This window comes from Apteryx rowi, unplaced genomic scaffold, assembly GCF_003343035.1.
Source record: "Apteryx rowi isolate R43461 unplaced genomic scaffold, aptRow1 scaffold_28, whole genome shotgun sequence".
In the NCBI taxonomy this organism is placed as follows: Eukaryota; Metazoa; Chordata; class Aves; order Apterygiformes; family Apterygidae; genus Apteryx; species Apteryx rowi.
The window spans coordinates 820249-892337 of NW_020449196.1; the positions used below are offsets into that span (position 1 = coordinate 820249).

Consider the following 72089-nt stretch of genomic DNA (forward strand, 5'->3'; position numbering starts at 1 on the left):
GTATCCCGCTCAATTATGCTGTCCTGCAGCTGTATCACGCAGAAATTTCCTGCACAAGGAGCACATGAAAGTTTAAAAAATAACCAAATGGAGGAGGGGAAAGCGAGCTGAATATGCATGARAGGACGTCAAGCCAAAAGCAAACCGATCCATGCTGTGCGCCATTGCAGAAAATCAAGATATACTAGCACGCAGTGTGAGCTACTGTTGCTCTGAGGAGGAGCTCTGTGTCTCTGAGCAGCAGACTGCAAGTGTTTCCGTAAGTATCCAGGAGCTGTCTACAAAGAGGGAAGGTGTGTGGACTTAACTTCCAACTGTGATAAACTTGGAATAACTGCTTGTGTACTTCATGTGCCTCGGCCCCTTCCTGCRGAACCTGCCTACATGGCACAATATATCTCAGTATCACTAGCTCAAATTTCACTTTTTTCAACATGCTYACTCCTAATTCCTAGAAGAAGCTTTTGCTTGTAATGCTAGGCCGTTGTTAATTATTAGTCTGCATATTATTAATCTAGGCAGTTCTATTTCTTAATACATTCTTGTGATCTTAGCATTTTCTGGTATTTTTTTAATTTCCAAAGCTTGGACGAGGATCTGCCTGAGCTTCCATGCATTCTGTGGAAAGAAATCAAAGGGCCAGTCTCATCCCTGGCTTCTGCATGTCATTAGCAGTGCACAGCCTTTATGGGGAGGGAGCGGGGAATGTATTCAATGGCTCTTTATGAGGGACTCGGACTCCTGCCGGGCCACGCAGCAGTGCGGTTGCCGTGAGTTAAACTGCAGCCAGGCTTTCAGAGTCCTGCCGGAGAGGACTCTGAGCTAAGGCGGTCTGATACGGATGAGCTGAGGAAGGCTCCAGACTTTCAGAGGAAGTTGGGCTAACTTTGTGGGTTTTTTTTTCTTTTTTCCAGCAAGAGAGAGAGAGAGAAGAAGAGGTAGGGATAGGTGCTGCTTGGTTGGGACTCTGACTAGGATGTGCTAGCAGCTAAGAGCTGAGCTATTTATTTTGGTTACACGAAGGAACAGGCTAGAGAATTTGCTGGATTCTGATCTCTGGGTGGCACAGGAGTCTTTTAAATAAATGAACAAGTAGAGAGGGAATTATGGGGAGGGGGAGGAAGGGAAGGTGACTTGTTTGAGTGTGGGACTTCTGTAAAGTTTCCTGCATCTTTTTAGCTCTGGGCTCTGCTCTAGTAGACCAGTGTAAAATTTGAAAGGCAAACTCTGCTTTGAAGAACTATTATGTGTTTAGCTATGTCAGTATATGGTGACTAAACAAGACGAGAAGAGAAAAAAATAAGATTGAATCAAATTAAGTTGGTCTGGTTGATAACCTCATCAGAGGGAAGGCTCCTGAAAGCAAAGCTACCTGTGTTTCGGTGCCTGGGTCAGTTCCTAGCTGGTCTGCTGCTTTCAGTGCTGGAGCTGCTGTGGTTGTCCCCAGCCTCCGCCTTTGCTAAGGGAAGGTCCGGCAGCCCCACGGCTGCTTTCCGTGTGCCTGGAGGGAGGCATCAGCAGGGTTTCGTACGGCCGCAGCAAGTCAGTGTTCTCCTGCTTAAGAAATTTGTCATTAACGTTGACCACCCGCTCCCGTATTATTTCTCCCATACTTTTCCCTATTTTTTCTTATCCTCATTCTTTTTTCTCTCTTCTGAGCTGRTCTCGGCAAGCCCGTGTTCCGGTTCCCCCTGTTGGGTAATTCCCCGCAGCCCCACGGGGGAGAAGCAGAAAACAGGCCTGATCTACAGAGGCAGCAGCGCGGCGCCGTCTCCTTACTGGAAGGAGTAGGAGGACAGGAACAGAGAAGCGCTGGAAGCCTAGTGCTGTGTTTCTGTGGCAGAATAACACACTTCTGAGGTCACACTAATTCAGTTTTTTTACTGTTAGGAACCACTAAGGCAGGTTTGATGCTTCCTTAACTGTGCTAGTTCATTATCATACAATGTAATTATCTGATTCTGGTAGTCTTTGACCTGTTTTCTGGGGCCTGTTTCTTGACAGATACACCTGATAGCATAATTTCCAAAACTGTACATTAAAGGGTCAAATCTTTGTGCTGAATAAATTATTATTTGTACTTCAGTGGGAACTGGGGCTGTATTGTGATAGGCTCTGTAAATCGTATAACAAAAGGCCAGTCCAAGCCGTGAAGAACCCAAGTTTAAATATAACGGATAAGAATATATAACAGGCTCAAGCCAAAATCCCAACCTTTTTGAAGGAATTCAGTTCTAAATCAGAAATTGGCAGCTCTGGAGAGTTCATAATTAAAAATACCAAATAAACCTCTGATAGAAGAGCCTTCAAATGTCATTGCTGATATTAACTTTAAGGTGCCTTTCTGGGATTGATAGAGGCTTTTTTCCTCCTTGTTTAATATTGTATTTCCTGTTGGAGGAAAGCTGTGGTGGTAAAACTCTGCAAAGCCAACAATGTATCTCATAAACAAATTCACTTCCTTCTTCAAACATTGTTTCATTCAACAGCAAGACGTTCAGAACTCCTTTCTGCACTGGATCTTTAAGCGGTTCCATTTGCAGGAATTCTTTGCATCTCCCCCCAAATTTGCTGAATTTGTTAAAACTGCTGTGTTAGTTCCTTGTGGGGAATACAGCCTTTACTGAATTGCAGCAAGGGAATGAACTTGATAGCACATTTGGTGTATGGGTTTATTTGGAGTTTCTTAGGAAAAAACCCACACATTTGTTTTTAATGGGGAGCATTTGCCTGTAATGTAAAAAATCACCCTTAACTCTTTGCCAGTGATTCAGCACTTTATTAACCAAAGTACTGATGTTTAGTGGCAGATGCTTAATTTTCAAGGAGGGAGTGATTAGTAATCTCTTCCCATTATTGCTGAAGTCTTGTTTTTCCTAAAGACTGTGCATGATGATAGTACAGGTTTCATTTATAGATCAGAAGAAAGGCATGTTGCTACTTATATCTGAAGGCATCAGTAAACAATGAGTATATTCACCGCATTCGACGGTGTGTTTATTTCAGCATATGCCTTTAGACCATCCCCATTCTGTCACATCAAAGATCTTTCTAACACCGTGCAGTGTGGTGCCTGGGCCGCCTGTGATTCCTTCCTTCTAAGGAGAGAGAGAGGTGTGCAGGACAGCTTTGGTTTGGTGGGGCTTTTTGTTTGTTTTGAATGTGCACACTGTTACTGAAGAGGGTGAATTGACTTTAAGTCAAAGAGAGAGGAGGTTTCTGATAACTGTGGACTTTGTCCCAAAAGCTCAGATACGACTTTCCTTTTTTCTTGCTTCTAAGCCGTGCTGTGCCAAGAAGTAATACGCTTGTATCTGTCTCTGAGACTATCTTGACAGTCAGAAGCAGAAGAAATCCCTTGTTTGCTACATAGGTACAAGCATATGTTCTTGCATTATAAAATTGGGCAGAAAGATGTCTTTTGTTTTTCTTACTCTTACAGAAATCAACCACAATCAAGTGATTAATCTTTGGCAAAGTGTTTGTTTTTGTTTTAATAATACATGATTTGTTTTGTAAGAAGCAGCTGAAGACGACAACCATGGTGAGGCTGAGAAGGTTTTCCCTCTGCAGAATGGTCTGGGGCAAAGACTTCCGTTCTCTAAAACTGCAGGCGGGTGGGTTCAGTCTTTCAGGGCAGTTGCATCTCTGAATTCACATGTATTGTTAGTTGATGAAGAGCTTCTTAAACTGTTCCGTTCCAAAATAAACCTCAGAAGGTGAAATGACACAGAGAAAAATGCCTGCATATATGCGTATGCGTGCCTACATATATACATATACATGCCTAGCAAGCACCATGTTTCAGTAGCAATGACTAAGTCAACACGTTACTGTGTTACATAAATGCAATGAGCTTCCTTATGCCTAAATGAGGCTTTCAGCGTGGAAAATACGCATGGTTTGTTGCACCGAGTGGCAAACACCCTCCATTATCCCTATAGCGATGCTGATGGGAAATGAGTTGGCATTCGGCAAGAGTTGGTGACTGTACAGCAGAGAAGCCTGTGTCATGCTGCGGAAGTGCCAGTGGTCTCCACTGCCTGATTACCAGGACAAGTGTTTTGTTCCTCCACCAGGGATGGGAACGCTGCCTGGCTTCTCTTTGGTCTGTGTTGGCTATAAAAAGGAGAGGGGRAAGAGTGGTTTGTGCTTTTCTACTGTGCTTAGGTCCTCCAGAGAACTTATTTTTGCAACCAAAATTGAGTTAATAGGGATTTTCTTTTTCTCTTACACCACTCCCTGCACTTTATTGGGGTGCATTTTCTGAAAAAAACAAAGTGAAAATATATTTTAATGGTACTTGGTCTTCTAAATCACAGATAGCTTTTGGAAAATGGTACTTTAGGCACCTTGGAGCTCTAAACAATATGACCTTCTGTCTCTGGGTGTTGACATACATCATTTACCTGGAGATCTAGGTAAATTTTTACCTGTCTGAGATGCTACTTCTAACTGCTTTTTCTAATTGTTTTTCTAATTGTTCCCCACCATCAGAAGGTGGGTACTACCAATGTGTGACAGATACCTGTCAAGCAATAAACCTCTAACCCTAATGAGTATTCTCATTTGATGCTTCACCTCACAACTAAGGACATGAGCTATAAAGAGTTCCAGTAAGCGAAGACTCCATGTCTATATGTGTTTTATTCCTCAGAAGTTTTTTGGGTGACCTGATTGCATTAGTACAGTAACGTTGGGAGAGAAGAGCTGCTAATCTTGCCGTCCTGTCTTTATTATAGCAAAGGTTGCATCTGAAATAAAATTGCCATGATGGTTTCTTTACTGATCTTTTTAATTAGAAAGCATCACCAGATTAAAACAGGTTCAGTTTTGCTACATCAGTATTGTATATCATGGAGAGCGTAGTGAGCTGAAAAATATGCAGATGGTTTACAACTGAATGTCACTAACTTGTTTTATTTTATATTTTCTCAGTTTGGAAGATGGTAGGATGCCATTTGGGAATGGCATTAGACCTGTTGATAGGTCTGATCTGAATAGGAATAAAATAGCATTTTTCATCTAAGAATAGCACGGGAGTTTCAATTTTTTAAAGAAATGAGGTGAAATACTTATCACAATACCTATTGCACTTATAGCAAGAGTGACATCGAGAGTAACAACAAAATGATTAAGAATGAATCAGTCTTGATGAATTGCATGTATGACCATATGTTCCAGCTTTTGCCTCTGTAAACTCCTTGAGACTTGGAGGGGGGAAAAAAGAGTTTGCTCTGCTTGAGATGCCCTTCACAAGGCTTCTAAGGAACACCATAAAAAGTCATAGTAGCATTATTAAATAATTAGAGCCATTTTCCCTCGTGCATTGCAAAATTAAACATTTCTAGGAAAATGATATGTAAATAATAATCGGCAGGTGTTTCTGAGACCCGCAATCCATCCATTATTGCCTCAGTAATCTCTTTGTAAAAGGATGACCACTTTTGCAATTTTTGACTAGTTACATAAGAGATGTTGTTTGAAAAAGAGGTTTTTTTTTTTTCTGAACTGTTCAGAGCTCTTCTAATGCTGATGAAGTGGGAACTTTTTCTAATATGAGGTAATGCAGTTAGAGGCATGTCGCTGCTTCAGTTTCTCTGCACTGTGTGGATCTGGTCACTTTAATAACTTCAGAGTAATTGAATTGCTAATTCCCTTGTCTGACCACTGATTTGCTCTCTATATGGCTTAAGTAATATATTGTTTCTAAACTGCTTTTCCAGTATGGTGTCTGGGGTCCAAAAAACACAGGGCTTGAAATGCAGTCTGGGAAGACATCAAATGCTTTGCCCCAGTCCAGTGAACATGTGTTTGTGTTTAAGGATGTGCATAGATCTGCCTATATGTGTATCTGCAATGACGTGTATCCTTAAGTGGATGGGGCTTACTCAGTTTGAGCTGCTAATACCCATTAAATTTGACTTGTTGTTTTGATCTTACATTTGTCAGTAGTTTCCACTTCATATGTAGCTTTGTAGATGTTACTTGTCCTTGCTAAGTGGTCATTCAGTAGGCTTTAAGATTTAAATGAAATATATCAAGTTCAGATCTTTCCATTTCATTTTAAGTCATCTTCAGGGTTATGTTTATAATTGTCATGAATTCTAAAAGCTGAAGTATGGGAATTGCCGTTTACACTAAGCAATAGTCTCTATTATACAGATCATAAATGAAAAGGAAACAAGATAGTTGTGGAGGAGCTGTCTAAGGAGAGAGTTTTGAGATGCATGGTGGAGAACACTAGCTGGTGCAAAACCAGAGTTAATTCTGGAATGAGGGGTGAATCTCAGACCTTCATGGCTTGTAGAAGTGGTACATGGGGGGTGATTTTTTGAGTTCTGTAGAATAGCTTGCAATTTTGTTTAAATACTTCAACTAAACCTTAATTTGGGCCAAGAGAACCCCTTTGGTATATCTGAGATGACATAAGATTAATATAGCTTTAGACTTTTGTCAAAGTTATGTTTGGGGACCTTTTAAATGTATGCTGATATGAGACTTTCCATGGATCTATGTGAAATACCACCCCATAGGACCTTTCAGAGAATCTCTTCTCTGTCTTGGTCTGCCAGATGTTATACTAGTTTCTGGATAGGTTACATGGGAACACGAGAACATTAGAATGTCTGTACCAATTCTGACTAACTCAGTGGTCAGTAGCCACTGTTTGCCCTGTTCTGCCAACTCTGATTTGAGACAGATCTTCTCATTCACAGCCTGAAAAAGAAGGATTCCTTACCAGACCACTCCTCAGAAAACAGAGATGCAGAAAACTCACTTAATTTTGCTTCTATATTCTTATCTCCTCTAGACCTTGATCAATTCTATGTCCTTCAGACTCTCTGGCAGGCTTCCTTCTTCTGATGCTATTCAGATGATAATTTAAAAGTGCTCTGTGTGGTCTGGTTTGGAGGTGGTGAGGTTCAAAGATTATAACTGCAAAGTCTGCCTCTGAAGGAGATGGCACTGTTCTCCTGGTTCGATGGAAAAAGGCTGTGGTAAAAGACACTGTTTGCAGCGGATCAGTCAGTTCAACAAGTAAGAAACCAGATAGGGAGCTCTGGCAACAGATGCATGGGGATTCTCTCAGCAACGAGGTGGTGGTCTCAGCCTCCCAGGTCCTCAGCCCTCATCCACATCCTCGTCAGTCCACTAGCTCCATCCTTTTCTCCTCTGTGCCTGTGTGTTACTTTAGACAACGCAGCATGTCATGATGTGCAACATAATAAATGCATCTCTGGCAATGTTTACATACACCTTTTGCTATTTCTTTGAACTCCTTGACTGTCTCAATATACTTGGTTTGTGCTCTTTATTTGCTTGAATTAGACCAGGTTGTACTTTTGTTTTGATTTGTGCACTGCTGGCACAGCCAGGTCTTCATCTTTGAGTTGGTCTCCTTGGTGCAGTACAACTAGTAATTAAAATAAAGCAGGCCCAGGACCCTGGTCATGTACTGACTGGCAAAGGAGGAGGAAAGAATCCCGGAGAAGGTCCACGTGTGGATTGACCTGGCCTGGCCTGGCCTGGGATGGGGATTAGAGCAGCGGGTGCTTTTCAATGGACACTTTTAGCTGGCTTCATTTTATTTTGTGCGAACCAAAAAAAACCCAGTATGGTGTTTTCCCAAGAGGCTGAAGTACTTTCTAAGGAGAGAATACATTGTCCTCTTTGCATCAACAGTCCTTTTTGGGTACATTGTGACAGCCTTTTTGCAGGATGTGCTTGTCACCATGCTGTATGGGAGATGTGTGCGTAATGAACCCACTGGAAATAAACACTGTTTTCCCCCCTCATGAATATTTGATCTATGATTTATTTATCCACCCAGACTTGGACTAATGCATGTCAAATGCTGCCTGTTTGTTTTCCTGTTGACATATTTCTGTCAGCAGTGTCTTGTGTATTAGGGACAGGAAAAATATTAGCAGACCCATAAAACAATGGCTTAAAGAGACCAATGCTTTGATGTTAAGCTAGATTGACTCCACTTGGGAAAATAGTAAGAGATTGGGTGGAGAGGAGGGCTTTTTGTCTTCTGTGAAATTATTCACATTAGGCTGGAAGAAGAGTAAATTGAGACTGACTGACTCCACCAGAAGGTCAGCCATTGCCTGGTGCTGGCAGACTGGTGTCTGCTAGAGCACACCCAGCCTGCAAACCACTGTGTAGCTGTATGGAGGCTGAGATCTCTTTCTTACACACCTGAGCAGTTGATGGTATCACTAAAATAATACTGTCATAGTGGAAAGAATCAGGTCTGATATCACTGAAAATGCCTAGTGACAACAAGCGAGTCAGAGATAGTTGCAGGGAAGAAGTGCAAGTATTTCAATATGGAAACAAATGCTAAAGGAGTTGTAAATGCACTGTCTTGCCATAAATGATCAAATCTGTTTAATCTGTTCTTGTCATGATCTGACGCTGAGTTTGCCTCCTCACATTTGAAAAGARCAGTGGGAGTGTTAAAGCAAAGAATATCAAATTTGATTAGCAGGTTTGGGAGCCCACGAGCACTCATGGGCAGTTCACTGACACAGGAGTCAGAACACTTGGATTTTTATCTCGGCGCTGCCAGTACTGCCTCGTGTCAGGTTAGGCAAGGTATTGAACTGCCCTGCCTCTTTGCTTTTGGCCTGTCTATTTATAGACTGTGAAATGTTCAGGAAAGGTAGAAACTCTCATTGTGTGTTTTATACAGTACTTTGTTCAATGGCTGTTTCATCTGTTAGAGCTGCTAAATCCCATTGCAATAAAACAAATAATAGAGAGTTTTATCAAATGCTTAGTTCATTTTCAGTTAAAATCTATCTCCTTGTCTTCCCATTCCTAGTCACTGTCTGAAGGGGTGGTTCTCTTCGGTCCAAACGGTAATKTTTCTACTAAAAAAGAAGTCTCCGCTGTATAAAGCATAGACTTTTGCCATTAGAATTGGCAATAGCATAGGTAGGAGTGAAGACTCATGTTTGTATTTACTTCATAGTCTGTTTTACGATGACTTTAGATTTGAGTTAATAGTAGTCCAAACCTGTGGTCAAACTGCATGGGTGAACGTGCTACTATTTCTCTCTCCTCCCTGTATATTGACAAAATACTTCTCCGCTTGTAAGAGACAGGTTGTCAAAGAAATGTAATTAAGTAACATTATGGAGGTTGACATGTTTTCATTCAAAAGCTCAATGTACAAACTCTAGATATTTAAGTTATTTCTGCTTTGAATAGCTGCTGTAGTTCGTGGCTGGTTATCTCCAGTTTCAAAAAGACTTCCGGCCCTGGGGAAAACAGTTTTCCCAGAAGCTTTTGGCAGTTCTGGTGTGACTCCTTCTAGTCTCCTACACTTTTTCCTGTTCATTTCTTTTTTTACGTTTTAAGAAAACATTTTGAATTTTCCTGCAATCTTTGATATCGGGAGATAGGAGCAGAAGCCCAGACTTACGTATCTAATTGTGCACTTGGCCTTATCTTTGTCTGCAAGGCTGATGTTTACCTTTGAAAAGGAAATTATTCCTTTTGAACAATTATAGCCTCTAAGCTTTCATCATGTCTTTCTAATTTGTAGTGCTTTGCTTCTGGTTCACTGTTAGATGCTTAGTAAAGATTTAGGAAGATAATGTCCTTAACAAAAGGAAAGTAATTATTTTTTTTTTTTTGGAAGAAGAAAGCTCTTTTTAACAATAACCTGAGTTGATCAAAATGTTCTTGATAGACTAATCTTTTAAATTCACTAAGGAAAAATCTAAGATATTGCAGTGAGGCAGGAATGAGCAGTTGTAGAAGTAGAGAAAGGGGAAACTGGTTAGGTTGCAGTCCTTCAGGAAAGGATCTAGGGCTTGCTGAAGGTGATGGCTGCATATGAGGGCACAACGTCATGTTGTTGCAGAAAGTCAAACCTTACGCTGGGGACGGGTAAGCAGGGGTATTAACTGCAAGCTGCAGTCAATGACAGCCTTCTGGTCTACCCAGGAATGGTAGGGCCTGAGCTGAAGGGCTGCCCCAAGCTTGGGGGCACACAGTTCAGGAGAGATGTGGGCTGGAGAACCTGCGTGAGAATAATGAGAAGTGCAATTTGAGAGGAAAGAGTGAAAGAGGTTTTGCTATTTGGCCTAAGAAAGGAAGGCTGGGAGAAGCAAGAGGGAAACGGCATGACGATAAGCTCTTAATATGTGTGTATACAGATATACTCTGCAGAGAAGTGGAGATAATCAGTTCTCCTTGAGCATGGTGAAACCAGCACCTAGGGACTTTAGTTGCAGTAGTAAAGATTCAGGTTAGACCTTGAGAAAAACTTTTCCAGTGGTGAAAATTGTTAAGCGCTGGAATAGGCTGTTTGGCAAGACTGTGCAGTCTTCCTCTTTGGAGGCCTTTAATGACAGGTTTGATCTAATGAATGCTCACTTTTGCAGACAATTTCTATTTGCTGGCTTTTTGGGAAGGGAACGGTTTTTATATGTGTTTATTGGGTATTCCTGCTACTAGCACATTCACAATGAGAAATAAACTAAGCAACATTCTCAAAATGTCTCAATTTTGCAAACAATCCCTAGAAAATACAAATACAAACTCCTCAAACTCCTGTATAAAATTAATGACTGTCAGAATGATTTGAATGATTCCTGTTGTCGTTGTAGTAYGTGATGCACTACTGCAAGGGAGCCTCATGCAACCATCTCATGCAGCYGCTGTGTAACCTCGAGAGAGCGCCATGCTCGTGGGGACTTTTAGAGATTTGGGAAGCATGCTCTTACCTATGCCCAATTTAGAACAAAGCAACACACATGCAGGTATAGCTTTAAAGATAAGCCTTATTTAAACCTGGTTTTAACATGCGAAAGCATATTTTCAATAGAATATTTTCTAGATAATCTAATTTAAGTCCAATGAACAAAAGTTAACGTAACTGATTTACTTGCAGCACATTGAAGCATATAATAGCATGAAAATAACAGAATAATAGGATTGAGAGAAAAGAGAACAAGCATTTATCATCCTTAAACCTGTTTGGGGGGGGGGTCCGGGAGGTTAAAGAAGCAATGCTTAGGGTCTGGCTAAGGTAATGAAATACTTCCTCTTATAACATTTTCATGTGTCTCAGAAGTCACCAGTTAGGCTGTCGTTGTTACAGAGTATCTGAAACTAAGAGGATGGCATAATAAATGAAAACTTTTATATAATTTAAAAAACTGTGATATTGTTTTTCTTGGTGGTGGTGTGATTCTTACCACCATTAATAATAAATTGCCTTGGAAATTTTTCATGTTTTCTAATTATTGATATTATTAGGTGCTTTTAATGAGCACAAAGTATCTGATTGCAGCTCACAGGATTAAGCATACACCCAGGTGCTTAGCTGAAGTTGGGTCCTTAAATGACCCTTCTGTATTTCCTTTGTCATGGCACTAAACCTACTGCGCTTCTTGAACTTTATCTGAATAAGTGCTGCATACTGTATTTATATCAGACACATTTTTTTGTTTGCATTTTGGCTTTATGAAATGTCAGAATCAATCTTATACTAATGAAATGTCCAAATTTCATCTCAGCTATGAACATAGCTGCTAATCCTATAAGATGTTTACTTTCTGCCTCTCTGGCTATGTATAGTAACAGAGAGTCTGCCAACTTAAGCACTACTGACAAACGTCTCCCTACTGCTAGTCAGTCTAATAAATGTTATTTCATTGAGTAAAGATTTAAAATTAATTAATAAAATGTTATTAAAATCCCATACAACCTCTGACGAGTTTGATCTCACTGCAGGTCAGTGAAAATGGTTACCTGAATGCTGCATAAGTGCCTCCAGATTCCACCCAATTAAATATTTATGTTTTTAATCTTACAGTTTCTTAACTTTATTCATATTGGGGAGAAAGCTTTTGATGGTGGTGGTTGCTTTTTGGGGGGAGAGCTGGAGAGAGGAAGTAGAGCGAGAGGTAGGCTCTTGTAAAGGATGCAAAAACAATAGGAAAAATATGAGCCGAACACCGTTGTCAGCGTGGTTCAGCCTTCCTAGCACGTCAGAAAGAGTGTAACTGCAAACCTCCCACGCCTTGCTTAAAAACTGTTTTTCAAAGTTGTCCTGTGGCATTCGGTATGTAATTCTCATTATGACACCTCAGGCTGCTGTGCTTGTCGAAGGCTGTGGCTGAACRTTGACGGCAGACTGTCCGAAAAGGCGGGTGGCTGTGTTTGCGCGTGCACTGATGTTTTCACCCGTAGTTTCTAAGGCGCGGGCCGTTTTCCCACCTCCGCGCACCTCAGGTAGCCAGTGAGCCCTGTGCAGGCAGCACCGCAGCCTGCTCGGCCACGGGAACAGCGTGTTGGCCTCGCGCCCGAGCAGTTCCCCTGGAGTAGGGCCCTCTCGTGCTGACCACCAGAGAAAAAAGATCTAGACAAATGTTTCTCAGACTTTGGATACCCAGGCAGCGCTTTGTTTGGGGTGAGAATTGCTAGGCGGAGGACGGATCTGGCTGGCCTGCCCTTGGCCAGCCTGGCCCAGGCCAGCCGGGCGGGCAGCGCCCAGCGTGCCCTTTCTCCCTGCTGCCAGGGCTCAGTCCTGCCGCCTTCTTGAGAGCGGTTGAACAGGCAGAGCGCACAGCCACTCACAAAATACCCCTCGCAGACCACTTGGGAATCACTGAACTGTGTTTTTCGCAAGCTCTGGAACAAGCTGATGAGGAAGAGGAGGTAACACTCACAGGAACGTTGTGAGAATAGAAGCATTTGGCACTTTGCTTGTTCGGATGCAGACGACTACAAAAGCTGGGAAGCAGCAGCCGCTGCTGGGCTTGGTACCTCTGACTGATGCTGCACAGCTGCTGGCTGTGAAGATGGGAGATCCGGTATTGGATGCTTTCCATCAAAGTGGTACTGCCCCTTATAGTTCTCCTGTCGGACAGTGATGGGTCAGGACCTGGACCTCTGGCAGTCCGGGAATGCAGTTGTATTGCGGTTGACCATGAAAGTGCAGATCTTAAAGCAGTTTGGTCTTAAGTGAAGCCTGGGTGCATTATCTCTAGTTCTGCATTTATTTAGGCTGTGCCACTGATGCACCAAAGGAGGTACAAAAATGGTTTTAGGCCAGTGGAGACCCTATTGATTCACCTTCCTTAAACAAGTTAATCAGGATTTACAATATTAGCATCTTCCTTGTTCCGGGGTGGACAAGGAAGGTCCGGTTTTCTAGATGACCAGCCAGTACTTTTCATGTCCTCAGAAACTGGAACTTAGCTTTTAAAAACTGTAAATGAGATTTATTCGTAGTGATTGTATGTACTAGAATCATAGTTATCGGAGAGCAGGCGCAACAGCAGCCAACGGCCCCTGTCCTCGAGAATTAGTTGTGCTTTCCTCTTGTGGTGAACTGGCTGTTGCCCTAGTCTGCGTACCCTTGTCCCCCTGTTCGCTTAAGACTGCTGGAGTTTCTGTACACGTGACAGTGTCTTATTTTGCTATCTGAGAAAGATTTATCATCAAATTGATATTTTAGCAGGGCAGAGTACTGATTACGTAAATGGTGTGTCCTACGATGACATGGGACCAAAGGTACGTTCCCAGCTCTAATGTGGGGGATTCAAAACTGTCCTTAAGCAGGCCTTAGACTTGGGGACTTGCGCCTCCGGAAGTGCCAGGCAGGGAGGCAATACTCGGAGGAGCAGGAAGGTGTCATCCCTCGGTGCTCGACTGAGCTGTTTTCTGTTTAGTATTTTAACCTTCCCCTCCTGTTTAGTTCCTGCTCTGCCTCTTAATGTAATGCCCGTTTATTGCAGACTGCTTTTAGTTTGCTCTTTTTAAAAGCTCCCTGAGGCACAATGATGCCTAGAAATTAATGTATTCCTTTCCCGCACATCAAGCAGACGTGTGTATATTGAGTTAGTGTCTCTTAACGTTTAGCTGATTTCTCTTCAGAGCATAGTTGAGTCACCGCTACATACCAAACCCATTTGTGGCCTTTCTCATTTAATAGTATTAAGATATGTAGATTTATATATGCAGTCTTTCTTGCTTTAATTGCTTGTATTTGCCCACTTGTGTGACTTGCAGGTTTTTATAAAATCCTTAGCCCTACACATGCTATCCTATTAGACGGCATAGCGTTCCACTGGCTGAACGCTGTTGGATTCACCAGGAACGCGGGGGAGGCGTCTTTGGCATTTAAAGACCTGACATGGTTGTCTTTGCCATCTTTGCCCATCCATCTTTATTTTAACTTGTTGGAACAGAAGCCTTTTTTTGAAAAGGTTACTGCCAAGGACATGCTAGGCAAAAGCGTCCTTGMCAAGGAATTAACATGTGTTTCACCTAACTTATAGCCAACATAGGGTAATCCTGGCTTCTCCTTTTCCAAAGGGAGAGAAAACCCTCTCCTAATGTTCGTGTTACAAAAAGCCATGATTGTTACTTCTGAGCTGTGGTTAGAGTCACTCATTTTGCCTGTAAATGATGATACCTCATTTTCCATCAGAGAACAGAGATTATCTCTCCAGATATCTGCAAAACTTCTTTGTATCATATTCCCTCTTGCTTGAAGTAGTCAGCAGAAATAACTCTTTGGTGCTGAACTTTTGGAAGAGCATCGACTCTGTCCTGCTTCTCTAGCCTTACCATTGAGAAAAGCACCGTTCACACTCAGAACTAAGAATACGCACTCCACGTTGCATTGTGTTTATCCAGGTAACACATCAGAAGGGCGATTTCCTGGAAATCTCCCCAGCACCTTGACGTACTCAGAGTACCCTTCCCGCTGTACTAAGTAGACTATGTTGTTCTAGTAAGTTTTTAAAAAATATATGTTTATTTTAAGCACATGAAACATCAGGATAGGCACAACTATAAACACAGGATATATTAAACATGGCAATGCGCTTGCAACCAGACAATGCAGTAATTCAAAGGCCAGAGTCACATATGAAAACCAGCTGAAAATTGGTTCTTTCTGGTACCAGACATTCTAGACTTTGCTCATCTCGGTTTTAATTTGAAAATATCCTGTCATCCTACCCCTCCCAAGTCTTTATTTAAGAAGTTATTTGCATAAATACCTAATGTTTAAAAATACTGTATAAAGTGCATTCAGATGAAGGACAGGGAAAGGTAAAGGTCAATATCCAGTGTACTAGAGAGGACTGAGGCAAAACACACTCAAATCATTGACTGAAATGAGCTTTTTTTGAATCAGACCCTAAGAACACATTGAGTAATGGCACAGTAATGCAAATATGGTTCCTAGGAGACCATTTTAGAGTAGATACTAACTACCAGAACTATGGCTTGACAGCGTATATAACTTTTAAGTTTTCCAGAGCAAGGTCGCATTCCTCTGTTGATAACTACTAGAATAAAAATCTGCTGAAGTTTGTGATGTTACTCCTAACATGATCCTAAACAGTTATTATTGTAAACAACCTTCTATTTATTTTGAAACGCTGCATTAATTCTTGGGTCTTATTGTCTGCATTTTCCTGTAGAAACTGTGAGCTACATTGGAATTCCAGTTAGTTTTTGTTGGTAGAAATAGAGCCATTTCCATATTTAACTGTCCTTTGAGCCTAAAGCCGTTTCTGTTAACATCAGTGAATCCGCATTCCTGTTCAGAAGCCTTGGCTTTTTAGTTCACAAGCAGTTAGGGGAAATCTTAGGACAGCTAAAAGAAAATACCAGCTTCAATGCTCAGCTTCCTGTAAATTCATTTCGGTCTCTCTGAAGCTTCAGAAAGGCTCACAGTATTTGCAAATTAAAACACGCTGACATTTTTTTTCCCTTAAGACATGTTAGGGACTTAAGAGGAATTGAGCAGCACCAAGAATTTCACCTGTTTTTACCCAAGGGGACTCCTCAGTTTCTGTTCTGAGACATGACTTGAGTGCTGAAGCCTGTCACCCCTCTTATCACAGCTGTTACTTTTTTGAAAGCATGAACTGGAGGACAATGAGCAACATTCCCAGTTGTGCAATGCTGACATCAGGGATAGAATAGTTACAGTGTTATTTTCCTTAGATTAATACAGGAATAATTTCTCTTCAGCCTGATAGGAAAGTACAAAAAAAMCCCCAATTTTTTGAATTGTAACTTTCACCTCAATTTTATATCAATTGTGCTTATGAATAGCTGGGCAAAAACATTCCTGCAGAACTCAAGAACTGAATTATTTGACTGTTCTCAGTCATCCTTTTTGTCCGAGGTACTAGAGTTGTCCTCTTCATTGCCTTCAGGATGGACTTTATTTCTTGCAGTTGGTGGTGTTTCTGAGCCTGGGACTGTACTCTTCCTAACTGGAGTGTGTTTGGCTTCAGGTGACTGAATGTCACCCTCCTCTGCCATACGTAACTGGTATCTCTGTAGCTCTAGGTATGTGGTAAACAACTTGGCATACTCTGGATGCTTGAGCGCAAAGTCCTTAAACTCATCTGAAAAACATAAAAAACCACAGATATTATAATGCAACAACAGAATCAAAGAAAATGTCAGTGCCTGCTTTTTAATGAAGCTCATCTCCAGCTACTTTCTTCTGAAGCATCTTGGGCAGATCACACAAAGTATCTAGGTCTGCGCTTCAACGGTTTTCCCCAGCCACAGGGTATGAGAACCACGGGACATTTTCAGGCAGAAAAGARGTAGGAAACTGTCACTGTCGAGATGGCTATCAGAGTGCTGTTGGTAATAGTGGGATATAACTTACCATAGGAGAGCTGCCCAGTTTCATCTGCATCTATTTCTTTGAAGAGTTTAGAAACATCAAGCTCAGGCACCCCTAGAGCTGACTGAATGATACAAGCACACTCATCTTCTGATATAGTGCCATCATCGTCCATGTCAAAGAGCTGGAAAAGATGTATGTGTAGAAACATGTTGGTATCAGCTTGCCTGTGAACCTTCTGTGCAAATTGGCCACCCACGTTAGGTTTCTGCTGTTCAAGAGGGGATTTGCAAACAACACCTGGGATTTGAAGAGACTGGTGCCATCTCAGCTGCTTTCTTTTGTAAAAGATGTTATGAATTTTCTCTGGAATGAAGTCTAACAGTTATCTATGTGATATAATTGGGATCAGGATATTCTGTACTGTGAAAAGTATGCAGCAACCCTTTTGAAAATCACATTAGCTCACTATAAAATAAAGCCTACAGGCTTACGTTAATTGTCACCATGAGCTATACTGAGGGTCTACTTCAGCCTCTCTCTATTGGAACATCTTAGGTTCTAGTCTTCATTTTCACTACGTTACAGCACTTGTGCCATCTGATAAACTTGCCATGGTTTATGCTATGATATTGTGCACTCTGACACAAAATATATAACTTTTATTATGTGATCTATCACCTACTACAGCATTACTGTAATGAAGAAGGAATTTTGGTGACTGGAATGCGGGCAGTAGATGTACACTGATCACCCCATCCTTCCCAGCACAGGGACAGTGAGCAACTGCTGTGAGTCACCTCCTTGAGGAACACAAGGGATGGATGGCAGAAATCCTTAAGTACTTGCTACAGGCAAACGGGTCCATTGTGAGGGAAAGCACATTTAGTGGCAAAGAAAACAAAGTTGCAGAAGAAAACCCCTAGTTCCATTTCAGAGGAGCATAGGCTTGTACCAGCTGAACCAGTCATTTCCCACTGGGGTTGGGAATTATGACAAATTACCCATCTCACAGTCAGTGCAACTGTTAAGATACTGAAGGGTATAGTCCAGAAAACAGAACAGTGAAACAGCAAAGATAGCTGCTAGGCTTGCTTCTTCCTAGGAATCTGCAGTGATAAAACATCCCTGGGAAAATACAAATCACCTTTTGTCTGAATAGCTGTAGCACTTATCTGTAAAGCAGTGGATATAATGCATTCACATAAAAATACTGGTACTTCCTGAATGAGCATCAGTACTAAAAAGGATCCAGTTAAAGACAAACATGATCCATATCTTATTACACTGTTCAAGGAATGCATAAGAAAGTAGCAGTGGGTAAAATAGCTGAATCTGTGTCAAAGATCCACTAAAGAAAAAAAAAAAGTCATTTGGGCATTTTCCTGCTCAGGGATTCACAACCTGGGCATGCCTTGTCACATACTGCCCCTTCGCACCTGGGATTTGGAAGGTGCCATTGCTTCTTTTCCACCTGCATCATCAGGACACCRTAGGACAGCCCAACAGATTATCTTAGGTGCAGCCCAATTTTGGATGTGCCTGTCCTGAAAAGCCCTTCTTGATTTTTCCCCCCTCTTTGCTGTTAACAAGAGTGACTCTGCTGAGCACTGGAACCACAGAGGATATTGCTCCATCTATTGTCTGCTTGCCACACTGAAGAATCACAGCACAAAAAAACCTCAGGGAAAAACCTGCATGTGCTGCTGAATCATTTTTGGAGTTAGCCTGCCAAGTTACATATTCATTAGTGCCTTCACATGGCTTTTGAAACCCTTTTCTATCAAGCTGATGCCTCTAATTCTCCCCTCCCCTTCACACTCTAAATGTCAATTGGTTTAAGAGTATTACTCACATTTGCATAACAGATTGAAGCTATAAACTTATGATTTGAAAGCTAACAGATTTACAGTCAGTCTTGATTTGTCAAGTTTGTAGTTTTATACTAAACTGAACTTACCTTAAATGCCATCTGAATAGTCTCTTCTGTGTTGGCTGGGTTACAAAGAATAGACAAACCAATCACATACTCTCTGAAGTCGATGGTGCCATCTCCATTCTGTAACCAAAATACATATGGCAATAGTTAATAGTTAATACTGCAGATCACTTTAAAAGCTGTTGTATAAATCAACTATACAATAACTAAGACAGTTTACAACACTACAGGTTTTCTTCTTCTAAGAAAAAATACTAACAGCTCTTTAAATATATTTAATACTAGGGATGAAGTAGTAATATGTATTTTTAACAGATAAAAATGAGAAATGAATTTCTATCTTACAAACACCCGAAAAAGATTTATAACAACTTACAAGTTTTATGTTAGCATAGGACCTTCAAGAGGCCACTGACAAGAAGAATTGGAATACCTGTGTTTAAGGTAAATGTAACAGTTCATGTCGCACTGGCACTTGCTAAAGTTCACAGACCAATGCAACATCCTAGAACAAAAGGGCCAACAGCGAGGCTGTTGTCTTGAGTTAATTCTTCCCGAGAACCTTCAGCAATAAATACGTCTGAGAAAGTACAATCTGATGATGAAGTAAGTCTACACGGGCTATCTTAAGCCTTTCTTTGAAGCAAATACACTGTCCTAAATGCTATTAAAGTAAATAAGATACTTTAGAAGCCAGAAATGCTATGAATTCATTGTAACAGCCTGTCTGATAATTGCAGTTTTGATCTGAATGAACATTTCAATGCATGAACTACAAAGCTACTTCAACAAAGCATGTGAAGCTTTCTTTGATGAGATTCGTGGTTAAATCTATGCAAGCTGCACTGTATTGGCAGACAGGGGAAACGGCAGATACCAGTTAAAATGTATGTTTGAGACAATAGTGTTCCTGTGACCATACTGAAAGTTTCTTGAGGGTTTGGGGAAATACCCAGTCTAGGGAAGAAGCAATACGTAAGTGTTGGTGACAGGATACAGAGCAGTTAATGAAAGCCTAGCTTGAGATGTTGAGTAGTTCATAGGCTGGACCATTCACAATAAGGGCATTCATGAAAAACATTCTAAGGCAAACAAATGTGTAAAGTGGAGTTCTGGTTGTGGATAAAGTGTTGTACATTGCAGGAGGAAAAAGATTTTTAGAAAGCTGGACTCGCTAAGGCTGAGAACAGCCCCAAAGATTTTCAGCCAAGCAAAAGAGGGGTGGTCTCCTGGGTAAATCTGCAGGGAACAGCCAGAGCTAGAGTCTATTCCTGGCTCTGCTGCCAACTTCCAATGTTCACTAGAGCATACCAGGCTTAACCTTTCTGTCCCTGGTCTTCTCCTGCTGAATTATGGAATGTGCAGCTCCCCAGTGGAGCGCAATGAAATCCCTGGGTTCAGTGGAGTAGGGATTCCTGTCACTGAATTTAAATCTTAAGAAGGTCCTTGATTAACAAAACGTGTAACAGTGTATTCAGTACTTACTTTTCTTCATCAAACTATACACTGGGCAGGATTTGAAACCCCTAAGACTGAAGTTTATTTAGCCTTCAAAGCCAATTCAGTACTGGTTTGCACAGAAAACTTTTTCTTTGTATTAATGATCCAAGCAATCTTTTTTAAAGCATGCAACATTTCAACATTTTAAAGAGTTGTGGATTTTAAGGAAACTTTTTAGCAAAAATATGAATAATCGGTAAATTACTTTGCTGGTTGTCTAACAGGATATGATTTCTGACAGGTTTTTAACCATTAGAAGAAAAGGGCAATCTTCTCCCATAAATACTGTTCTATGTACAAGTCTGTGCTCTCATTGTGCAGCAGGGTTTGCCTTAAATATTTCGGCTATGTCATAGTTCTCATAACAATAATAGAGCTAACTTTGAAATGTATCGTTATAAACTTTAACTGTTAAAACAACTGAAATGAGAGTGAACAATTGTTCAAAGGTCCTTGGAATATTATTTCTGGAGAGTTGTACAGACTACATTCTTAGCAAAGGATTGTTTGATTCCATTAGAATTTACTATTTTCATTGTTATAGTTTCATTGTATCCGTGAATACTAATGAGATTTGAAATGCAGTATCACTTTTTAAATTTAATTTTTAAGTTAAGAATACACAGGAAGAGAATTGGGCCATAAACTTTAAATAAAACAGTCTCATTCAGAAACAACTTCCAAAGTCAGTTAACACAGCCTTGGCTATATGTGGAAAAATGACACAAGTTAATAAGGGCCATATTACTTCCATTAAAGTGTTAACACCCAATAATCAAAATTCAGTGCAATCTGATGCACAGGACTACAGACATTTGACTATGAAATAAAGTTACTATACTTGCATGATCATGCTGTGACTAGCTATAGTAAACCYGAGGATGCTGGCTAACTTCCAAATACACTGGCATTTTGGTTAAGGAGAAATGATAGGGTTGTTGCCTGCAGAAAAGATGGGAGTTAAACTGAAAATGCAGGAAAACACAGCGACTGTGTAGCACCACTGCGAAAGAGCATGCGCTAGAGTCTCTCTACACATATCTAGCTGTGTTTGCAGCCCACGCACTCAAAGATATTTTAAGGAAGCAACATGTGAGCTGAACTCCAATTCTCTAAATAGCAAAAGAGAACATAAATATTTACATATTTGTATTTATGCTAAATAAAATAACCAAAACATAGTGTAACATCAACAGTCTTTGTTTTCTTAAAGGAAACTAGCTTTCTGCTACTATTTTCCCTATAGTATGTTATGATAACTAGGGTTTTGTTGTTGTTTTTATGTATAATACAGTAAATGTTACACTTTGGGCACAGGAAATTTTCCACCATCAGAGTCTCCATGTAGAGCTGCACAAGCAGATTAGGGCTAGAAAATCAGCTTTCTGCAGCTGGCAAAGTCCTAAGCAAGACAGACACAGTCAGTGAGGTTTAAAGTGCTACTGCTCCCCAATTTATTCCCACTATGTATTGGATGAAGGTAAGAGTAGAAATCCAGGTGGGGATCGCTAGTCGGAAGAGCTGTTTCTGGTTAGCCAAAGAAACCCTGAACCACTTGCAGGGCTACACAGAGAAGCTGGACCATCTGCAGAGGGACTTCAGTCGCACCTCTCATTTTCATAACCGGGCTCCTCAGGTAAAAGGGTGTTGCTGTAACTCTTTCAAACAACCGCCTGTTGCTACATGCAAGTTGTAACTAGTCAGAAGGGCAAATTCTGAAGCAGACCTGGTAGGACGGGGCTTACCTGCAGATACTGCACTGTTCCTCATGCTCCCTTTTCTAGCACCCACAGAGCCAAAAGGCCCATGTGGATAACTGTGTGGTTTTCAGTTGCAGAACTTGGATGGGTGGCAAATGCCATTAGGGAGGAATTAACCTCTTTCATCACAGTTTGAGCCAATACGCGTATTTTTTTCAGTCACTCAGCTTCTTATTAAACATAGTGCAGGAGGAAGAAAATCTGAGCAAAAGTTTTAAGTTACTTTTTCCTAAGTAAAAGGCTTCTGCAAGATTTCAGCAATTTGGAAAATGCTATTCACCAAGTCTAACTGCAAGATTTAGAAATCAAAGCTATGGAAATTTAGAAGCAAAACGTAACCACAGTAGTCCATTAGTATTCAGATGCCCTGCAGGTATTGCTTGGCATTTCTCAGTTAGGCACTGATGTCTCCCTGGGGAGGAGCAGGCGTGTGCGTGTGTGTGTGTGCGTGTGTGTGTGTGTGTGTGTGTGCGCGCGCGTGTGTGGGGAGGAGCAGGCGTGTGTGTGTGTGCGCGCGCGTAGCGCAGGCAACGCTGCTCTACTCCTCTCTTCACATTCCATTGAGCTAGCGCACACCCAAGACAATTTTCTTTTAAAGCAGCAGAACCCTGCTGAGAAGTTTTCCTTGTTTCACTGCGGTGCGAGGGCTGTTTATCATCAACTATGTAGTCCTTAATTGAAAAAACACGTACCTTTGAGAGATCACATTACTTGTTGTTCTGTTATTCAAAAATAGGCATCTTTAACAAACAGAACGGCAATAACTAGCTCAAGTGGGATGCTGCGCCCTGCTGAAATTCAACTTTGATGGCCTGAGGTTGATTTTGGCTGGCTGGCTGCTGTGTGACTGCATTATTTCAGCAAGCTTCTCTAAATATAAATTTAGTATTTTAAGTTGTTTTCAGTATAACTATTCTAAGGCTTCAGGAAAGAGAGGAAAGACTATTTAATAGAGTTGTAGGAAGGGGGAAAAAGGTTGTGAAAGGAGCCTTATATAAGTTTTCAATTTTGTCCTCCTGGCCAGCAGGTAGGACTGACGATACTACTCATTCACATTTTGCTTTAGCAGAAAGGCATGAAAAAGCAGAAGTAGGAAGGAAATGAAAATGATTATGTAAATTAATTGATCCTTATAGTCATTGCAACTTGGATGTTTTTCCCCTTGTCAGAAATAACCGCACAACTTAGGAATCCATTCAATTCTCTTTACTAGTGATTGCCTTCCAGGCAAGCAGAGCTTTATTCCAGCTTAGTGAATGCTGACAAAATGGAGCAATAATGTCACAGAACCCCAAACCTAGAACTTTTTATAAAGAGTTACACTTGCATATGAGCCACTCAAAGAAAAAACTAAGCTCTGATCCTTCAACATTCTCTCATTTCAGAGTCTAGAGACAGTTTTCTGATACAAACTTACGCTCTGTACAACTGAGACAATCTATGTAAACCCTTCAGTGAAGGAGACTAACACACACACAGCAGGAATCACAGCACTCTAAGCTAAGCCAGGTACCTCTAGCAACATCTGCCTTAGAACAAGGAAAAGGCTACAGTTCGGCAATACAGGACTGTACTCTTCCCTGTAAATCTTCCAGATGGAGCATATCCTTCTCTGCTACGCTCTCATGAATACATGGTCAGCTGCAGCCAGTCTTGGATGGTCATGCTGATCTGTCCGTCGCCATCGTGGTCCAGGGACTTGAAGGCACGGAACATGCCGTCCAGTCGCACCAAGCAACTAATGAAGTTATTGAAATCCATGCTGCCGGTCTCATCGGCATACCTGCGAGTGACTATCTGGCAGAGCTCCTCGCTCAGGTGGAACCCGGCAGCCCTCAGGGCCTCGGGCAGCTGTGCTCTCCCGACAGCGCCTGACTGATCAGCATCGTACTGCTTGTACACGCACTGCCATTTCTTGATGTTCTTCCACAGATACTTAAACTCTTCAAAGCCCAGTTTGCCGGTTGTATCGCTGTCCATGATGGCTACCATGCTACGGCATGTATCTAAGCTGAAGCCATCTGTCTTCAAGTCTTGATGTCTGGAAACCACTCTGTTCAGGATGTGCATTAGCTCTGTGGCACACACTTCCATGTCATCTCCAGCCAGCTGGACAAAAAGGCGACGAAACTGTCTAACCTCCTCGCTCTCATAAGCTTCTGCATTCGTAAAATGGCTGTGAGGAGGTGGAGGTGGCTCTGGAGTATACTGAGCTGCTGCTTCACTTATGAGATTAACGAGACCTCCAACAAGTCCTCCAAYGTTGACTCCGTGCCCGCCTCCTGTTAGGAGCCCCCCGAGGCCACGCACAAGGTCCCCTCCACGACCACTGCCGCTTCCTCCGCTCAGCAAAGCTTTAGCAAGGAACATAATGAAGATTTTTTGAAGGGAGTTATGCAGATCCGATTCTTCTGTAACTCTCCAGAGCTGTATTGTGTCTGAGCTGGGTGTGGGCAAAACACAGCTTATCTGCATGCCTCGAATTCACCGTGTCTGTGCATGTCTCTAGCTGTCAGAGGTCTCTCAGATCTCGGTAGTTTCCACCAATGGCTGAGGAACTATAAAGGAACTTCTCTCTGTGCCTTTGTTTCTTCCTTCTTCCCTGCTTTATATGATTTGATAAATCTTTTTAGAAAAAAAAATAAAAATCAACGAGGCTCAAAGCTGCAGAGCAGAAGTCTCAAAATATATCTGCTCATAACTGAAGCAGTTTGGAAAGAGCCCAGCCACAGTAGTGTGACTATTCCTCAGTTAAGCTGCTCTCCTCAAAGATGAATACAGAGCAAGCTTACTGGAGTCCGGTCTGTTCTTGCAGTCTTTTATGCCTTCAACTTTTTAGTGATTTGAGCATTACACTGCTAATTCTAGTCACCAAAGCATTTGTGCCAGATAGAGGAAGTGAAAGGTTATTATTATGGTTGCCACACTATATTTCTGTTGTATCCATACTGGCACTACATGTCTGTAGGAGCTGATGGTCCAATGTGGAGAGACAAGAATGAAGACAAGTACCGTGTCTGCACAGTGCATTCAACAAATACGGAAATACATTTGATCCATTTCGGTTTTAGAACTTATCTTAGAACTTATCCTTTATACCTGGAAAAATCCTGGAATAGTTTTAATCAGCATGTACGCCACAGTGCCCTCCAAAGAGGACATACACTGTGAAAATAAGCTTGATCACAAAGATGCTGAGCTGGGAGAGCTCTTAAGATAAGAAACAAACTCCAATTCATAAACACTTGCAGTACAACATGCTGCTTGCATGGTAGCCCAGGCTGAATGCCTAGGAGTGAGATGGATTCCAGGCTATGCTCTAGTCTTTGAGGCTTCTTGTGCAGTCAGAGGGGCTCATGCACAGGGCAATTTATCCAGTCTTCAGAGAGAGGTCTAAAATGGGAGAGTTCATCACTGACTATGGAGGAAAGCCTAAGTGATCAGATTAGCCTAGGCACATGCCTTTTTAATGGCTGGAGACAGGCAAGATGAGTGCTTATAGCATCTAATAGCACCCTTACAAACACAGCAGGAACATATTCTCTGGTTAGTACGATCTGCCTGAATTTACATACTTGCAACAGCAACAGTTAATTATTAAGCTGTCAGAGTGTAAATGAGCTCAAAATTCAGGTAGGCAAAAGAAAACATTCAGCAACTAGCAGCATGGAGATTGTAATCTGATGGTGGTGCAACAACTTGTTCTGAGAGATGGCTGTCATCTCACAACAAACTGACAGACCTTTTCCCATCGAAACATAAAAAAGGTAACTGTAAAAGTCACCTATCTTGCCTACAGGAATTACTAACCAAGAAGCATTTACTAAGCTGGACATCATGACTCTAAATGTCCTTTTGGGATGTGATTCTTAACAAAACATTGCCAACAAGATTTCCATTCAGTTAACAGGCTAAATACTCACCCTGTCAAAGAGAAGAAACAGCTCTTTGAGGACATCAGAAATAGGCAGCTTCAAGTACTCTGCAAACTCCTCAATTCCAATCCTTCCCCCTTTGGAGGCACTTGCAATAGCAGCAAAGGTATCCAGCTGCTCTCTGACATGATTCCATTTTAGGCTATGCAAACACAAGGGAGAGGAGATATTTCTATATGCCAGATCTTGGACAGATGGAATTTCAGTAGGAGTTATTACAGTGTTCAAAGACAAAAAATAGCCAAAGAGAGCACGTGTGTTAGAAATGTGGTACTTCCAAGCYGGTATTTTGTATGAAATCAGCAATTAAGGACTGCCCCCCCATGGTTATTAATATTAAAAGCAGGCAGTTCTATGCTTTGGTAAATCAGAACTTCTTAGAGTTACTTCCAAAACCTAGAATCCTCTTTCCAGTAACTAGGCTAGTCTAGYAAAGAGCTTTTCATTGCCATAAATTGAGATGCAGTGTCGTTTTGCTGCATCACGCCATACTGTGAATGTTTCCTAAAAAGAAGGGAATGTGTCTTAAAGCCATAGCTAGCTCTCTACCCAAACACCAATATTGCTTCAGCCTGGGAAATATCTGATCCCTTTGCAGGAATACAGCACTGCATCCTGGTAAGAATAAGTAGGATGGAACTACTGAAGATATTTCCAGAGAGCACTGGATAAATGGATGTGTGGCACATGTGTAACAAGTCTAGAGTCACTGTGCACACTGCAGATGTGACCATGGCCGTGCCAGGTTACTAGATGGAGTACAATTAAGTGGGTCAGTCCTCAAATTCCACGGACTGTTTCCAGAGAGAAAAAGTCACCACCACTAGGGAAATGTGACTGCACAGTGCAACTAAGAACAGCAAGCCACTGGCTGAAGTCTCAGGCCGGAAAGAAGGGTTTTTTACTTCCTACTACACATTGCCTGTGCACCTCTGCATGAGCAGTTTAGATGAGGCACAAAGATTTCCATCAAGTGCCTAGCATATGTACTGCTCTACCTTCCCCACCCTTTGGTGAGATACATATGTAAAAGGCCAGAAAAACACATTTTTCTCTTGTAACATTGTCCATAAATACTATTAGGGATTAGTTTTTATTGGAATTTCCTCACCTCTGATTTCCATATAGCTTATATATGTAAGTTATGCATGTAAACACATTATATTATGGAGGGTCAAGTCAGCTGCCAGGTAGTTTATCCTTTTGTAGATGGCCATCAACAACTGTAGCACTGCAATAATTAAAATACCAATGGCTAAACTTCCCTTACTTGAGTTTCTTGCTGATTTTGGTGAACTCCACCAGCCCAGCCTCCATGGGTAAAGTCAGCTGTCCTGCCGAGATCATCAGTCTGCAATCTTCAAAAGTATGATCAGTCACTGGCACGTTCAAAGCACTGAAACAAAATTATGGAAAAAGAAAATCAGCTTCTTATATTAAAATGGCTTTTAGTTGACTGCTTCCCTTCTCACCTCCTTAGTTTGGCCTTAATGCTAACATACAAAACAAGTGATAATTCATTCTTGCACTGCTACAGGTAGGATTGGGTGCTGCATACTGTTCTGTGAAACCATACTGTGAAGCTACATTACAGTAATATCAAGATGTCTTAAGATTTAGTCTTGTAAATGTAGCCCAGTAACCTCAGAGAACAAACCTCCCACTTATTCTTCTCAGGCAAATGAGGGAGCAATTTATTCCCGCTTTTCCAAAAATTACATTCCAACATAAGAACATCTAATAATAATAACATCTTTATATTCTATAGAAAAACAATCAGGGTGGTTTGTTAYAGGAATTTGACACTAGAAAAATTCCTATATATAGTACCTAGAACTTGATTGAGTTGTGGGACAGTCTAACAGTACCTGAAGTGCTTTCTGGCTAGGATATATTTGGAACTGCTGGATACATAAAAGAAAAGTTCTCAAAGACTTTAGTCATGACCGAGTACGTACGTTGCCATGGTTTGTCGGACTCTGTTGGCAAAAAGAATGGGATCGTTTTTTTCTTCCTCAGTAGGAACGTGAACAGGCAGAAACTGAAAGAGATGAGGTGTCCAGTCAATTCAATAGTCACCCCCTTGTTAACAGCATGGGCAATTTTTTGTTACTGGTTGGAAGTAGGGGGAAAAGCAAATCAGCCATGCAATGATGGAACTGGACACTAGAGGTCTCAACAGCCTTAGAAACCACTCAGCCTCTTCTGCACCAGCCACGCAAATGGGATTTAGTCCACACCTGTCTGTAAGAGTGGTAGGAGCTGCTTTAATATGAAAAATCAAAACCCCAAAGAAGGAAAGTATAGTAAATGCATAGTTAGTTAGAAAATTAAATGCTACATCAGTAAGAATGTGAGTCTGAAATACTGTACGCTCCTTTTAAAAGACCCTTTATAAGGGATGTTATATACTGAAAAGTGTGTGTAAGATTTTTAAATACGTGCTGCAGTCAAAGTTGGTAACTGTTAATTTAATGTGACAGATAAGTTTCCTATAATTTTTTTCCTCCATGATAACAATAAGGAATCTGAATTGTGAATTACGAGCAGAGCACTAAATGTATACAAATACTGTAAAAGTCAGTATTTTAGAACCCCCAGCAGACAGTAAAACAAACAAACCAAAAAACCACAAAATACCCCCCCCCCCAAATGCCAAACAGAAAACACACCAGATAGATATGTAAATGCAAAGACACATTTATGGTTGAGGACTCATTAAATGTTGACATGTAAGGAGTCAGATGCTAGTAGAGTCACGTTATGCTAGCAATGTACTGCAGGTGAATTCTATGTGACATGGTGTGAAACAGCATCTCTTTTTAAAGCACAGTGTGTGGACAAATATTCTGTAATTTTGACTTCAGTCTATCTTGTGTTCGCTCACAGCTCTGTTCGCTATACTTTTTTCTCAGTTCTGTCTACTGCTATGCCCTACCCTCCAATACTGCCCTTAAATCCTAGAATACAGCTATTCTAGAAGTGTAAGGTGTTGCTTACTGTTAGCTGGAGACACAGTTACTAAGTATGGTCAGTGCGTTTCCTCAGTTATATTCTAGTTGCTGGTGGTGCAATAATGTACTGGTAGCTATTTCCTATATAAATACAGTCCCTCCTCAACAGCCTTTTTTGTTTGTTTTTGAGGAATGCTGCCTCTCTTTGATCATGAGCAGTAAGTTTATGGAATCAGTTATCTGTCAAGTAGCTGTAACAATTTTCTGTTTAGTGCTAAGAGCTTTTTCTCCTGTAAGGATGGAGGGGTCCAGCTTTCCACATGAAGGGCTGAGATTTCACTCCTTCTACAAGCAGCCACCTGCTTTGTTCAAGTCTGACCCGTGTCCCTGCTTATCACAACTCCCCTGCAGATGTCACGTAACTCTGTTAGGTTGAGGAAGCGCAGACTTTGTACAGACACGGATCTGTGTCGTCATGGGATGAGATGAAGTCAAAACTCTGATAAAGTTGATCTACACAAACCTGGTCCATGATCTGGAAGGTGGTCATTACTTCATTTGAGGCTGAGGTCCTGCCCAGACAGCAAATTTAGATTTCTGGTAGGTGAAACAACATCTCGTGTCCTTCAAAAAAACCCTACAATTCCTCCGAAAACCAGTTTGCCAAGAACCACAGCTGGAGGTTAAGAGTTTGGTATCTTGGCCTCCTGAGGTGGCATGCAGGAGTTCCACCCCCCTGCCCCAGCTGCTTTTCTGGTGATAACTACCAAGTTATACCTTCCCTGTCAAATTCCAGCCCTGTAAGAAAAATTCTTCACAGCTCTTTCAACAGCAAAAATACTTCTCTGATCTATTTTTTAACCTAGTCTCTCTTCTTATGGAATTTGCTGAATGCTGTATCTTCTGCAGCCACAAAACTCACTGCCAGGTTCACGGTTTAATCTCCAGTACACACAAGTTGCTAGCCTATGACTACGCAGACACAAACACGCTCCATTGGACTACAGGAGTACACCACTGCTCATAACAGCAGCTAAAGGGGCAGAGCAACACTGAGAGGAGCGGAGAGGCTGCTTGTCCACAGTATTTGGTAGTAAATGAAGTGGCCACTGCTAAAAGGAGTAATCTTGTTYCCTCCCTCTCCAGATAAATCTGCCCCTTTCTCTTTTTAGATGTGGAAGTACTTTTGCATTGACACTAAGTAATTAATTCCACTTCAGGCCATATGCTGCTGTGAAAGATGCATCATGTTTCGGTTTTATCTTTTGGAACTTGAACTCAAATTTATTTTAACAGGCAAATTTGAGTTCTGTTCTGAAGTAGGGAGAAGTAGACCTTCTAGTGGAAGGGCTACATTAACTACTACTTACTCCCACATATAGCAATTATATACAGATACATCCTTCTGTACAAAAGCCTTAGGAGAATCAGATCTTTTGTAAACATCCTCTAAATAAAGATGTGTCCACTGCACATTATATACTATATAGGATGCTCCCTTAAAAATGGATTTATTTCAGTGTTGCACAACAAAGATCATATTGCTAACTGTTAGTAGCAGTAACACTGCTTTCCAGCTTTGTGGAATTCTGTATTTTGCAAATTAACAGCAAAACACGTCAAATTTCTCCCATTGCTCAGGTCCCTAAATCAACTTAGTCCATACTGACAGTCCTTTGTGGTCGATCAAGAAACGTGAAGTAGGACACACAGACAGACTGATCATGCCTCAGTAAGCTGGCTCCTCACTCTGTGTTTTGAATGTTGACTCTTGGATGAGGAGTGAGCTGTTAGTAACAATTTATGCAGTGTGTATGTTCTTCTAGTTGTCTTTTGTGTTGTGCAGCTGATTTTAATGAACAAGAGAACAGGTTCATTAAACAAGGCTCAGATTTCTTCCCAGCAGAAAAACTAAAGTCTTTAAGTAAGCTCTTAGCTGCAGAAACCTTTCAGAGTTGAGTCTGGTAAGATGGCGAGGAAGAGGATAGTCTGAAGGGAGCAGGAAAATGAGAAGGTGAGGAAAAAAGAGAAAAAGGTTACCTTTTAACATAATATATTAAAACAATTCTTAGTTGAAATATTTGTAAAATGCACATAGTGATAGCAATGAATTCATAATGCTTTAAAAATAAAGGCACTTCTGACAGCTTTCATTTAGCAACTCATCAGGTTAAGAGATACATAGATAAGGACAAATCTAAATATATTACTCACTGTCGTTCTGTTCTGGTTGCTGAGATATTTGTTTATTGTTCATTAGCAGTGACTAATAACATGAATACAGGCATAGCTCGGAGATATTGCGGGTTCGGTTCCAGACYACCCCAATAAAGTGAATATTGCAATAAAGCAAGTCACATGAATTTTTTGGTTTCCCAGTGCATATAATAAAAGTTATGTTTACACTATACTGTAGTCTAAGTGTGCAATAGCATTATGTCAAAAAAAAGTACATACCTTAATTAAAAAATACTTAATTGCTAAAAAACGCTAACCATCATCTAAGCCTTCAGTGAGTTTTAATCTTTTTGCTGATGGAGGGTCTTGCCTTGATGTTGATGGCTGCTGGCTGATCAGGGTGATGGTTGCTGAAGGTTGGGGTGGGTGGTTGCTGAAGGTTGGGGTGGCTGTGGCAATTTCTTAAAATAAGACAGCAATGAAGTTTGCTGCATCAAYTGACTCTTCCTTTCATGAAGGACTTCTCTGTTGCATGTGATGCTGTTTGACAGCATTTTACCCACAACAGAACTTCTTTCAAAATTGGAGTCAATCCTCTCCAACCCTGCCACTGCTTTATCAACTAAGTTTATGTAATATTCTAAATCCTTTGTTGTCATTTCGACAATGTTCACAGCATCTTCACCAGGAGTAGATTCCATCTCAGGAAACCACTTTCTTTGCTCACCCATAAGAAGCCACTCCTCATCCGTTAAAGTTTTATCATGAGATTGCAGCAATTCAGTCACATCTTCAGGCTCCACTTCCAATTCTAGTTCTCTTGCTGGCAGTTCTAGTTCTCTTGCTGGCAGCCTGTCCTCTGAAGCTTTGAAGCCAGGCATTGACATCTCCTCTCTAGCTACGAAAGTCCTAGATGGCATCTTCTTCGAATATAAGGCTGTTTTGTCTACACTGAAAATCTGTTGTTAGTGTAGCCACCTTCATCAATTATCTTAGCTAGATCTTCTGGATAACTTGCTGCAGCTTCTACATCAGCACTTGCTGCTTCACCTTGCACTTTTATGTTGCGGAGATGGCTTCTTTCCTTAAACCTCATGAACCAACCTCTGCTAGTTTTAAACTTTTCTTCTGCAGCTTCCTCACCTCTCTCAGCCTTCATAGAATTGAAGAGAGTTAGGGCCTTGCCTTGGATGAGGCTTAACATTCCCTTTGGCTTAAGGGAATGTTGTGGCTGGTTGGATCTTCTAGCCAGCCCACTAAAACCTTCTCCACATCAGCAATAAGGCTGTTTTGCTTTCTTATCATTYGTGTGTTCCCTGGAGTAGCACTTTGAATTTCCCTCAAGACCTTTTCCTTTGCATTCACAACTTGGCTGTTTGGCGCAGGAGGCCTCGCTTTTGGCCTTTCTCGGCTTTCGACATGCCTTCCTCGCCAAGCTGAATCATTTCTGGCTTTGGATTTAAAGTGAGAGACGTGTGACTCTTCCTTTCACTTGAACACTTAGAGGCCATTGTAGGGTTATTAATTGCCCTAATTTCCATACTGTTGTGTCTCAGGGAACAGGGAAGCCCGAGGAGAGGGAGAGAGACGGGGGAACGGCCAGTCGGTGGAGCAGTCAGAACACCCACAACATTTATCAATTAAGTTCGCCGTCTGATACGGGCATGGTTTGTGGCACCCCAAAACAATTCCAATAGTAACATCAAAGATCACTGATCACAGTTCACCATAACAGATATAATAATAATGAAAAAGGTTGAAATATTGCGAGAATTACCAAAACGTGACACACACACACGAAGTGAGCACATGCTGTTGGAAAAACGGTGCTGACAGACTTGCTCGACGCAGGGTTGCCACAAACCTTCAATTTGTAAAAAAAACAATATCTGTGGAGCGCAATAAAACAAAGCGCAATAAAATGAGGTAATACAGTCTATTAAAGTATAAGCTCCCCAGTTACTGGATCTTAGTATAAAAATATTTCTAATTCTTACCTCAACTTCTACTCTTGTGAAGGGCTGACACAGCGTCATTAGGCACAGCTCTTTGCTGCAGGCAGGGAAGAAAGAGGAAGAAAAATACATTTTACTTACTTTAAACAAAGGTTTTGCACATCAGTAGATGAAACTTTTTAAAGCATCAACCAAAACACAGCTGATACTGGACAAGGTTTTTAAATACCTTGCAGGGAAGTTTCCTGAAGCGTTGCTTCTGAATGTTTTTCTACTGGGCTTCTGCATATACCTGCTGCTTTCTAACTGGGCAGGCAGCTTGCTGCCTTTGCACTTGTCATGCACATTGACAGTACCATATAACTCTTCAGCTAGCAAAATGCATATGTTATTTTATTTTTTAAGAGGTGAAGAGGTACTGGATTTTAACGCTTTAACAGCTTTGACTCTGACAAGTAGCTCTACTTCCGTATCTTTTATTCTCTCGTCTGCAAACTGGGACCAGTAACTTCCTTCTCAGAGGCGAAGCAAGGATTTGTTTATAGTTGCTGGCTATTTTGCACATTATAGTAGTGTTTACAGAAGTCTCTTAATGAAGTGTCAGTATGTCTGGGTCCTTCTGTGCTGTAAGAAATAGTCACTAATTTTAACATTAACAAGTAGGGGGAGGAAGAAGCTGGGAAAAAGGATAAGCGTAATTACTTTCACTTCTGACTGGCTTGTTCATTTCACTACAACTTTTAAGCAGAAATACGTTTGCTTTTCACTTTAAATGTTGTAAATTATTGTTTATGAAGCAATCTTTCTTCTGTTCTCATTTTGGATTAAAAAGAAAAAGAATAGGAAAGAAAAGAAAGGCAAAATGTAGTGGAAGAACCAAGCGATCCTTTCTGCTGTATGTAGGAAGCCACTCTCAGTGCTTGATTTTGTAACATGTAATTTTAGGCATTCCTTCCAGTAAGACACAAGTGCAGGAAAGAAGTAATAAGTGAAAGCAGAATCCGGGTCAGGAGGTTTCTGAGGAGGAGACTAATATCATCCATCCCAGAAGCAGCATCCGGCGTGCGACCGTTCTGCACGTTGTCATCAGCAGCTCTGTGCAAGGCACTTTCTGCTCCCAGATACAGATATTTTTGTTAAGAATCTTGAGCTTCTGCACCAACCAGCCCTTGTCACGATCTTTCCAGGCTCTTCCTTTTGACCTTCTCACAGGTTTCAGTTTGAGCCCTCATTATCCAGCCACCATGCTTAGAGCAGTTCTCAATTTTTAGTGAACAGGCAACCTCCTCCTTTCCACAGGAATACCTCCGACTTCATTGCTTTCTTCACTGATTTCTACACCGTCTCTCAGGTCTGAAGAAACCCCTCCTATTCTTTGCAATCTTCCAGCATAAATTCTTCATGGGGGGAAATCTATAGTATGCTATTGAACTTGCAATATATTTTAATAACAGTCATAATAATCGATAATTATTAATTAATAAAATAAATTAAAAATTAAAATCAATAAAATTAAAATTTAATAAGATTAATAAAATAAATAATAATATAATAATTGTAATAATAATAATTAGTACGTTGATAACAGGATGGCAAAAGCAAAAAATTATTGGGAAACTAAATAAGAGATTGACATTTTCAACTAGGTCAGCTTTCATAATGTCCATTCTGCAAGTGTGTCAGTACTAGGATTAACTAATAATAGCTTAAAAGGCACTTATGATCTACTCCAGTAGTTCAGTTATGGCTTAAATACATTTGCACTTGAAAAAACAAATGCTGCCTTAAAAATTTTAGTCACTTTGTCAATCAGTACTGCTGTACTTCATAGATACACTACCTATTCCCCAGGAAAATATGGCATATGTATTCTGCAAATCCACATATTGTTTTAATGAATATTTATAATATAAAAAGTATTTTCCAGACAGTAGTTTAATGTTTTCAGTGCAGTTTATAAAGGTGGGTTTTTTTTAGTAATTTAATAAAATGCTTGAGTATATTTGAGAGCCACCTGTGTTTAGAAATAAACAGAGATCCGTAGCCTACAGGGTCTATTGAAACATTTTTCCTTGTTTCAATGTCAAACACTATACATAGACTCTTCACCGGGATCTCCAAACAACAATTGCTTTTGTTTAATCAGGCAAGATTAAAAACCTAAAGAAGGGTCCTAGAACATCAGACTAGAAAGAGGGGGAATAGTCATAACTTGTTTTGCATATCTTCATTTACTCCTGTGTAACTCCTCAAAGGAGGTGGAGGAATGAATAAACAGAAGGGATAAAATAACATTTATTTTTTCCTGTTTGTATACCATACAGGAAATTGTTAACATCTATGGGTTTTGATGACTATGCTAGTCCCCAAAAGAAAAAGGATTTCAAATCCTTTCCTTGCTCTAGCGTAACATGTATGTATAAAAGCAAAACATAGAAGAAAATGAAACAAAACAGAGGCAGAGCTGGAAATAGCTCTGTTGCAGACCCTTTCTATAGCCATTAAGACATTCAGATTGGAAATCTGCTGCGTAACAGCATTATCCCCAAGTTTTCCTCTTCATAAAAACAGGTCTAGAAGAACATGTGTCTTGGCTTAGCTGAATCCATTTGGCAAATTGTTTAGCAACGGAAAAAAAATAAAAAAATCTATATGTAATTTTCAGTCGGATTAAGAAACTCACAATGAATAGCCCTGCCATGTCCAGGTCACAGTATCCTATGGAAAAAATAAAACACAGAAATGTATGACAAAATCAGATGAATGCTAGAGAACCAATAAGTTACAATGTAAAATGTGCACAAGTTTAGTAAAAACAGATGATGGTTTTACAGTTCTGTAGTGAAAATAAAGGTGTTAATATGACTAGGATTCCTTGCCTTAAAAAATTGGAAATAAGCATGACAGACTTTGGTAATATCAATAATTGGGAATTAAATTTATGTAGTTATTTAGATATTTTAAATTATTTGTTCTAATCCAAACAGCAGAAGTGGGGAAAAAAAACCCTAATAAGACTCTTCCAGAAGGCTTCTCTGGTCCCTTTAAAGAGGCACCCTCATAAATAAGCTGGATTTAGTTTTCAAGGGCATGGCAGCATGGGTAATCTATCATGCTTTTTCTTTGCTTTTTTCCTTTGCCTTTTCTTTTTTCTTATTCTGTTTATTACTTCCTATATATCACTTTTACAATGTATATTGCAGATCCTTAAATCCTATCAGTGACTGCAACGCCAATCCCCTTCAGCAGTTCATGTCTCTCATTGAAATTGAGCTGCAGAAGGATTTAAGGAGGAGCCTGTACTCTGTTTGCACACGAAAGCCTTATAATAAYAACAACAACAACAATAATAATACTTTCTTGGAATGAAAAGTTTGGTCTTTTCCGTATTTGCTGGATGACCAGAAAAAAAATAGCTAACAAGTTGCTGGCCTCGGGTCCCAGCATTACACCTGTCCGGGAAGCAGAGCCATGCGCCTGTGTCCCGGGAGAGACCGTTAAGCATTTACTGTGCGAAACAAGGGAAGGGGGCATGGAAAGATCCATCTGCAGAGGCGCCCGGCCGAGCTGCCTGGGGGAGCGGGGCCGGAGGTGCTGCGGACTGCAGCTTTGCTTTCGTTCTGRAACTGCTCGCAAGCCCCTTTGCAGAAAAAGTATTTTGCACTTAAACAAAAAATGATGTCTAGCAGGGAAGTTGTTGTGTGGATGTTAGAGTTCCAGAAACAGACTCTGCGGCTTTGCAGGAAGTTTCTAACTTCCGCCACAATACTTCCCCCCGCCGCCACTCGCGCTTACTTCAGCTCTAGCTAACAGCGGAGGAGCCGGCGCTACCTCTTCACAATCAGAAGAGCAGCTGCACCGTGCCGGCACTCGGGAGGCCTGGCTGCTTACAGCAGCACTCCAATGCTGAAGCTTAGGGCAATAGATTCCTTGCTGACAAAGCAAAATATCATCTTAGATAGATTTTAAGTCAGGATTTTGCCTTCCAGATAACCAGTTAGTGATAGAAGAAAGCTCTACGTACCAGCCTGTTGGGGTATCGGAGCAGCACAGGTTGCACAGGAACTCGTGGAATGAAGGCACCTACAACCACAGATGTGTGCTAGTGAGACTGAGCTTAATATAGCAGTTGGAAATTTTAAGTAATTCATGTAAGACATGGTATCTGGCAGGAGAAATTTTTTAAAATGCCAGAAGAGTGGAGAGTTAGTTTTTAGTTGCTTTGCTTTGAATCAGCAAGGTAACAAGCAAGATGTCAGAACAGACAGAAAAGTGCTCGTCCCAGCSTCAAGGAGAAAGCTGCCTCAGGTTCCCAGGCTGTCCAAACTCCTTTTCTGTGCATTATCTCCCCACCAATTGCCATTCATTTCAGAGGCTTAGATTTTCACAAGGCTGCTGAGCATTTCCTGAACCCTTCTCTGTTCTGATTATCTTGATAAGTGAAGGGGATCTGAGCACGTAGTACTGGTTTTGTAACTTTGCTACCTAGGACACGGCACAACAGTAAGAAGGGACAGCACTTTAGCTGAAGTGCAGCACGACAGCCTAATGGTCAGCGATACTATCAAGTATCTTTCTGTGTTTAAAATAGTCTGCCTATGTTGCTAAACACTACACAGAACAGATTTCATAATTTGGTTGCTAAGTCTTGCATAGCAAAGATTTACAGGAATTTAAGATAGCATGACTAAGTTGAGCTCAAAGAAAATCATAAGCAGCAGGCATTTGGGTAGTTTATCTCATAATAGTCAGTCAAGTGTTTGGGTAACTAAAATTACAGCAAACATTAGAGGAAAACTGTACGCAGAAAGAAACTCAACCAACTAACCAGTATACATCACAGACATTTTACAACCTACAAAATACCAAAAATCARAAAAGTAAACTGAATAGTATAAAATAATGAACTTGAAATGTTAGTGATGCAAGACATTGCTACAACGCTGTTGTATTTTACACATTATTTTCCAACAAAGAATCGGCAAAATCTCTCACCTTGTTTAAAKGTGATCAAACATGATCGGTTTGTACAGGTGCCTTCTGGGAAAATCAGTATCTTGGATTTAAAGAGAAACAAAATAAATACATATTTATTTCATATAAGGGTTATACTTTAGCATCAGTTACATGAAGGCTGACTTCTTACGCAAGCTCTGCGACATGTTACACTGCATCACAAGAATATTATCACTGTGTCAACGGGAACTGGATGCATTAGTGAAAGATGCCCACAGCAACAGTYATCTGATTCACCTTGATTCGGAAACAAATGCTTTGAAAGAGAGGAATTTTGGGGAAAGACCTTTACCAATTCAGAAATATGATACAAAAGGCTTTCACCGTTTCATTTGAAGTTTTTAGTGTTGGTAATATTATGAAAATTGTTTCCCTGCCAGCAGCTTCTTACCGAACCGCAGGGTGCAGGGCACATCAAGGAGCGAGGGCTGCCCCGAAGTGCACGAGGTACRTGAGCGCTTCCGGGCGCAGATGCTAACAGCACGAGTCGAGCTGCCAGCTGCCACCAGACGATCACAGCTTAAGGGCAGCAGCCAAAGGCAGAGAGAGGAGGTGCCTCTGCACCCGAAGGCATTACGCACTTCTGCGTAGCCTCAGCCCCCGAATGACTCCTGCACACCGAACACCCGGAAGCTTTCTGAATTAGCTTCTGAAAAATACTAGGTGTGCAATGAGCTGCAATGCGACACACTGAATCCAGCCCCCTCTGGAACACAAAGCAGCTGTACGTTTCTCATAGCACTACAGGATCTACAAAATCTCCGCACCAGAACTGGTCTGGATCAAAAGGGTGCTCAGGGCGTGCTCTCACTTCAGTCCAAACGGACAGGTCAAGGCTGGACGAAAGAGGGCATCACTAGGTCATACCTGAGAGCCACACACTGTTTTAAGGTATCATAGAGACAGCTGGAAGTGCAGGGATGCCTAGAACAACATATCTGTTTACAGTTAGGTCTGCATTAGGAGTTCCRTAATCAGAAATGGTTTGCTGATGCTGTGGATACAAAAATGGACATGTTTCTGCTTGGCATATGTTGTAAGCCACAGAAAACATATTAGTGGCTGACCAAGGGTTAAGAAATCATTCCTGCCTTCCCCTTTGTGCTGGTAGAGGGTTGGGAGAAGCAACAATCAGGTCCTCATGTTATTAATAAGCACCAGCATTGTCCAGCCTGTTGTGTTGTGGTTTTAGGAAGAAGGAATTGGGAATCCATCTGCCCTTTCTTTTTTATTGTACCAAGAGAATGCAGCCCAGGTCCTCTGAAGGGCATGTGACAGGCAGCATCTTGTGATCCAGTTTCTCAAAAAAAAAAGAGTAGGAAGATGTGGCCAGAGCACAGGACTAGGAATCAATCGGTGACACCCCCAGTTCTCCTGCTGACTCAATCTGTGAGTCAAGTAATCTGAGAATTTCCAAGTTTATTTATGTCATAATATAGATTATACCAAGAGTAGAATGGGTGTAAAGCCAGTTCCCCTTACCTCCCCATGCTGTTCTCAGCAGAGATTTAAGTTTACCAGAGCTCTGCTGGAACCATTTCATCCATAACTGCTTAGCAAATCATAAGCATCAGCATAGTTTCTAAGCACAGTAGTACAAAAAAAAGCCTTCCTAGCTTTGACGTGTGCATATTTAAAATCCTCCATACCCTTGAAAATTTGGGGGAAAAAAAAAATGGAGGTGCTAAAAATGTTTAAGGCAGCTTAGAAAAAGGCATTTACTAATCAAATTAAAGTAGCCCAAAAACTAGAGCTTCTTGTAAGTGAAAATGATGCATGAAATAAMTAAATAAATAAAGCCATTCCAGGAGAAATGGTGAGTGTCGGTCCCCCCTCAGACTGGCAAGCAGGGACACTTGGGCATTCTCTGTTTCTAGAGAATCCATATAAATCAGAGCAGTGCATTCAGGTCCTGCAGTAGAGATCCCTGCCACTGGAGTCTGTTTTTTCCCTAGCTTGTTTTAATTTTCCTCAAGAACTGTTTATTGGAACAAAAGTGAAGCAAAAGTTAACTTTTCTCAAACATTTAGGAAGTAGCCAACTATGACTAAACAGATCTCATTATTTTTGCTACTAAACCAATCACTTCTTTGAGCTTTTTTTTATTTTAAGCAAAACAAACCACTGCAGAAAGAAATCAAGAACTAATTTAAAACACAAAGCATGAGACTATATAAATCCACACAGGGTATCTCTGCAGAAAAGCAAACTGAGCTTCACCTTTAACTATCACCCACAAACAAAATCAGTGTTTGCAGCTGAAGTACTGCTCATGGGGCAACTCAGACCACCTGAGTTACTCATCTCATCCCCCAACTGTTGTGAGCACAGCTCTGCAACAGCTTCTCGCCCACAAGCTAGCTTGAGAAAAGTGATTCATATATAAAAATGCAAGTCATCTACTACACTGAAGACAGCATATTAAGAGTTAAATACGGAAAAGAGAAAGTCCAGAGCACCTGCATTTTAGAACAGCAATCGGTACTGGCTAGATTTTAACTGATTTATTGTCAACAAAACTCCTTCTGGGCAGCAGCCTCTTTTCTTGCCTTTCTAAACCTGTCATATACCTGAGAGCTGGCCTCATCTTCATACATCAACAGAATCCCATTCACCTGGGCACTGCCTGCTACTGGGATTCACGGTGTATATGGAAAATTAATGCATTATAGAAAAATAGTAGTATATTTATTACCTGTGGCCACTGGCCTCCTGATACCGCCCGCTTAGTTATCTCAGTGACTGTGTTCTTCCGTGAATCAGGATCTTGACGTGACACTGATACAGGCTGAAGGGAACTTAAAATTGCTGTGAAAGAGATCCAAATTTTATTCATCTCACACTAGTGTCCAGACTAAACATGGGTTCAAGGCGCTCTTGTTACAAAAGCTTCGTATTCTCACACTAGGAGGCAGACTGCACAAAAAAGTTTCAGACTAATTAGGTAGGAAGAAAATCATTGTTGTCTTTGTTCTGCAAAAGGGGAAGCAGACACACAGACAGAGCGACACTGCCAGGCGAGAGGCCTGGCAGTGGGTAGAAGCATGCCAAATTCGGGCAGCCAAACACATTCTGCTTATATTGCCATTATCTTTCACTGAGCGTTTCCACACAGGTCTAAGGAAGAGACATGCTCAGGTATCTGCTCAGGGATTAAGTTGTAGCCTGTTTGGCCACCCTGGGGCGTAACCCACCCAGGCTGCAATAAACAGGAGTTTGAGCCCGTGCTGAAGAGGTGAGTGAGACGCGCCTTTCGCGATACAGCGCGTACACGGCTGCGTACGCGCTTGTGTGTAAACTGCAGAGAACAAAACTCAGTTGGTCTAGAGCCCACACCTGAACGTGTGGACATACCAGAGAGGTGACAAAAAACTTGGGGAAGAATTATCTCCCATGTCCCACTCCTGTGCTTTTAAGAGAAGATCAGTATGTTACCACTTAGTTTATTGCCCACAGAGTCAATTTTCTGTGTAGCTTCCTGAGTTTAGTTTTGAGTCAGCGGTGGCTTTTTCTTTTAAGAGTCTTATAGAGAGAAAAGATGTACAGCCAGCAGAAGTCTACAGCTGATTCTAGTAATAATACAAACGGGAGTTCTTTTTGTGCCAGAAGGAGGAGAAAATAATAGAAGCATGACTCATCTGATCTTCTCCATTCTCTGCATTAATTCCTTCCATTTTACTCCCATTAAAAAAAATCTGTAACAGTGCCTGCAAGTTTCAACTTATGAACATGGTATTTTCCAGACTGCTGTAGTTCAGGTCTGTTTTGAAACAACCTTCAGCAATCCGTGTTTTTCAATTGTGGACCAGACTGTTAATAGATGGCAGTCGAACAGATTTTTCAAGCTACCTAGGGTGAGAATTTTCAGAGAACATTTCTAGCGTGAGCAGTTATGAAACAGGCTTTCAGTCTGAAGCAAATTTAAAGTGATATGATATCTCATTTCTGAAAGGAAACAGCATACTTTCAGATGTCCTGACCAATACAGAAAGATTTCACTGGAAATTATTTTCTTTGAAAAATCTCAGTAGTGCCTGTATCTTTAGAACCTAAGGGCCTATGAAAGTCTGCCCCTAAATCACTTTCAAAGTTAAGATTTTGGGTTCATGTCAGCTTGCTGACTTTGAATATTTTGTTTTTTCATAAATACTTACTGCCAAATAGCGGAACTGACAGGTTTTCTGCCCTAGACACCATCGACGGCATCCCAGTTAGGGCAGAAACGATGGCATCGAAAAAGCTTGAATGAGGAGCTGCAACAAAGATCGGGGCTTCCAGCGCACTTGCTATTTTCCCTTTCACTTTAACTCGGAAACCCATTACGAAGAACATGGTACGAGTTAGGCATGAAAGAGCTGTCTGGATCATCCTTCTGTAAAAATAGAAACACAATAGTATCACCCATCTTATAGTTAGTATTTCTTTCATACTTTAAAACAGAAGCCTATAAAAGTAAGCTTTCTCAGTGTGCCAGGCATGGGGTAGCAATCCTACTCAGAGAGAGACAGCAGGGGAAGGGAAGGGAACATCAGCTATTCATGATGGAAGCAGATTACAATTTTAAAGATAAGGCAACACACAGCACCTTCCAAAAACACCCTCCCAGGTGTGCTGTTTCTCTTGCCATATTTTATAGCATTGTAGCATGACACCATGGGGGGGGGGAATTACCAGGTTCAGCATCCTTCTTGTAAGAACTACATGTCTGAATCAAAAGTACCTCTCATTAATTCTGATACTCTTCTTTTACTATCACTTTTAAGCAAGTGAGATTAAATGACAGTGTTCCCTTACTGGGGGACATGTTCCCTAACAGGGCTCTCCATAATCTCTTGGTCTTGCTAGAATTCACTTCCCATTTTTCCTTCTTCTGCATGTAGTTGCAACGAATCACATCTAGAAGGGAACCAAGTTACTCTGAGGCCAAAAGTCAAGTGACTAAAACCTCAAATCCACACATGCAGCTGTAAAATAGCCCTTCGAGGGGAACGTAGCTAAGAAAGGAGCTGTCAAAGCTAATTTTGTCACCAGTGAGAGCATAGCAGAAATGGCAACGGCTACACTGAACCTCAGTCTCCTATGCAACATAAGTTTTCTTACTTAGTTTCTTTTCTCAAATATTCCTAGCTGCATTATTACTAAAACCAGTCCTGGCTTACAGATAGTCTTTTTTATAAAGATTTTTTTAAAGATTTTGATTTAGTCTCAGAACATTAAAAAAGCATTTAAAATGATCTGATATTTATGGGAGATTAGAGAAGCTTCACTATTATTATAAAACATACTCATCAAAAAGTTGCTTTATCTAAATGGGTAAAGTATGTTCGTACATAAACTAAGATTTGATTGAGGATTCCCTCTTTAATCAAAAGGAGAAAGGGGGTGSAAACAAAAGTTTCAGACCCTAGTTTTGTGTTAAAAAAAAAAAAAAAGGCAAGCATAGGGTTTTCCACAAGCTTCAGTCACTTTTTACCTTCTCCATCCTTTAAGTGGCACAGATCCTTTTCCAGGGTGACGAAAAGTTGCAATGGCTGCAAATACCCATGCTAGCATTAAAACGAATGCAATGCATGCGGCACGGAGTGGTAGCAAAATAATCCCTAGAAGAACGGTCTGGAAAAAAAGAAGGGAAAAACCTAAGAAATGGTATCAACAGGACTTTGATATCTATTTTGTTATATAACATGGACTTTAAAATACTTACGTTACTGCTACCTGATTTAATAAGAAAAGCATTAATGATTCCAGTGTTCATATGCCCGTGTATCACCTACGCGAAAGGGGGAAGTCAGTCGTGCACAGCCTTTCACAAGTCAGGACTGGAACCACTGGGGTTTGGGGCCCGGATACTGTTGAACTGCGACGGCACGCACAGTTCTTTGGCTTTAGTTCACACTTACACTCGGTCACTAGCATCCAACCAGCTCAGATCAGTCTGCCCAGCTGATATGTGTACCTACTATCGAGCCTTCTGCCACAAAGTGCGACCTGTCTGTAAGCCAAGTGGGACTGCTAAAAGGATGACAACGTACTTTCGTCTTTCTAAAATGACAAATCTTGTGTTGAGTCACACTAATGCTGTAATTGCTTCTCACTACTACTGCCTGGAGCAGCGCATGGGCAAAACAGCTTCAGCTTCCCTAGCTGTGACTTAGGACTCATGCAGAAGGAAGTTTTCAGTAAAACTGAGACTGTGGTTTAAGGCCTGGGTTCAGGCTGCGCAGGGCCTCGGGAGGCTGCAGGAGCCGCTCTTGGCTGTTTGCCACTGCCTGGCAGGGGTTTGCTCACTACTCACTGTACACGTATGGCAGGAGCCTTCTGACTATGAAGATTAGCTTCTTGTCTCTGTCTCTTTGAAGGATCTTGGCTATTAAGCTCTTTGCTAGGACCTCCTTGAAATTTTCAGAATAAATTGAGAAAGCTTAGTTCCCCTTCCTCCCCCCAGTCAGAACACTGTTATTAGCTTGCGGCAGATGAAGTATACTTTAACGGAAGCAGGCAAACTGTCGGGACAGATCTGCTCTGGTCACAGCCAGCCAAGGCATGACCACACGGGCTTTGGTAGCAAAGTCAGCCTGAAGCAGATGCAAGCTCACCTGCAGTTACTGCTTCCTCAGTTCTTCAGGTACAACTGTCAGGGGAGCGGGGCAGAATCACTAACATGCCCTTGTTGTGAATAATCCCTAAATATCACCCTCAGCCCCCACGCCGGAAGGGATTTTCCACCTGMATGACGCCTGCACAGCTCCACGAAGCAGGTGTACTGGCACAGTGCTAACAGCTAGTTGTGGTACAGGGCAGGGCAGGAAGAAATTCTTAATTGCTTTACCCTAGTAAATTAGCTTAGAAACCATATCCTGGAGGTTGGCCTTTATGGCGCAACACAGCACTGTGCCGATTGAGCAAGCCCTGGTCCCGGGAGGTAGCTGAGCCGTGGCAGCGTACCGCATCTCGGGAGGAAGGCACAGCGTCACGCTCAAGGCAAGCCGGTAAATGGTTAAACTCCTTTTGGCTAAGTTACTACACGTTGATGAGGACTGGCTCAGTATTTATACATAGCGCACAACACAATACGCACCCAAAACAAAAGTTATTCACTATGACAATTCTGTTTGGACTATGTTTCTAAACCTCCCTCAAACTGAGTATACAGGTGCATTGGTAAACACAGACTGCCAGCTCCGCCATTTCAGAACTATTGTGAAAGTTATTCAAGGAGAATTACACTAGTTCAACTATTTTGGTAAACATTTACCCCGCAATGCTGTAGTAACATCCTTTGTTCTACAGATCTTCTGATGATACGTAGCAGACATGGTGAATTCATCTAAAAAGCTTGCATGATACTGCGTGTCTTTTGGGGAGGTATCAGCCTAACTACATCTACAATAAGAATTTGATTCATTACTTTTAATCTAAAGTTTTACACAGTGTTTAATCAAATAAATAGTTGTAAGAGATCTGCTAAGTACCCATTTTGGAAGTTAAATCTGAATGCTCTGTAGTCACAAAATGCCAGCAATTGTCAAGTGGATTTTAATATGGTGAAGGAATGGGCAAGTTTTTGTGAGTATGCAGTGCCAGATCAGGTAATGAGTTTGGACTAGCCAACCTGTGAGCTTTACACTTTTCTTAAAAAAAGCTACAACTGAGCAACAGCATTCCTCTCTCAAAACCAGCCTTTCTAGTCTGCTCTTTAGAAATGACTACTTAACTGTTCAGGAAAAGCAAGCCTATGAATAATAGATGAGTTTTAAAAATAGTTTGCAACTTATATACCTGAACTATGATTATTAAGCAATACAGTGGATTTTAGTTTACCTCGCCCCTTTAAAAGGAATAAGTGTTTGTGGTACATTTGGGAGATAAGCATTTTTGAGTATTACTTACCCAATTCTTTGATGTACTGGGTTGGGTCTAATTTTCCTTTCCCAGACATAGTCCTTTCCCTTCACCCAAATTCCTTCATTCTTGTCATAATATTGTCTTACTGCAGCTCAGCATTCAAGAGAGCTTCTGGCCTTGGTCTCTAAAGCCTGCAGTACCAGCAAGGACTAAACAGGAACTGTGGCCCTTCAGTACTGCGGTCTGTGCTCCAAAAAGCACAGTGACAACATGCCAGACACAAAAGTGGATGCTCAGTGTAACTAAATGAGAAGTGCGTATGCTGTAGTGCTACGTATGTTCTGTAAGCACTGCAGCGTAGCAAGTTTCCAGGAGAGAGGTGAGCATCCCCCATGGGTTTCATGCAATGGAGAATTGCGAATGTTAATTCTGTTCTTGAAGCATACAATGTTTTTGCTATAACTAGCTATGGATGTTTAACCAGGATGAGAGGCAACAGGCACAAACTGAAAAACAGGAAGGTCCGTCTGAATGTAAGAAAAAGGGTTTTTTTTTTTACTGTGAGGGTGACAGAGCACTGGAACAGGTTGCCCAGAGAGGTTGTGGTGTCTCCTTCCTTGGAGATATTCAAAAGCCATCTGGACRGAGTCCTGGGCAACGTGCTCTAGGTGACCCTGCYTGAGTAGAGGAGTTGGACTAGCTGATCTCCAGAGGTCCCTTCCAACCTCCACCATTCTGTGATCCTGTGAACCATAAACTTCATGGACAACAGGAAAGGGGCTGCTCTGGATCACAGAAGGGGATTCAGTAGCTGGGTCTGAGAGATTCAGCCTTGAGGATTTATTGTTCTCACCCTCTTTTGGTGCCTATCATGGAGAATGTGAAAAAGTCAGGTAACAACTTCAACCAGCCAAGATGTCTTGCTTGTCTCCCAAAACCCAATGAATATTCTTTCCTCCATATGTGTCCTCTTGTAGGTGATCTACAGCCACAGCTCAACACTTCATCTCAATTCAATAATGCAGAATAGGCAACATCAGCATAAGTCAGTATGTTTTGGTTTAAACTACCTTTTTTCTTTATGAAAAAAGGGAGGGAATATATATGCACTGACCTACAATGAAAATAAAGGGTGCAATAGCAAAAACAAAACAACCCCTTCCTCAAAACTTTGATAAATTCATTAATCTATTTTAGGCAGATGCACAGGTGGTACTGATGTGCTGATGCAGGCTATTGGCTTTCTGGGTCACTGTGTAATGAAGCAGAGCTGATTTCTGCTCCATCAGCTGCAGAGCAGGGTAAGAAAAGGACAGACAAGAGAAAGGTCAAGGTAGGTTAGGAAAGAAAAAATGCAGGAGAAAAAAATACAAGTTTAAAGTTTAGGAGCTACTAAATAGGATCAGACCCATTCCAGTTTCTGTATACAGTAATTACAGAGAGAATTATTTTGAGTCATCTGAAGAACCCTTCCCCAAGTTTGGAGTCACCTGTATACTTTTTATTTAAGGTGTCTGCACTGAGTGCATAACCTGTCACTGCTGCAGCTAGCAGTTCTTGCAGTGTAGGTCCCAGTTCCGCTGCAGACTGCCCCTCGAGTGACACATGGGGTTACACTGCCAGGGATGCCAGGAGCCAGGGAAGGAGGAAAGCAGGTTTATCAGAAAGCCACAGCGTCCGGTTTGCATTTTTGTTCAACTTCAGTTGCTGGCAGGTTATCGAGGAAGCGGCACAAGAACAGGCTGGGAGCCTGGACGCAGCCCAACCGCAGCAGAACGCCCCGACACCTGAAACACCGTGAGCAGATGTGCTGCTGTCCAAAGCAGCACACGCATAGCACGGCAGGGCCTTCCAGGTGCGTCTGCGGTACGCCCTCGCTCCCGGCTGCCAATCTGCCTCTTTACTTCAATGTTAAGAATATTCCTGCTTTTAACATGCTGTTTTTTCCCACTACATACTTGACCATTACATAAATCCACAAAGCACCTTTTCTGAATAAATCTGAATCATTACTAATAATGATTTAAATACTATTTGTGCATTGCAATGCAATTCTGACCTTAGGAAGACAAGTCGGCAATCAGGATGAACAGATCTAAAACAAAAATATCCCAATAACAAATTGCCATCCATTTAAGTCAGCGGATGGAAACCTGAAAGATTTTAATAACTCTTTTAAAATCTTGTTTTGTGCATGCAGATGTTTAGCATAGGACAGTTGATCCGTGTTTTGCATGCACCAAAGAAAATCCCACTGGCTGGTAAACTATTAGCAACTTAGGGATTTGCAAAAACTTGTAAAATCTACTTCGCTTTTTAGTCTGGCTACAACCTGTTTTTATAGTTGAAGCTCAGTCAAATGCAAACAGCTAACCTGTTTCATTTTCCCGCTCCATTCGGTAGAGGATTGCAGTCTTTACATTCAAGGAGTTCACCAGCCTATGAAAATCCAGCTTTGACCTCCAGAGAGGGTTTTGAAAGTACCTGTTTTTATCAATGTTTGTTAAAGGAGTAATCTAGCTTGGGGGACTGTAACAAAACAAGCAAGAATGAAGACCTACTACACTTGATTTAAATGGAAAGAGAAGGGACATTTCCCTTCGTTCAGGTTTAAAGTAACACTCTGGTAAGGCTCCAATTCCCAACTAGCCTGGTACACACTGCAGGGCAGAAGAGGAGCAGGCATTTATAGGATAAAGGAGACAGTCGGAAGCGTCCTACAGTCTTCACAGCTATAGGGGAAAAAGAATAGAAAGGAGCAACAGTGAGACACCCTACAAAAAGGTTGTGTCTTTCTGCACATAGCTCTATCGCAATGTGCTTCAAAGCTCAGTGGCGCTGGGCCCTATCCCAGCTGGGTGCTTTTCTTTCCAGGTGCATTGTGGAGTTATGTATGGAGTGCATATTGCTTTAAAACATACCATCTGTTTTTTATCCCTTTCTCCTGAAGAAAAAAAATTAGGATGTATTCCTCATAGATAAAGTGGAGATTGAAGGTTAAAGCTGCAAGCTTCTAAAAGCAGTTTGTGCATCCTCTACAAAAAGCCACCAGCCCAGAAAGCTGCCCGTTTCTGGAATCACACTAAGAAACTGGTACCCTTTACCTTGGGGCTTGTGCCTACAGATACTGAATCCGATGTACCTGAGGGGTGTTTAAGGCTGCTAGTAAAACATAAGGGAAAGGACAATCTAAAATTGTTTTCCACATCCCTCATATTTCCTCTACCCAGCTACCTCCAGGGCAAGCACTGTTTGTAACTTGAGGAAGCACTATATAAAACAGAAAATATTTAGTTGCACATCAGCCTCAGATATTTAAAAAGATCAGCAGAAAAAGCTGCAAGTTAGTCCACATACTGAAATGCGTATTGTCCTTGTGATCTCAGTTCATATTTGGTTCATCAGCTCAGTTTTTAAAGAGAAATTAAAAAAAACAAAAAACCAAAGCCCAGGGATACGATGTTTGCTTTCTCGCTGGTGCAGGTACCCACGCAGCCTTGTGCGTTCCAGCGCTGCGCTGGCCCTGCCTTCATCTCCACAGGGCGCTAACTCGCCCGACTCCGGGACACCCGACAGCGGAACCGCTGATACCCCTTCTGTTGTCCACACTGCAGTTTGGGACCAAGAGAGTAAAACCCCCTCCCAAAAAGTAAACAGCCTGCCCCCCAAGAAAAGAGACTTAAAATCAGCCTAAAGTGAGTTAACTGTCTTAAATAGGATTGTTGTAAAAAGGAGAAAAAAAAGTTATTTTCTATTTTTAGCTTATTGTATCAGAGGGACGTTATCATCCTCCTCTCGAGCCGAGGCCTCTGACACAGCGGCTGGCATTGCATTCTTGAGATTAAAATAGCGGGCAGGAATTCTGTTTTCTCCAGAAATAACACGCTATTTGAAACAACAGCGCAACCCTTGTTAAAAGGCTTGTTGCAAAACTTGAGATAAAAGCTGAGGCGCGAGGTGGCCAGGCCTGCGTGCACGAATTGCAGGCGTGCCCTTTGCAGACTCTGCCAGGAGAGGGCTGGAAGAACTCCACTTCAAAACATCGTGACTTTTTATACCAAACAGCTGTTGCATCTTTGCTTTGACCATATAAATAACCTGTTCTCACTTCTCTATCGCTAAACTAGGCAGTACTTGGGAAGGAAACAGTCTTACCAGATTCCTTTTCCTGGAAAAGACAGAGCTATAGGTGTACTTGCTGTAAAGCTTTCCAGTGTGTTTTTATTACTTTAAACATGAATGTAAACTCTGGCGCTGCAGCTGGATCTYCCTACGGGCCTGGGCTCAGAGCGCAGCGCTCCCGCCGAGCAGGCGCGCGGCACGAAGCAGAGCCATTTCAAAGCACCCCGCGGCAGCTTTAAACAGCATTTATTTACACAGCCACATCCAGCCCCCGGAAAGCGGTATTTCTAAATGAGCATTCGGCTTGAGAGCATACCGCTGATAACCCTTTGATTTGAGGGGAAACACTAATGCTGGCGCAGACCAGGTGACAGAGAAGGATTATAAAAAGCGAGCAAGCCCCGCGGGCACCGTTTAGGAGCGCACAGCTTCCTCCCGCGCAGCGCCAGGGCGCTGCCCCGCTGGCCGGGTGCCCCCGCCGCCCCCGCGCCGCCGCCCCGCCGCCGCCTTCTTACCCGCAGCTTGTCCCCGGCGCTGAGGCGCCGCGGGTGGACGAAGGGGTTGCGGACGGTGGGCGGGTAGAAGGACTGCTGCCTGGGCAGCGGCAGCACGCGCACCCGCTGCGCCATGCTCCCGCCACCTGCCGCCGCGCCACCTGCCGCCGCCAGTGCGCATGAGCCGCGGGGGGGGCCCGGGGGGGGGTCCGGCCTGCCCTGCCCCGCCCCGCCCCGCCCCGCCCCGCCCCGCCCCGCCGCAGGTGCCCTCAGGGCGGCAGGTGGAGGGCGAGCGGGCCCGTTGTGGCCCTGAGCCTCGCCCCGCCCCGCCCCCCCCCCCGAGGCGAGGGGCTTCGGGCAGCGGCGCCCCCGCCCCGCGCGCTGCCGCGGGGGGTCGAGGCGCGCGGGCGAGCCCGGGCGGGCCGGGGCAGGCCCTGCACGGGGGCAGCTCCAGGGGCTCCCCCAGCCCCCCCCCTTCCCCCCCCGCAGCGGCAGCGGCAGCGCCGGCTGACCCGCCGCAAAAGTGTAACGCCTCCAGGGTCCGCGTCCCGTAACGGCTACGGCCCCGGCCGTGAGGCCCCGCCGCTGTGCAGCCTCCCAGGTGGGTGACCAGCACTGGCTGCTCGCAAGCGCTGGCAGCGCTCGGCGTCACGGCGGTCTGCTGCGCGGTGGATGAAGAGGGCAAACACCGCGGCTTGCGAAAGCAGCCCTTGCCAGGGAACGGAAGGCGCAGGCCAGACGTTCAGGCCTTGAGGAGGTGCGCTCTRGAGATCCATGGAAGTCTGCTCACGTTTTTGCTCTGTACTGGTGCACCACAAACTGCACCTGCGGGGAGGGCTGGGGCCGGCCGCAGAGCAAATGCAGGGAGTTCATTTCCATTGGGGAGTGCTGTAATATTCCCCGTTGCCCAGCTCCTTCCCGTCAGTCAAGCGCCTTCAGACTCAACTGCGGCTGCTTCTGTTTTCAACCTCAAGGAAGTTTCAGCCTGATCGCCTTTAGGAAATGTCCTTTTAGATTTTCACGCCGCTCTGTTACAACAGTGGAGGTCAGAGCCCTGTTGTGCCGTCKCTGCCTCCTGGCCTCTTGAACAACACCGGTTCAGACACTTTGGCGGTGGCACTCCTTCCTTTCTCGTGTCTGTCCTTCAAGGGGAGGTTTTAGTCCTTCCTTTAGTATAACCTTACTCTGTTCTTTGCTGTACTGTTTGTGTTCCTTAACAAAAATAGTCATGTAAGTCTCATGGTTCAGTTCCCAGTTTGATATAGCTGCTTCCACAAAGATATCATCAGGATTTATGTATATTAATTATTATTAAATTATTATTTGTGTTTTGCAATTGCAAGTGCTTAAGGAGTGACCATAGCAATAGATTTGGGCACGCTGACGCCTGCTTAAAATGGAAGCTGGATAAGTGCAGGGTCTCCCTTGGCTGGTTTTCAGGGTCACCCAGTGGCTGCTAGTCTAGTACTGTCATCAGAGAAGAACAGAGAGCTGTGTATGAACCAGTTCAGCATAATTTTCACAGAAAGTAAGGCTAGAGGGGAACTCGAGAGAAGAAGGATCAATTCTACATCCATCACTCTTGACAGATGATAATTCGAGCTCTGCTAAAAAGCCTGAAACTTCCCTAGCTGATCTGTTCCAGCATTTTGCTGGTAGTATCATGAGACAATTTTTTTCGAATACCTAACTAGAATCTTTCTCATTGCAATTTAAGTCCATTCTCTGTGGAGGTGAAAACTGTTCACTTCTCTCTTTGCAGCTGCTTTTTGCAYACTTGAATGGTGTTTTTGTGATTCTTTTAAGTCTTCGCTAGACTAAACAACCCTTTTTTTTTTCCTCCCAAGTCATAGATTCTAGCTATCTGATCATTCTTAATGCTTTCCTCTGGCCTTTCCCTAATGGGTCCACGCCTTTCTTGGAGTACCCCAACTGGAAATACTACTCCTGAGGAGGACCGACCAGTGTTATTTAGTGGGCAGGGAGCATTAATTTGTGTCCAACACATAATATTTGTCTATCCCTATATAGTGTCTGTTTTTTTTCTCACCAGCCTGACSCTGTGACTCACACTATGATTCATTATAATGCCTAGATCCATTTCTGGACAAGTATTTGTTGTTTACAGTCCATAGTCCTCAGAATAATACACTGCATTTATCCTTATCAAATGGCGATACTGATTTTACTTCTAGAACTGGGAGATACTAAAACATCTGGTTTTACAGACACGATGCTTTTACTATGTAGAAAAATCTGGTTTTGGTGATGTGTACCTTTGTGGAAAAAACAATGATATTGATTATAAATACTTTGCTCTCTTGAGGCTGATGCTATTTAACCATAATATCATCAAAAAGGCTTAACTTTGCAGGCACCAAGATACACATACAGTGTAATAAAAATGTTTTAATGCTCAGAATATGTGAGAAGGTCAAAAGGAAGAAAGGTTTTACATGCAACCACATGTAATTCATTAGTCTGAATTGATAGCAGTGTCTCTTTTGGATAATAATTACTTTTTAGCCTGTGAGTCTATGGTAAAATAAACCTTGATTAATGGTCCACTAACATAAAGCTCCACCAAGCCGTTGTGAAATTGATGTCTTTAATCATGATAATTTTCCTTCACCAAAAGGTGCCTATGGTGCTAGGGATGGGCACTGTGAGAGCAGTAGCAGTACCTTGCTACTAATTACTTTTTTAGATCGAAGGAGTAGCCTTAATTCTGCAGGCCTCTAGGAAGATGTACTTTCCCTCTGAAGATCTTTACCCAATATTGTCTTGATTCTGCCCAGAAATCTGTTGCCATTACAATAGTGGCCCCAGAGAAGCTGTAATGTCTGTATTCAATCAAGGTGAATCGTATTAGTGGTACCTGACAGCCCAGTAAACGTTTCCATAGCATAAGACAGGGATTCTTGTCTCAGATAAACTGACACAGCTTTTCTAAAGTCGATGGAGATTTATAGTTTGTAGTGTAAATTATATATATATATAGTTTGAATTGGATTAAGATTGTTCCCTCATAGCTGCTTTTGGGACAGTTTATTCTCTCTTTCTGGCATCTTTAGAGTGTACTCCAACATATCTTTCTATCGTAATGATGTTAAATAAGGCTAAAGTAATTTCAGTATTTATGGGTTGTCTGAAGCGTGAGATAGACAAAATTACATATCACAGAATATGAAATCCTTGCAAACATTTTTTAAATCTTTCAGAAATTCCTAGTCTGAACCCTAAACTAAAAGAAGTTGCCCTTTTTATCATTTCCCTGATTAATTCTCCTGATTATCTCTACTGGYCTAGCTTTGTAAAACACACTCACAAAGGCATTTTGATATAGAAATTGAAAATTCACTTCATATTTGAATTGCTCCCTGCTTGCATTTGACAAAAATGCCCCATCTTGCGGCCACAGTGGTGTAAGAAAGGCTGCTCTGCTGCACGGGAAATTTAGGGCAGCAGCTGTTAACTGCTTGAGAGGAAGGCTCAGCCCTTCCTCAAGGACGGCCTGCAAAACTTCCTTATGCAAAGGGCCACCRTGATTAAGTGTACTGGTTCTCATTTTCCTCTTAATTTCTGTGACATTAAATGTGAGCTACTTGTGCCAAATGGTTATGAGAACAGAAATAGATTCTCACTGTGTTTCCACTGTCAATTCAACTTGCCCTTTCTTGCTTTCCAGGCCATGGTCCCCTAATGGCAGTTCACTCTCCACTTCCCTCCTGGACCAAAGCCAACTAATTCCTTCCAAGAGGAAATCTGGGTGCAGCTGATGGCATGTTCTCTCCAGGGAGCGGTACAGCCAAATGCTGTAATGCAAGTCACCTCGAGTTAGACTCTCTCCGCCTGGGACAGTCTTCCAGTGCTATTCTGGTAAGCCATGTACCCTCACAGGTCTTCATGCCTTGGCCTCGCAATATACAACCTCAGGATCAAGCTACGTATATACCGTTGTGGCAGGCTGCCACACATATTCTGAACTAAAAAGCCTCAAACATTTTTGGTAATTATATCCCAGGATCAGAAGGGCATTGTGTGAGGCTCCAAGGAGATTCTAGTTTAGTGCTAAGCAGTGTGAACATACTTGTTTGCCTGATTATAGTCCAGAGGGGTAAACACAGTCTGTTGTGCAGACAATATTAGTTGCGACTGTGAATAAAATACTAAGGAAGAGGAATTGGAATCACCCTGTATTGTTCCAAGATAGGTACTCAAAAAGGACAAATTAAATGGCAGACCTTGAGGAAAAAAAGAGATCTGATTGCAGAAGGTAACTGAAAGAAACTTTACTTAACAATATCTAGAACTAGTATCTATTTAGCACTGAGTAAAAAGTGCCGTTCATTGGAATGTTCAATGGGCTGGATAATGCATGCTCTAAGTCATTAGGGCTCTATCAATCAGTTTGAGTTTGCTGGCAGTCTAGATCTGCATGTCTCAGTAGAATTTAATGTTTTAATGCAACTTAAAACAAGAGAAGAGCAGTTCTGGCCTGTTCCTTTCACAGTGCTCAGGGAACTGCAGGCCTGAGGATGTGCTGACAGGCATACATGTGTCCATCCAAGCAGGCGCACACGTATGAATGCATATGCATGCACGTGCATGCATGTATACACAGCCACACACACTTTCTTCTTCTCTTTTCCTTTGAATCTGTTGCAGAGATACATGTATCTTGGCATTTTCCTTTTGTGTTAAATAAAACCAAAACACATCTAAAGGTAAGCTTTCTCCTGGGTGTTCCTAGATATTTCCTCTTGCAAAAATTCCTTTCTCTGCCCGTTTCCCTTGTTCCCAATACGTTTACTTTCTATGCCAGTCTTATATCCTCTGTGTTGATGCATGTAGGCTTCACACAATGTTTGCCTGGACATTTTGCAAAGGATTCACTACATTTGAGTGTTGTTTCTAGCTATTGTTATTAGGGGGAAGTTGTTGTCCCCACTCTGTTGAAATTTGAGAGTTCAGCCCAATCTCTGGCATAGGTAAAATAGTCTGAGAATATGCCTTGCGTGGTACACCAAAGAGGGAAACGTCATGCTGGGAGAGGTCCCTGAAGCTGCTTCTACTGAATTCCTTTCTCTTTGCTCTGCTGAGCTGACAGAAGGCAGGTAAAAGCAGAGGCAAGAATCTAGTGATTAAGTTTGCGAGTCATGCCTGATAACGACCTCCTCAAAGGCAGGCACTTAAGTAAATAAATGCTTAACTTGCATGTTTTTGCTCCCACTGAAGTAAGTAGGACTTGTGTTAGAGTTTGGGGCCTAGACAGGGAAAAGATTGCTGAGCTAGCTCTGTTAACAAGTTAGAAAAAATATATTAGCATTTGGTCTTGCTGATGCTGACTGAAAATAAAGGTAAAATTAACTCTGGGAATCCACTGGGGCTGTCTCTCTGGAGACTACTCATCTAAAGTTCCTCACCTGAAGTGTCTGCAGGACTGGACAACTTGACAAGAATTTCTCTTCTATTTCTCTGGGTAAGAAAAGCTTCAAATTGATGATGGAGGATCTCCAACTCCCAGTGCTCGCAAACTGGTATCTTCCCTGATTATTGAATTTGCTTGAAAACAAAAGAAAAAAGTAGATTTACAAGAAAAAGAGAGACTCCAGTGAATTGTGTGAGAATGAGATATAAAATTAACTGTTTTTTTTTTCCTTTGAACTGGACCCAGGAGTCTCAGTAAAGTTTACCCTATTTAAAGCATTAATTAGGGAGCTGACTGTACATAAAGATAAAACAGAACTCTTACCGAAGTCTCCAGGGACTCCAAAAAACCCAGTTTTGTCTACATGAAGCAAAAGAATTTTAATTAGAAGCAACTGAATTGAAGTGAACTGATATGAGCAACAAAAAGAGAATTTATCCCACAATGTATTCATGGAACATAATTGAATGTTCATTAGCTAAGAGTTATATACTGACTGTTAATGAGCAGAAATGAATATGTATTATTTCTTATTAATGTATGGAACTAATTGCATTTAAATATAGTAGCTATAAAGCTGCGTTTATTAAGTGTCACTACTAAGAACAGGAAAGGCACATAGGTGAATTTGTATTGTTTACTGCAGTATCATTTTAAATATTTATTATGCTAAGTGGTATTAATACACTGCTTTTTGTGGAAGTGGTTATTATATTGTGCTAGTAGGACTTGGTGATGCCTTCATTTGGATAGGATTTATGCTTTGTTTATTATAAAGTAGGGGAGGCAACATAGCCAGCAGAAGCTCTTGGATTCCTGTAAAACAGCATTGTAATTCTTGCTGCTCATAATGAGAGTCCTCTGTTATTCATGATCAAATGGCACTTGGCTTATTGATATTTTGCCTTGGTAATAATCTCATGGGAGAGTTTTGGTAAGGTTTCTTTGTTGAAGAACTACAGAAGAAAGCCGTCTTGTTATTAGATGTGTTGATGGAAGAATAAAATCACTTTGCATTAGCGCAGGGGCTGGAAGGTGCCCCTGGGTGCATGTGCTGTGGGTGCACCCAGGAGGGGACTGTGCTGTGCCCGCCTGGAAGAGGTTAGAGTTACGGGCCCAGACTGAGCCTAAGAGGAAGCTGGYAGGGTGTAGTGGCCACTTTATTTTAGGAGGGGACAAGGGTGGCAGTAAGAAATGGTAGCAGAGGGTGCGGGAGGAAGGGCAAAGCAGAGGGAGGGGTGACGCAGCTGGCCAGAGCCTTAGGGCAAGGTGTGAAACGGGACTCTGGCTGTCCGGCACCTAGAGCTGGCCCTTGCTCTCTCCCCTCTTTGGAGTTTTGTGGGATGAGGGGCTGTGGCAATGTCGGCCCATTTTATGGCTTCGACAGTGGTTTCAGTGGTCTATTGGGAAAGGAGGGGGCAGTGGAGGGCACGGGAGAAGCAAAGCAGCAGGGAAGGAAGAAGTGCCACAGGAGGAAGGTCCTTCAGAATCGCTCGGGAGAGGGCTGGTGGCTTCCCAGCGTTGCCTTAGCTTGTCTTCTGCAGGAGCTGCCGTGGAGCGCTGGGCCGAGAGACACCTCGTCCTGACCGGGGGGGCTCCCCTGGGGGCTGCGAACAAGGCTGGATGCAGACCTGGCGTTATTTGATGCAGCTAAAAGGCCACTGTTCTCCTGCATGACAAAAAAATAGGTATCTTCACCTCCAAAGTCAGATCCTCTTGCTCCTTTTCAAATTGCAGAATGCCCTGTAGCTGCATTCAGGGAGGGTTAGCACATCTTGGAGCTAGTCTGTGCCGTTTGAGATTGTTGCTGTAGGCAGTAATTTGGGGAATTTAGTTTGCTGTCTTCCTGCTTAAATGGAAAAGGTATCTTGTCTGGTCCAGTTCTTCTTCCACCTCTGATTTGAATTTGAATTATTTTAATGTTGCCACTGACTTCTTTCAGATAAAGTTCTTACAGCTGCTTATAGAAAACAGTGGTTCTACCTTTACTAATCGGAATTTATGTTTATTAACCATACAGGTACATTTTTACCACAATTTACAAGATTCTTTAGTAGCAACAAGTGCTTATGTTCATTTTCTGGAAGGTTGCAGCATTTTTTGTATTCGCAAGAGGGCGATAAATCCCTAGTCATCTTTATTCAGCCTCTGTATTAGTGATTAGCATGTTACTGTAAAATGTCATAAAAAGCAGCTTGCTGTCAGTTAACTGATATAACTGTGTAACATATTGTGACTTTTTCTTTTGTTTTATGGGAAGTTTAGGCTAGGCTTTGCTCGTTTCATACTAAAGATATTTATAATATTCCCTCCACTATTGCAAGTGTTTTCTTTGTGGTATACATTTGCTAGTATTCCATTCAGATGAATTTCAAGTGGCTCAAATAATGTGATTTCCAGCATACTCTTCAGGAGAGTTTCCCACACCCTAAAAGTTGTTGTTTATGTTTATTTTTATCTCATAATGAAACTATTTTTGTAGTCATCAGAATTTTCCATTTCTTAACTTTAATCCTTTGCTTCAATTACAGTGACTCTTCTGTTGCACCTCCTCTCTTAACTGCAATGTTATTTCATCTAAATACACACACCACAACTTTAAGCCATTTTGTGTTGATAATAATAATATGGGCAGCTGTCATTGGTGCTGTGATTTCCCTGTTAGTATAGACAATTTTGTCATTTTTAGCTATGTATCATCCTTTTAAATATTTAGATTTATTCACTTTCACATCCATTCTCTCTCTGCAGTGATTTCTGTTTTGCATTGTTCTTATAGCAAGAATACTTTCAGTGGTTTTATGTAGAATATCTTTAAGGAGTAGGGGAAAGCAAAAGAACAGCTGGGTCACTATACTGAATTCTTTTGTGTCTCTATCGCTGTTACATGAGTTCATTCCAGCTCCTGAGTTTGAAGGAGCTGGACTCCTTCCAGCTCTTATGTTCCAAGGACCCAGCCCGTGCAATTTTTAAGCTGTCAGTATTAGAACAAATTCTTAATAATTTATGGCATAGTATGGCCTCTGAAGAATATTTTCACTGTCTCAGTATGAAAAATAAATAAATGTCCAAAGTCTCTAGCAAAGCACTGAGGCATTTGCTCAAGGCATTAGTACTGTGTCCAGCTGAGTTGAAGTGCCGCAAATGATGTGACTTCCAATTTATCTTTGAAATAGTAAGAAAAATCCATGACTCCTGAGGCTCTTTCTACAGTCTGAATGGAGTCCTAGGGCTGTCTCGCATGGCTGAGACAAAAACACCTTTACATTGTCTTTCAACAACTTCTGGCGGTCTTTGGTTGCAGAGCTTCCGAGCCTTGCCTGGCCCCTTGCCCGGGCTCTCGTTACCCCGGGGCCGTGGTAGCCGGGAGCTGTTAGAAAGCGGGGCCACCCTCGCCTTATTTCTTCCGCTGTTACYGTGCCGCCCCTGTACCGACCTTCGCGATTCACCTCCGTCGCCCTCCTCGCTGCTGGTTCCTGCCGGGGCTGAGCTGCCCTGGAGCTTAGCGCCACTTCTGCTGCGCTTCTTCTGGCAAGCAGGAGAGGGGCCGCACGGCAGGCGAACCGCGCTTGAGAGGGGGCAGGGGAAACCCTCATCTCACTCCCTCTGTGTCCGGGAAATGGGAGTCTCTCCCATTCCTTTCCTAATCGCCAGGCAAGGCCTCTGGCTGCTTTGCTGTGTTTTCTCAGCTCCAGAGCYCAAGGGTTTTGATGACTGTCTTGCCACAGCCAGCAGTTGCTAGGCTAGGAGCTCTGCTTCAAACCCAAGCCCCTTCAGAGAGGTTCTCTCAGCACAGTCAGGCATTTTGGCTATTTTAGTTAAGACCAAAATTATAGAACAAACACATGTGACTCTGTATGTTGGTTTACCATCAGCTTTCCTCCAGACAGCAGTGGAGTCCTGTGTGCTTCATTAACATCTCGTAACTTCTTTGGCAGATGCAGCCACAGTTCTGCTATGCGTCCAAGGGTATGAAAGTCTTAATAGGGCAAATTCAATTGTAAATATGATGTGCCTCACTTTAATGTATAACTCATGCGTATCCAGTTAAGGAGAACAAACCCATCTTACCACAAACTATGTGCCCTCCAATACTCCATCCATATGTCAGAAAGTTACTCTAGAGTCATGTTTTGTCTTAGTATTTAAAGCTGTAAGTATCCTGCAACAGTAGGAGAGCAAGTATGCTGATGGCCCAAGTCTTTATATGTTTGCAAGAAATCAAGAGGAGCTGAGAAAGAAAAAGCAAGAGCGAGTGAACTGTTTCCCACCAGCTTACTAACTGTGACTCAGCTGGAGGTATCTGAGGAAAGTAAAATATTGTAACTGTAATTAAGGGGGCAAGACATGCAATAAGCATTTTCTACCTAGCAACTGTAGGAAGAACTCCTCCAGCTTCAGTGAATTTTGTTGAAGTCCATAGACTCCTTACAGTGGGTATGATGAGAAWGTCATAACAAACTTGTTTTAGCAGTAGAAAGATGAAGATTCAGCAGTGTCCCTGACTAAACAAAACCAGATGGAAGCCCTAGGACACAGTGCAGTTTGTGTCAAACTGTGAACTCCATTTTATCCTGTGTGTTGATAGAAGTCTGGACATGACCAACAACAGTCTATTCCGCAGCGTTGCAGATAGCTGCCTTGCTCTCATAAGATGCTGGATGCCTTGCAAGAAAAAAGGAGTGAAGACTAGGGAAAAGGCTTGATAGAGCTTGGTGGTTTTCAAGGAGTTGTTGCTATTTAGGCATTAAGAATAAATATTCTGCTTTTCTGCCAATTGTAGCCAAAGTAGGTGGCACGCAAAAAAGGCAAGGGAAGCTCTGAGGAGGAGCATGCAGGTGACAAGGAAATTTCAGGTACCAATTATGGGTGCTTTGCCCAAGAGTTGGAACTCCTTATTTCAAAGCAGTTTTGAGCCTGGAAATGTGCTTTAGGGTTATAAGTACTGCCTCGGCTCTGCCCAGCTGGCTTGGACAGTGTTTTGGACCCTGAGAGGCAGGTGCAACAGACTGGTATTGGGCCTTGAATAGTAAAGCAGTAACCTGTGCCTCTTTTTCTCCAGTAGAATCAGATCACAAATGCGAAAGTTAATGAAGAATTATGGAGCCATAGCTCAGTTGTCATTAAGCAAAAGGGTGGTGAGTTAGCGAGGCTTGCGAGTGTATTTAACCCCAGCAGCAGAGGGGCCGGGGCAGGCTGCTGGTATCCACCTTGCTGCGCTGGGCAAATGGGAGCAACTCTCTCTGCTGTTTCTCTGGTCCGCAGTAGCACGCGGTTATCTTAGAGGAGGGATTGAAAGGCACAATCAATTGTAAAATGCACTGAGATAGAAAGTGCTATCTCAGTGCAAAGTGGTTTTATCTGCTGCTGCACACCCAAAGGATTTAATTTTGAGGTGAAGACACATTTCTTAATTCCTGTGATTTGTACTGAAATGATTGGAAATAATAAAGCCTTGGGTCAGTGGTGTTGGGACCTTGTTCTTATTGAGGCCAGTGGCAAATCTGTCACCGATTTCAGCAGGAGGAGGATCGGGCGATTTGGTCAGGAAGCATTAGGTAAATACCAAAGCTTCCAAAACCAGGAGTCTGGGATTTTTGAAAGGCTAAATTGTGCAGTGCCAGTCCCTACCCAAGTAGCCAATTGGTGCAGTATATGTCAATAAATTTACTTAGTGATTTATTAAATGACAATTTTAAGGAAACCGTTGGTTTCACTGTTGTCTGCAGACAAAGCATCCAGAGTGAAGAACACTTGAATAGCCTAGGGATCTGGGCAGAAAGTGAACCGAAGGTACAGGAAGGTAGCTAGAAATGGATTGTATGATTTGTGACAGAAGTTACAAATGGGTGGAGAGCACCACTGCTGTGGAAATGGGAAAGTGAAGGCAGATAGGGAGGAACCAGTGGGGGGGCACTTGATGAGATATACCCCAGGATAAGTGTAGTTTAATGTGCATTCATGTTTGGGAGATGTCTTTGACAATTATTGAGTCAAGCAAGAAGGACGGCTCTTGCTCTGAAGAATGTCAGAATATAGATCTGCTAACAATTTGTATATCAAAGCAGTCACCAAATGGGCTAGAGAGGCAGAGCAACAAATCATTTCCAGAAGCTGCTGTTATCTGGATTTGCAAGTAATGGTAGAGTTAATCTCAGTGTTGCTACAAAAGAGAATATTAATATATATTTTTAAAATAAAATCTGACTTTAATTTTGGCATGGGGGCTTAGAACTCCTTGGAATTGGTTTTGGGAAGCCATGTTCCAACTATGCCAGCCAGAGTTTTTAGACATATAAATGACAGGCAGAAATCTGGAAAGTTTTCTAAACTACATGTACTGTCTTGTTAAATCATGCTGCAATGTTTCAGCTGACCGTTCAAGGCACATATAATAAGTAGAACTAACAGACAGGTGCACAGGTGACTTTCTTATTAAAATTCAGAGTATGCCTCATTCATTTCTGATGTTTTTATGAAGGATTTGTGCTTCCAGATGATTTTATGCCTTTGGATTCATCTCTTATTTTGGAAAGGAAGATCTTTTAATAATCTTTAGTGTGAACCTTCCCTTCCCCAGCACTTTGTGCTGCTCTGGTAAAAGTGGTGTTCCTCTGCAAAAGCTCATAACATGCTATATGAAATGTCAAGAATGATAAAGCAAAACAAAGAGCCTCTCAAGGAAAATGTGCTGCCATCAATATCTGAGATCTACTGAACCGCTGCTTTATTATACTTAAATTTCAATAAACACTTTTCTTAAGAGTTTGTGTTTCAGTAGGCAGGGAAATGTGTTTTCTATGTAAATAGCAGTGTTTGTCTTTTCTTTAAAAACGTATTCTTGCCACAGTAGTAAATCCTACAAGCAGACTAAAACACAGTTTAGGCCAGGAGAGATGGAATAAAATCTCCGCAACTGCTGTCTGTGCTTGTTGGATTGCCATTAATGGCAGGAGAGCAAAAATGCCACGGAGAACTGATCTTCCCAATGTTTTTACATACCCTCAAGTTTTGAAAATAAGAGAGAAAGGAGGAAGCCAAAACCTTCAAAAGGGCACTAATAAGCTCATTTTGCCTTCTTTGGTTTATGTCTTGCTTCAGATTTTATAGCGACACTTTTAGCAGCCACGGAATGTCACAAGATTTATTTCTGAGTGCTTATCGCACCTTAGTAGAAAGCATTTAAGTTTTTCCATAAGAATGCTTTCTATTCACCTTTTCCTTGATAGCATTTTTATCCACTTACTTTACCCTGAAGTATCACTTAGAACGCTTCTCGGGGGTTGGCAAGGGTTAGTGCAACCATTAATGCATTAAAGTTGGATACCAGAGGTGTTAATGCTTTGCYGCCAGTTGCGTTTCGGTACTGGCTATCTTGGGTGTCAAAGGATTTCCTTTGCTAAATGCAAGCCAGCGTTGTCCTTGTCTGAAATCTCCCTCAGTTACTCTCTCAGTCATTATTTTTAGTTTCCCAAGAAATCAGACTTGCAACTTTGGAACTTTGAAAATACATCTGCAACGGTTTTACAAATGTTTGCAAATATACCTGGTTTTCCTTGGGAGCCATTTCAGCATGTTTCGTTTACACCTGTGGAGGGCCAATTTAGGAACTGAGTGAGTGGATTTTTGTTTAGGGAAGAGAGCAAAGGATAAAAGGTAAAAAGGATGTAGTATAACAAGAAGAATTTGTGAGGGTGTAAAGAGCTCTAAATATGCTTGGATAGCCTAAAATGAAGAGGTTCTCCTGGGGGAAAAGGAGACTCCTCTGTCGTAGTGTTGTTTATCACAAAGTTTGTAGCTGAGTTTAAATGCTTCTGAGGGGGGGAAAATAACTGTGTTGAAGGAACTTTGAGATGAAAGGCCAAGAATTTTAACTTTTTTATATATGGGAAACTTGAGTTTATGTGATCTGGGATAATCTCAAGAGCTGCACGTGTTTATTCTTGTTCATGCATGGTCATGCAACAGTATTCTAGTTTGTTGTGTTTCATTAAAGAGAAAAAGCCATGTGAAGGACTGCTGATGTCCTGTGATGCAGAGGACTGATAAAATGCCCCTGAGCAGATCCATGGTACAGCAAAGGTGGAAATCTTATTGAAATAGAGAAAAGGCTAATTGCAATTTTAGGCCATGCAGTTGCACAGTGGATTGTCCGTCTTACCCATTTGGGAATGAAATGCCTTGTGGAATAAGCCAGAGCGTATAGCTGCAGAGGCTGATGTTCCTATCGCATGCTCTGGAGAGAAGTCCAGTAAATAACTATAACTTCTGTCAGTAACTGTGAGGGTTGGGTGCACTGACCTTGTCCTTCTGAGAAGGAGGCGATATTCTGCTGTGCCTGTTCATATTCTGCAAAGGCAGGGCCTGGCCCTGGTTAGGCTCTCTGGTGCTGCTGGGTCTGAGAGCCACCGGCTTTAGGGCTCTTCTGATTTATGGTAGTTTGCCACCAGCTGCCTCGAATTGCACCACACCTAGGAATCTCCATAATTGCGAGGAGTGCAGTCATGCCTTCTCCCCAGGCCGACCTGCCTGTTCTCTGCCACGCGAGCCGTCGATGGGGAGGGATGAACACCGATCCYGGTGGTTCCTCTTCAGTCCTTCAGGGAACATGGCGTTCTGGATCCCGGGCCCGTTGCTCTGGCAGCAACAGGCATTTTGCTCTGTGCCTCCAGCTCTTCATCTCCACAAACTCCTCAGTTCTCAGAAGTGCCCCTTGGATTAATTAGTTCATGTTTATAATGTGCCTTGAAGTAGAAAGTGTTGTTGTTACTACTTAAAGCTCTTGAACTACTACCTCATATAGAGATGCAAGACTAATAGGTTTTAATTACAAAAAATATGCTTTTTGGGAAACACAATCCCATTGTCAGAATTCCAGTGAGTTTTTCTGTGCGGTTTCCTGTTGCTGTCCAGTTGACTCTTAAGAACATGGGTTTTTTTTGTTTTGTTTTGTTTTGTTTTTTTAGAACGGTTATTGCCCGATGTTAAAATATTTAGATTTATTTTGATTTTATTTTTAATTGCATACAGAGCTGCTTTGATTGAAAATATTTAGACTGAGAAAACCCTGTAACTGTATTTGTGCTCAGCTCTTCAGGAAGTTGCTTGTCTGTTTTTGTTACTTAGCTATAGTGCACTTAATGAAAACAACTTTTTAGAGTAAATCCAGTGTAGAAGACTTTGGAAAGAAAATGCTACTGACTTCCAAAATAATAAGAAAAAAAGTGTACATCAATTTGTACTTGAGCCATGTTGTTTTGTAGTTCCTTCTGATTCATCACATCAGGAGCCCAGGAGAAGTTAAAGTAGGCTTTGCTATGGACAGATGATGTAACTGATAAATAAAATGAACAGGGATTAATATGGAATATTTGACAGTCCCTCTGTTTTGAAGTTACTTATTCCACTGCCAGTCAATCATATGCAATATTGCAAGTTGATGAAAGCAAGAGCTTCATTTACTACTTCCTCTAATGAGGAATCATTTCCTTGAGTTTGTGCCTCACTGAAGGTTTGTAGGTCCAGACCTCAGACATGTCGTTGCCTGCAGAGGTGCTGTATGGTGGAAGAGCTTTTTTCCCTTTTACGTATCAATGGTTGTRTTTAATTCATTCTAATTTAACTTGAGTAACAGGTAATGTAGGGTCATAAACAGAGCAGTGTGCTGTGCTAACACCCCCCCCCCCCCCAAAGCTATAGGGGTAATACACCAAACACAACTGCCTCTGGGGTCTGAGAGCACAGATCAACTGGTAGATCTCAGAGGGCAGGAAAAGGGGAGGAGGAACATCATGGTTTGGAAGGTGTCAGAGAAACGCTTCCCCTTGTAAGAGAAGGGATCCTTGTGTGCACACTTGCAGGGTCCCTGTTTGAAGAAGTTACTTATGAATTTCTGTCAGTTAATAATCTGGGGGAGGAGGGTTCATTTTTCCTGCAAAGCTGAAAAAGTGAAGTTAACCTTGTTGAACCCTTTGGTTCTAGAAAGCCCAAGTAGTTCTAGCTTCTGCTTAGGGCATGAGTGTAAGCCTGAGTTAATGAATATGACAAAACAAAGTTGCTGTCAACCAACTACAGTGAAGCGCCTTTTAGGAAACACATCTGCAGTCAATAATCCTGAAGGGTAAATAGCATTATGGACAAATTCATTGAAAGCAAATTCTATACTGCATATGAAATTCTTGTGCTCATGTATAAATAGCGTAATTCTTACGCTCTAGAGGCCTGATACAGGGCTTTGGATAGACACTCAGCTACCAGGGTTTGTGTGTTTGCACTCAGTTCATAAACAGCACGACTGGGAACCCAGTCCTGTCTCTGTGGTTTCCTCAGATCCTTCGTGTTGGATAAAAAATAAGCTGCCATTCATGGTGTTGTGGAAACACAACTACTTAAAAAGACAATCATAGGATATGGTAAATTCTGCGTTGCTGGTAGCCTTTAAATCAAGGGTTGATGTCTGTCTAAAAGTGACTGGGATAGATGTAATAATTGGTTACTGAAATTTGAGGGGAAAGTTAAGGAGATCAGGCTAAATTATCACAATGTTCCTTCAGGACTAAAAGGTGCCCAAACAATGCTAAGCACATGCACAGTCAGGCCTTTATATGTGACATTTAAAAGTGTACCTGCTGCTCGGGCATCAGCACTTTGGTGGGTGTCCTTCCCTTTAACCCTCCCTTTCCCAAAGTCTGCATGAAGGCTGAGTTTTTCTGAAGTGCCGTGGCAAACGAAAGGAAGAACAGAACGGCCTGCCTTCATCCCTAACTCAAGGCTGCTGCGTTTGCTTCTAGGGCGCTAGTTTTGCCCTAATAAACAAGAGAATCTTGCTTTTTGATAAATTGAAGTATGTTTGGGAATAACCACCTGTGATATAGACTGTGATACAGATGAAACCTGTTCGTGTTAATAGAATGGGCCCATCCCACCAGGGAAGCAGAGAGGTCTTGCCAATATAGATTGGTCTTGATGGATATTAGACAGTAGGGGAGAACAGATTAATCTATATACATTTGAAATATTTACTGGTGTTTTTCAGCTCCAGATAATGAAATGCCAGAGAGGTACAGTTAAATTTCTGTTTATTGACAAACATCTGCTGCAGTAAAGAGCTTGCTAGGAGCATGGTGTACGTTTGGCTTGATTTTATATTCTGATAACTCTCCATAGCTGTGGGAAACATGCCCTAGTAGCGCAATGGAAATCAGTAGTYCTGTCTATAGTAACAATTTATCTGCTACTCTGTCTACAACGACTCCTCTTCTGGTGATTTTTTTTTTTTCTAATTTTTTTTGGCCCTTGCAAATCATAGCGGAAAGAAGACCTTTGCTTTGTCCCTGCAGTGGTAAGGTAGCTATTCTGAGAGTTTTGAGCTTCTTGAATATTTGCTTTATCCTGTCAATATTTTGTTGATTTTGATATTTCCATGATGCTTGATGCTTTGGTATTCGCCTACGCACGTTAGTGGCTGTGAAAGCTGTTTGGCTGAGAGGAATAATTTTTAGACCCCAAGTGTAGCTGTATGTTGCAGCCCCGCAGGGTTGTTGGTAAGTGGTGAGCGATGTGCAGGGTGGGCTGGTGCTGGGGAGCCGAGACCAGCGAGGTCTTCCTGAGGGTGACGTCGAGCCGTAATCTGTATGGAGATGCCCCATGTGGCCGTTTGTCCCAAATGTCTGTGTGCTCCATCACTTCCCTTGCTCTTTTTCTGTGATCTTCCTCACTTATGGCCTCTATACCTTCCGGTTAATCCTGTGAAGCAGTTGGCCTGTAGCTCTGTAGTTTCACTGTTAAGCCAAGCCTGGATGAGCAATTCCTTTCTTCGTTCTCCAGCGACACGCGCAGTGGTGAGAACGCGCAGCAGTCACCACTCCCATTAGCAGGATCCCTCGCTGCCTCGTTCCCAAGTGCAGAGCGATACTTCTGACAAAATGTTCACTGTGCTGCTGTAGTTGTGCAGCAGCTTTTATTCGTAGTGGCATGGCCTAATTGCCCATTCTCTGGGCTGAGAAGTTGCAGTGCTAGTCCCACTCCAAAGTCTCCAAAAAATGACTTTGGGAAGAGAAGTCTAGAATGAAATAAACCCTATTTCACGTGTTGAGTAATGCTAGAGATTTAAGGTAAGGTGACCAGCTAACATTACGTTCAGGTAGTGTGAGTTTAAAAAACAAAGAACTTAACAATATCCATGTTTGCAGAAAAATACGGATAACGGCTTACAGTGTAAATAGTGCACAGCTTCGATACTGCTGAAACGTGGGCCAGACCACCGGGTTCCTGGCAGCCTGCTGGGCGGCTATAAAGACCATCTTTGCTCTTGAGGCTGGCAGGAGCTGCGGCGGGGGACTTACCTCCTACCACGAGGAAATGCCTCCAGCTGCTCGCAGTTGCTCTCCACCCTCTTCTGGCTGCAGCACCCAGCGGCTTTGGATGACTTTCCCTCCTTGGCTTGGAAGGGTGGTCACTAAAACGCAGAGCCCGAGGAGGGAGGGACGAACGCCAGGATAAAGCTTCCCCTGAATAGGTCCAGAGGATATGTAGTAGGTATATAGGAGAGTCATGAAAGAGAGCACGTCAGGGCCCCCTCTCTGTAAAGAAATGTCTTTGTTAATGCATTTTCACACTTATTCCCAACAAAATACACTTTCCTTTTGATGTTTCAAATACCCACTGTCTTTCTGAATAGCTTGGTATTACCCCAAAGTAACTGACAGAGCAAAATCCTGCAAGCCTTCCGCTTGGCAGCCTCCTGTTCTGCACTGAGGTCTCGGAGGGATACAGCTATTTTCTGTGCTGCCTTTGGCACACAGGATTGTTCTGGGGATGCGATTTTGCTGTGGGGGAGGTGTGCGCTTGGATTTGGGGAAGGCTCTTTTGATCGCCCTGAACCAGCTCCCTAAGTTGGCTGTTGCAGTGATTTGTTTTGGCCTGCAAGTGGCATTGTTTGTCCGGTTACTGGACTCAATAGTCTAGTTTATCTGAAAACCCTACGTAAATTAAAATATTTCGGAATTGCTCCTTCTTGCCGAATGTTTGTGTATGACAGCCTGTTTGCCAACTCTGGAAATAAAATCAAGCTAGAAGCAATGCTGTGTCAACTGCCATAACTCTCGCTCAGTTCTCTCTAACCCTATCAGTTATTGCAGAGCCCCTTCTCTGCACTGCAAAAGCTTTTCTCCCCTTGAACTTCATGAACACTTCTGTTTTACTTCCTCGCTTCACAAATGCTCTTCTGACTAAGCTGAGTACCTTGAGATCATTCAGATGCAGCCTCTTTCCAAGCTTAGGAGAAAATAGGGCTCTGTAAGTCCCCTCACCTTTGGTTATCATTATTTCCACTGTAATTTCTGCAGAGGTTCCTGTGCCATTTTCACAGTGTGCCGTGTGGTGTCTCTGCTAGCTCAATTCATGCCACAGGACATACTCTGTTACTTAAATATGATTCTTAAGATTGTTAGCATCGGAGAGCAACAGAGCTKCATTTTCCATCAAAATACAGGTATTAAAACAGTGTTTGTTTCTGGGAGCTTCATCTCCTCATGGTGCAGTTAATTTTACCAATGTATCTTCTCAAAGAGAAATTTGAGTAGAAATTCTGAATAATTTGCTAATCATGGCCAGCATACATAACATTCCAGGGGTACCCGAAAACAACTGTACATTTCTCATCTGTCCACTTTGGGTGATTTTTTTCACCCTCATTTTTCACTTTTGAGAAACTAAAATGTATTCTCATGAAGATTGTGCAAACTCAGAAGGGCCCCTTGTCTCACAACATTTTGCTCAGGAAACATGGGGAGSTGGGACTCCACTGGGGCTGTGCTGTGCAGAGGGATGGATACGGGGCTGCGAGCCTGGAATCTTTTACTGCCTCCTCGAGAGACCTCTGTGCTTATATGGCAAAGTATATACATAAAGAGAAGGTATGAATCATTGTCTTTAATTATTTGAGTAGAGAAACTAGAGCCACTTCAACACATTCATAAAAGCTGAAGGTAACTTCAAAAATGAGCACATAAATGGGTGCTGTAACGTGTGTGTTCCTAAGCTCTCCAGACTCCACAGAGCACAGCCTTTGCCAGCCGAGATTAAAATACTAATGAGGAGGAATGAAGTATTCCAAAAGGAGATGAGGAAGATGAATTAATCTTGATACTTACTTGTGAGGTTTAAAAAGGTGAAAAAGAATGTGTTCCCTTGACTCTAGACCACTTCACTTCAAAAGAAAAGAAAAATTCCCCGTGAAGGTAGGACTTCAATGCTTGAGTGTAACAACCTTTGAATAGAGACACAGTTTTCTCAGGAGTACTAAAAGTTGCCAGTGTGTCCCAGAAATGTAATGTATTTTTAATATTTATTATGATGTTAGTTTTAACTTTCAGAGACTACATCCAGTTTTACATGGCTAGTATTTACAGAGCAAAACTTTTCAAAGACTAGAATTATTTAATAAGACATACTTTCATTTTCCACACACAGAGGCCCTGTGAGGTTGCAGAATTCACAAAACCTTCAATTTTAGGAATATTCTTGCCTGTGTTGCAGGAACCTTTCACAGTCCTGAATCCAGTTGTGGGATTTTTTCCCCCCGCTAATTGAATCCAGGCTTCAATGCTGGAGGCACATATTCTGTCAATTAGTGCAAATAAGTTCTCAGAAGTCATTTAGTGGGTGCAAATAKTCTATTTGGCACTGTTGGTAGTGCTGTGTCTGCAGTGTATTCAGTGCAAACAAATTAGAGCACTGGAGAAGGCCATGGCTGGAAAAAGGCAGTCTTGTGACTGAGCAAGACCACCGAGGGATGTCACATTTGCCAGGCAAGGTTTCCACTTAGTCTGGACAAAAGTTTGCACAGTTTTGCCCTGCCTTGTGAAAACTGGTGAAGTGCCTTTGCACAGTTTGATTATTAGCCTTAGCACGCTGAAAGCCTTCACCAGGGTAAAATCCACTGCGGTGTTTATTTCATGGGAGAATAAAGATCTCAGAGTATTATAAGCAATCCATATTTAATAGCTTTCTGGATGTATTGGTGAGTGTGGCTTTCAATAATTTAATGTGAAGAATTGCTAACACAGTGGAAAAATCAATTGCATTTATTGTGCTGAAGGTAATCTGATAAGAATGCCATCTGTGAGTGTCTTTCAGGTTGGCTTGGTGTATGAGCGCATAGTTATGTCTATGATTGGAGAGAGATCAGATAAAGCGGTTATGATGAAATGTTCCTGGTGCTTTAAATTTGAACTGATTTACTGGCAAAAAAAATCTTACTCTTCTCTGCTAAAATCTGCCTATGTTCCTTAGCCATTCTTGAAATCTCCCTAATGCTGCCATCTTTGGGAGTGGGCACACCTCTGCAGAGCCAGAATGAGGCACGGGGACGCTTCACCACGTTCTCAGCCTTGAAAGTCGGTGGGGGTTCCTGCCTGAATAAGAAATACAGAATCAGATCCCGAGTAGGGGGTGTGATGCTCTGGAGTTACCAAATCTTTGGAGACTTAATTTGTTTGTAACTTTGATATGACAGCTTTCTAGATTTAGGATTTAAATTTGCTGAGATTTCTTAATTAAATACTTGGTTCTCTTTCAGAAAAATATGGTTGCCACCGAGTCATCTGTAAGATGGGCTGTGTTTGTAGTAGGTAAAGTGAAGATCCTTTGCTAAGGATGTGACTCTGTTGTGATAAGCATCACTTTACCCTGAAGAGTAAATGTTTTTTAAAAGGATGTTAAGTAACCTTGTTTTGAAGTCTTTACTTTAGTGCAAGTACATCAGTGTGTGTGGTTATGTATCCAACCTGCCAAAAACAACATGGCTAATGGATGCAGGTAGGCACCTGCCGGGCCTTTTTCAAAGTGCTTCACAGGGTTAAGCAGAAGGTGATCACCTTAGTCTAGTTTAGGCCTGTCTGCAGATTTTGTCTTCTAAATTTTTTAGAAAATATGACCTGAATCCTGACATACTCTTGATTTGCTATGCCTGTAACAGATATTCTGGGTGCTCTAGGTAGAGTAAATATCTCCAACCTTTGCTACCTTGCTATCTTACATACATATCTTGCTATTTGTGTTTGCCATACGTTGCATAGGAAGTTTCCACTCCCAGCTGTGAAGTGCAGCTTAATACAGTAATGCAATAATATTTTATATGCATATAATATACATAAATAGGTATAAATGTTTATTAGTATAAATATACCAATGATAAAAATAAAGTACCATGTCATGAAAGCTCTGACATGGCCTCTCCAATGGGAATACACATAGCCCTGTTTCTGAACTCCTAATTAAAAGCAGAAAAGAACAGTGTGTGTAGCAGACGTATTTAACAGCC

At 42.0% G+C, this 72089-nt stretch overlaps 2 protein-coding genes across 2 annotated transcripts; both read right to left on the minus strand.

The window, feature by feature from the left end:
* Positions 1–14771: 14771 nt before the first annotated feature.
* Positions 14772–50494, minus strand: LPCAT2 (lysophosphatidylcholine acyltransferase 2). The gene is made up of 14 exons (XM_026068853.1): positions 50356–50494; positions 43347–43486; positions 42028–42245; positions 40569–40681; positions 37853–37913; positions 36882–36940; positions 35541–35575; positions 32900–32954; positions 27729–27811; positions 27041–27166; positions 25759–25912; positions 18597–18695; positions 16679–16820; positions 14772–16406 (listed from the first exon to the last, which is right to left on the minus strand). Exons 1-14 carry the CDS (start codon positions 50467–50469, stop codon positions 16159–16161), a joined length of 1647 nt encoding a protein of 548 aa, XP_025924638.1. The 5' UTR covers positions 50470–50494; the 3' UTR covers positions 14772–16158.
* CAPNS2 (calpain small subunit 2) lies at positions 23459–24205 on the minus strand. The gene has a single exon (XM_026068854.1). The coding sequence runs from the start codon at positions 24203–24205 to the stop codon at positions 23459–23461; it is 747 nt and encodes a 248-aa protein (XP_025924639.1).
* Positions 50495–72089: the final 21595 nt, after the last annotated feature.